At 33.4% G+C, this 72,089-nt stretch overlaps 2 protein-coding genes across 2 annotated transcripts; both read left to right on the top strand.

Moving 5' to 3' along the window:
• Window positions 1-43,328: 43,328 nt before the first annotated feature.
• LOC123539924 (uncharacterized) lies at window positions 43,329-48,950 on the top strand. The gene is made up of 2 exons (XM_053531266.1): window positions 43,329-46,799; window positions 46,926-48,950. The coding sequence occupies exons 1-2, from the start codon at window positions 43,329-43,331 to the stop codon at window positions 48,948-48,950; spliced, it is 5,496 nt and encodes a 1,831-aa protein (XP_053387241.1).
• An 11,053-nt stretch (window positions 48,951-60,003) lies between these two features.
• LOC128551180 (uncharacterized) lies at window positions 60,004-68,443 on the top strand. Its single transcript, XM_053531719.1, has 5 exons — window positions 60,004-60,274; window positions 64,540-64,731; window positions 65,244-65,384; window positions 66,085-66,250; window positions 66,682-68,443. The coding sequence occupies exons 2-5, from the start codon at window positions 64,702-64,704 to the stop codon at window positions 66,945-66,947; spliced, it is 603 nt and encodes a 200-aa protein (XP_053387694.1). The 5' UTR covers window positions 60,004-60,274; window positions 64,540-64,701; the 3' UTR covers window positions 66,948-68,443.
• The last annotated feature ends 3,646 nt before the right edge of the window (window positions 68,444-72,089 follow it).

Below are 72,089 nucleotides of genomic sequence, written 5' to 3'. Positions count from 1 at the left end.
GCTCAATAAGGGAACGCGATCGCGGGGTTCGTGAGTTAGATCCCCGGCGGGTATGTGTTCTCATGAAAATTTTTGACAGAAGGATTCCCTTTAAATTTCCCTCACCTCAGTTTCATGGGAAAATTTGGAAGTTACTTGCGGAATCGGTTTTTATTTGTACAGAATAAAGGAACACGGGTTTTGGGTTTAACTGCCCCTTAAACATAAAAAAATTTTTTTTTGGAAAAAAAAACGGTTTAAATAAAGATATAATTTACTTTTCATTATACAGGTGTGAAAGACAAGTTTATTCAAATCTTAAATTTTAGAACAAAGTGCATGGATATCTTGATTTATTTTCATAATTTGATAAATACAATTATATGTCGGGAATACCTCATTATTTAACAATTTCATAAAGAAATACGGTCTGCAAAAAAATTATACCTTTTTGAAACGGCTTATTATCAAAGGTTTTTTACCAAATACAATTTATGTGCATTTTAAATCTAAAATGATAATGTTCAGATCTAAAAACAAAAGCCTAAAATATTAATTCTTTACATCAAAAATGTTGGATAAATGATCCACTTGATGTCGGTTTGTAAATTCCAGCACTCACAAATTTTCCACTTTTTCGTTTTGTTCTTGTGACGGGGAACCCAGAGACAGAAATATACCGAAGGTTGTCTAAGGCAAATTTGACCTAGTTTGCGAAAACTGTAAAAAGAAAATTTCCTCTTTTCATCATTTCATACAGCATTTCTAAAGGCTCTTCATTTAATATTTTCGCATGCAGTGAAGGTATGACCATTACCCAAAATTTATTTATCAAAAGGAGGTGACGAGTAGGGAAATCCACTGCAATCATCAAGCGAATAGCATGTGTCAAACCCGTCAATTTCCTCAACCAATCCCGTAAAAAAATCCCCCACCCTGTTTGATTTCAGAAACTTGGCCATTCTGGTCACTTTAAACTCGACATTAAAAGTCCCATCGCACACCGAAACTAAACATATGGAAAAAAAGGGCATGCTTAAATCTGTCCTACATTGAAGTGAACTTAAACTCAAATTGACTAAAAAATGCAAGCATTGGGTACGAGTTTATACGTTTCCTTTTACTGATGTATGTCCGCTCATTACTAGAGCGTTTGTCCAGTATTCACAAACGTTCGGTATTGTCATAGTCCAGATTGCAAACACTGTATACATATTTATTCATAAACGCGTTAGTGATATAACCTAGAGACATAAAATGGAATCCACTACTTACATTTACAATGCAGCCCATCGCTCATTTTGTATTTTTGAATGTTAAAATTGAAGAAAAAAAGTTTTAAATAGATAATGCGAATAACCCGTTAATAATTTCAACAAAATAAAATTTCAACATAAAAATGAATAAGAATGGCCAAACAAGCAAAAAATCCCAAAAATTTTTTTTTCCATTGCAGAGTCGAGTATTATATATATTTTTTTTAAATAATATGTTTTATTGTATTTCACCTCAGTTTAATGTTTTAGCTTTGACAGTGTTCTGCTTTAAGTGAACACGTCTACAGTAATCAAAACATTACAGTTGGCAGAATCACAAAGTTTGAAAATTCAAATTCAAGACAATTTACACAAACACGTACTTATCGCAAAACATTTGAGACTGCGATTTCGAAAATGACACCACGAAAAGCAGGTTGATGTGTACACTATAGTATTAGCATTTCCACATTTTTTTCAATTTCGAAGGGCAACTTTCCAAAAAGGGAAAAAATTAAACATAGCAGATTTTTATCGCTTTTCAAAAAATTTATTCAAATGATTTTAAAATGAATAAAATTTTTGCAACTCGTTTGACAAGTGGTTTGAATGCTACTAAAAATTTTTGTTTGTTTTTTTCTTCTCAATAAAAAGTGGTGTAACCTATCTGTAAAAACAACTCTTAGCCGTTTCGATAAGCCGTGCTTTTTGCCCCTAGAAAGGAATAGGGCATACGTCTGGCTGTCGCTGAAATTATACAATCTTGAAATCAAAAAATGAAAAGATCCTTAACTTGCAACTTTTATTAATTTCCCTTTAAACCCTCATTTGAGGGGTTTGTCGCATTAATTACGTATATGACAAAGGAACCCCCAAAATTGCATTCAGAAAATAAATATCCATATTTGTATACAGAAAACCAAAAAAAGTGCATTTTTTTTTCGGGAAAAATTTGTTCAACCAAAAATCCCCGGGAATGGGAGAAATATTTTTGAAGTATTTTTTTTTGTTAAAAAATGACATATCAGACGTTCTTTACAAATCTTGTACTATAAAGCTTTGCATTTTTAGTTTTTTTTAAACGCGTATGGGCATGTTTGCCCCATAACGTCTTTATCGAACAACAAATGAACAAAGATTGGGGTTTTAAATAAAAAAGGGTATTCACCGTTGAAATAGGGTCGCTGACCATACCACTGCGTGTTTAAAAGCAGCAATAAGTGCTGTGTAATGAAACGAAACATATCTCATTTTTCCCCGGAAAAAACTCCTTTCCTCATCAAATCCCATGGTCAGCCCAATTCCGGGAAAGTCCGTCTCATTCTGAAGTGAGCTCGTTATTAGACAGAATTTCTTCTTTAATTCAACCTCGTTTTCAACAACACAAGCCCCAATTGCACCCGCGCCGTTATCTAGTTTTAACATTGCAGGAAACCTAAAGCTTAGAGAAACAAACACAAATCAGTTCAAGTAAAAAAAAAATAGAAAATACAAAATTAAATATTGCAATACCAATAAATTACATAATCCTAACAAATTAAGAAAGTATCTTTTATAGATATAAATTTTCTTGTGATGTCACCTGTATCAGCCCACTTGCTTAAAGCACCAAATTTCTAGTTGACTTTTTTGGTCAAATTTTGTCTTAAGGACCTCCTCCCTTAAAACCCTTTACTAAAGTTTTTTTTATCCCCTTTTTTACCTTTTTAAAAATGTATTTTTCCCCCGTTTTTTTTTAAAAACTACATTGTGTAAGGCAAAGATCAATTTAGTCGGTTTGGAAAAATCGCGACTGTAAAATCATAATTGAAATTTAAAAAAGGTACAGTACTCAAGAAAAGAAAAGGTGAAAAAAATTTTTTACCCATCAGGCAATTTGTGCAATCCATTTTGTTGTCAAATGTAGGGCCCCTTTGTTGAATACATTCCGTCCAAGCCATTGAGATAAATTGCCCCGCGCATGCTCAAAACTTTTGATTTTATTGATTCGTTTGGGCTGCATCATTCCCTGAAGTTTGGACCTGGGAACCATTTGGCATAGTTGTGCTCATTAATTACTGAATATATAAAACTTTTTTTAACTGCAGTCGGGTAATTGTACGAAAAAGAAAACATGGGAACATTGTTTATTTGGTGCATAAATCAAAAATTGTAAATGGATATTAAATTTTAAAAAGCAAGAAAGTTAAACAAAATTTTTCGTTAGATATAATTCCATTTTGAGTTTGCTACACACTGTTTTTCCCCAGCCCCTTTTACGTCGGCAAAGTAATTATTTTTGAGGAAAACCAAAGATTTTTTTTTCCCGAAAATAACTGATAAGAAAGGGAACCCGAGGCACGAAAAATATGCAAAAATAACTTAAATCCAAATTTTTGGAAATTTAAAAACATGTGGGACTGAAAAAAAATATATTCCCAATGACCAATTATTAAAAGATACTAATGCATTTAATTTACAACTTTTAAAAGAATTAAACAATTTGATTGAATACTTTCTTTCATGGCCACATTTATGCTTGAAATAGGGAAATCGAGGTACTTATTTTCACTATCTTACACTTATATTATATTGAAAATATTTTTGAAAATTTCTGATAAAAAACCAAACTCCGGTTTCCCTTTTTAAAAAAAACTTTGTTGTTTTTAATGTGGACTAGCGTTATAAAAAAAAGTGTAAAAAATTTTAAAAAGAGCTATTTGCAGATAAATAGATTTTGTACACGAAAGCTGTACTGGTTTACTTTTTGAGATCCCTTTTGTTCCCAACATTTCATTAATCGAGCTCCAAAGGAAACATTCGCCGAGGAAAGACACCACCCCCTTGTTCCCGGGGCCCCAGTACAAATGGACGATTTCGCCCGTTGCGCTTTGTCGATTTAAATCAAAAATCGTAGTGATAAAACGGGTACTGATCTTTGGCAATGTCTGACTATCGCTTCCACAAAATTACCTAAAATGTTGCAGAATATTTTGTAATTTAAAATATATTGATAATCAATCAAATTTTACAGGAATTGCTTGTCATTTGTCTGTAAATATATGAATATAAATTTTACGAAGACCATTTATTCGCACAGAACGAATAAAACAATGCATCGCAGGCATTTATTAATTGAATTAAGGCACTTTTCTAGAATTTTGTTTTTGTGTTTCCGTGTTCGAGAAGTAAATATGAAACTATAATTTCATGACATTTTGATTTTGATATATCTTTCGTGAACTTTCTAATCCTTTTAATGTGAAAAAAAAAAGTTTTTTTTAAGAAAAGGGGTAAAAAAGAAAAAAAAAAAAAAAGAAAAAAAAAACAAGAAAGAAAAAAAAAAAAAGAAAGGAAAAAAAAAAAAAAAAAAAAAAAAAAAAAAAAAAAAACAAAAAAAAAAACATATGTGAAGTTAATTATCACCATGAACATCGAAAACATTACAAATGTGTTCTTGATATGATATGACCGTTGGCTGATTCCAGTTGTGGGAAAATGTCATAATATCCTAATAAAGGCGCTTCACGAAGACGTTTTTCCCAGTTTCAATTAACAAATAAAGCGAATACATAAAAATAGAAAAAAGCAAGAAAAAGACAGGCGAAAAAGAATAAACAATTAAAGAAAACGTGAAAGATCATCATGACCCATTGTATAGTTATAACTAATTCGATTTGATTAAAGGATTTCAATTTGTCGTCAGGTATCGGCATTTTTAACTGTTTTTCACAAAATTCCAATTTCGTAAAGTATACAAAATTTTCCCCTAGTAACAATCACAGTTTGGCACTTCAGAATAACTAAAAAACTTAAGGCATCGTTTTTGCGTTTGGGCAAAAATGTGTCAGGAAAATAACTTATTTCCCCTCAAAGCAAGGGAAAAGGAGTTCATATGAAATTTGGGACCTTATTTTTCATAAATTCCAAAAAACCGTCCCCATTATACTGCTTTTTTCATTCAAAAATTTTATACATATATTAACAATCGAGATCGATATGTAACATTTATAACAATTTATAAAAAGCAGCTTCATCAGTTCAAAAATCCAAATGTTTGCACTTTACAAGTTCCTTATTGTAAATTTTGTGATTATCAGTGCTTTACTAATAAGGACTCTACTTCACAATTCATATGACTGAGCGTACAAATGGAGTTACTGGTAAATCTATTCATTTATTCATTTGATCATGCCTAACGTACCTTACCCCCTATTCCATATTTTGCTGCATCCGCCTATTTTTCAGTCTTAAATTCCACCCCCCCACCACGAAATGCATTTTTTCCCTTCATCAGGGTTACGCTGAACGCCTCGTCCATTTTTTTTACTAGCCCTTTCCCTTGTTCCCCGTGCGACGATTTATAGCAAAACTCCGGGTTGTGTCATTTTTTTTGAAATGCCTGTTGGGTTTTAATGCAAAACGAGTCGACAGACGTGTAGTCTATAATACCTACTCGTATGACCTTCACTTTCGACAATTTTCTTGAGATTTGAGTTAAAGTGGAAGTTAAAGAGTTCCGTTTCGACATTTTGTTTAAGATAAAATTTAATCCATTTCTCTTTAAAAGGGCTTTAAACGATTTTTTGGGAAATTTAAGGGGTCCGGGGTAAAAACCCCGACATAGTACGTTAGAGCTCATTGGGTTTTCTTTTGTTGGTCCCCTTTTATATCCCTGTTTGGTGTTTTTTTCTAGATTAATGTGAAAAATCGCTTATTTACTATAGTTGTTCCTTTCATTTATATAATATATTCATCGATCAAACATTTAACACCAAAATATCATTTTCATTTTTTTTAACAAATAATTATTGGAAGACGGGCTCTTTCTTTTAACTTTAACCCGATTACGGCACGCATGCGCACTGAAATAAATTTTCTGATTAGCGCCAAGAAAAAACTTTTTGTTTTGCTGACTTTATAAATTATTTATCAAACTTTGTTTCTGTGGGATTACAGGCAGAAAAATCCCCTCCCGTTCATGAAGTGAACCCTTTTACAAATAGATTTTTCAAAATTTTAACAAATAATATTTTAATTAATTGGTTCACAGTTTTAAATATATGTTAGATTTTCACTGATTGTTTTAGCATAAATACAAATTTATTAAACATATTTTGCCAACCGAACAATATGGATATAAGCACTTCTGTATTAAATTTATCAAACATTTGAATTGACAAGTATATATTATGCCTAAATTCATTAGAAATGCTTAGTTTATGTAATTATTATTACCCCCTTTTGGGGCCATCTTTGGTTACGCAACCAAAATAACACGTTTCAAAACAAGAAATTTTTATGAGCCGTGCCCTGGGAAACCAACAAAAGTGGGTTTTCGCCCCCAGGATCCAGACCAGCTGCGCATCCGCGCGTCTGGTCGGATCCCTGTTGTTCGCTAACATTTCTCCAATTCCAATAGGCTTTAAAAAACGAACAGCATGGGCCACCAGACTGCGCGGGTGGCGGCTGGTCTGGATCCATGCTGGTCGCCCCCACTATGTTTGGGTTTTCCCTGGGACGGTCAATTCAAATCTAAATTTAAATTTTCCACTTTTTAAAATACTTTTTATTAAAGGGAGGGAATTGCAAAAAATCACAAAAATAACAAAAAAACATTTCCAAATGCGATCTAAACTTTTTTATGGTCTTTTTGCTCTTAAAATAAATCTTACAGAATATGTGAAAACTGCAAAAAATGTCATAAAATGTTTTTTGAACGTGACTGACAATTTTTTTGCATTTTTTACCTTTTTTTTATTTTGTTTTTCTTCTCTCAAGCTTTCAAAAAACGCATATGACTTCAGTTTTTGATGAACCCTGATTTTCCCTCCGTCAGATTTGTTTAGTAAACGTTCTTATCAGTTTCTCATTACTTATCAATTTTTATAAAGAAATGTCTTTTTAAATGGGTTAAATTGTGGGTTTTCATTTTAGGTTTAACCGATGTACGTTTAAATGATTCAAAACGACAAATATGCGTTGAGTTTTTATATTTTTTTTCCCTTAACACCAGTGAAAATATTTTAAAAGCGCAAAGAAGATTTCCCGAAAATTTTTTCTATTTTTGGAAAAGGTAATATAAACATTCTAGCTTTGCTACCGATGTGAGATATTCAATTCGCGCATATTTCTCGATACAAAATTAATAATCTTTTCAATATATACGTATGTTAACATATAAATATTACATACATTTTACGACTTTGTTCAATAGCTTGAACAAAATTGACAATGCTGACGCATATAGTAATTCAACACAAAACACTTATTTAAGGGGGAAAGCTCTTTGTAATTTTTCAAAAACCCGTGTATGATTTTGTATCATCTTTAAAAAGGGGAAATTCCTCCACATGAATGGTAACTTTTTTCATGGTTAACGTGAAACTTTTAGCTGTGACTCACAAACATTCCATGCACGTCTGTTTTGGCTCCACGTTAAAAAACGTTAAAAGTCTGTTTATTTCTCTCATTTGTTTTTTTTTTTTTTTTTTTTTTTCAATTTACAGCAGAGAAACTAACATCTTTATATGCATCATATAATGGTATACGGTGCCAGACAGTATTTTTCATTTTTTTTTTCAAATTGATGGAAAAATTGAAGAAAAAAGACTTTTAATTTTATAGTTTTTTTTTGAACATATGCAAAATCGTTAAATGAACGGAATAACGGGGGGGGGTTTTTCCCAAATTTTTTATTTTCAAAATAAATAATGTTTTTAAGTTTTAAAAAAAAAAGTACTTTTAATTCCCGTTATTTTTTAAAAAGTTTTTTAAACAAATCCTCATTAAAAAGTGCTTTTTATATAAACGTTTCGTCAAAGATTAATATGAATGAACATCAAAATATGTTTTCAATGAAAACTTTTCATAGCAATTATTGCATTTGAAAAAATTTTGATAACTTGTTTCCTACAAAACGTTTTCGATCCCATATGTTACATGTAAAAACCCAAAAAACTTCTATGTATGTTTAAAAAAAAAATTGAGAAAAAGGACCAGGGATGATAAATTCCCCCCTTTATGCTCGCTCATATAGCTACAAAGTATCTTTTTTAATTTTTGTTTTACAATACATTTCAAAAGGTATAATTTAAAATTTACACCAAGTTTTCGATTCGGGAAACCCCAGTGTTTAAAAAATATGAAATTTTAATAATTCGAATTTTAATGTTGACATATCTTTAACGTATTTATTCTTTATAGAAAAAATATCTGTGGAAAAACAAGATCGAACTTTACAGCAACATGATAGTGTGTTCATACATTTTAGGGTACCAGCACTATTTTATACGATGATATGTTTAGGACATGCATTTAGTTTAGATTAAATCATCTTATCGCGAGCCCACAAACTCTTATCATGAGCACATGGCATCTTATCTCGTGCGTTCAACATGACATCTTATCTCTTCCCTTAAATAACGCACAATCGGGTACATGGGGTCTCCTTCATCATCAAAAGGAAAGTCGCTATATGACAAAAATTGTGTCGGGATGACGGTTCCCCAAAAACCTCTGTTAACTTTTTTTTCCATATTTTTGGGGAAATAATTTATGCTTGCCCCCCCCAGTGAGATATTTTTTGTGAGCTAAATTTTTCCTTAAAGCCCTCAACTAAGTGTGACATTTCTTCGATAATTTTTTATTTTTTCTCGCAAAATATGATCTCGCTTATTTTTAACAAAAGTTTTTTTACAAATAACGGCGAGGGAAGTCAGATAAAAAGCAGCCGGGCGGACAAACGCATCACCATGCAACCCCCCGCGCTGCATATTTCCCCGTATCTATATGACATAAAAAATGTTTATTTTAAAAATTACACACGTGTCACCGATGGACTCACTGATCGATTGAAGAATGGTAGGTAGGGGTCAAGAGGGGTCGGGAGAGTTGGGGATAGAGAAGTAACACTTCGTTGGGTACTGACAAATATATCATAATTATTCGTTTTCTTTTACCACCTTTTATCTCGAATTTGATTAATACAATGGTGTTATTCTGGAAGGCGGAAAGATGACATTTTCTTCTTTTTTGAGGGGTGGGGGGAGGGGATGGTGATGTTCGGCGAGACAACGTTTGTCGGGGCGATGCTCGGCGGGAATACACGATGTTTGTCGTTGTGTTGCCACGATAGAACGGAATAACAAAATGGTACCTATGAAAAAAAACACAAATGAGAGAAAAATGCACCGTTTTTATTGCTTTTTAAAAGGGGGCCATAACAGAAAGCCTGAAAAGTTTTCGAAAACAGTACAAAGTTTACTTTTACCAAGAAAAATTAAAAATTTTATGCCGGGATAAAATTTTACTTTTAAATGATATCAGATCATACGCGGATTGTTGAAAGATAACAAAGTGCTATTCCTTTTTGAATGACGTCAAGCACCTGATTTGAAATTCAGACGTCAATATGAAACAAATGGTCAGTTGCTTAAACATTGGATTGCTTTTATGGATTTCTTTTTTTTGCAGTTTCTAAATTTTAAAAAGCATTTTAAACCCATTTTAACATTCTTGATTAAATTGGGATATTTTTTTTTAAAGGAAAAGGAATCAAAAATACGTTTTACAGATTTTATTATATAAGCAAAACAGAGAAACTTGTCTTTGATTTAGCTGCTTAGTGTACCTTTTATCTATGAAGGTTACATTTTAAACGGCAATGGTAGTGTTTGAGGATCAGTACCATAATTGGCTTTGCCTACTGGTTGAATAATCGGTGGGATATTTATTTAAGGACAACGACTTTGCCCATTTTTTGCTTAACTGTTAAGTCTTTGACTTTTTCTAAACTAAAGAACATTTTTTAAGTACGGAATACAACGCAGCAATTTTCATACAGTCAAATATTTTTGATAGATCTTTCTTTTGATTACAAATGGTTTTTTAAACAAAAACTTTGAAAGATTATTAAGAAATTTAAAACCCTATTTATTCGAAACTTTAAAAAGTATTCCATATTTGTAATGTATACCCTTAAGCAAATTTACGTGGAAATTCTGCTGAAGAACAAAGAATTCAAAATTCGGGCAGAGATGTCCGCAAAAAACAAATTTATGAAACGTCCGGCACAAATTCATGCTGGTAAAAACGAGGATAATTGAAGACAACATTTTAAAATATCAAGGGTTTGACGGGAAAATTCCCCCCTGAAATAAGCTCTTTAATGCTACAGAAATTTTGCTGGAAAATGTAAAATTTCTGGATTTATAATTCATTTGTATCATTTGGTTTTCGCGTAATTTTCTGCCCGAAAAAAATATTTTTTACAGGGAAAATTTTAAGAGAAAGGGGCATGTTTTTCAATTTTTTACAAAACAGTGGTTTTTTAAAAAACAAAAATCTGCCACTGAAGTGAGAAACCCCCTAAAACAGAAAAAAAGATTTTCCGTTTTTATATTAAATGCCCTTCCGTAGAAAACCAATAAATTACGTTTTTTGTTTTAATCTGGGGTAGGGGTAAAGTAAGGTATTTCATCGAAACGGTAATAGAGTGTCGATTTTTTCGCATTTTCATTTGTTTTAAAATAATCTAAAAAGCCTTTAAAAAATTCCCAAAAGGTTTAAACCCCGGGGTTAAGAGCTTATTTTTTAAAAATAACCTAAAAAAATAATCAACAGATAGTTGTCTAAAAAGGGGGTATGCAGGGAAAAAATTGTAATTACATCTTGTGATTTGGGGGGGAACGTAAGGGGAAAGTAATTTTTTGGGAAAAAGAGTTCGGGGCACCGTAAATTTTTTTTCTTCAATCTAAGAAAATAAATTTTCATTAATACTTTATTTGGTTTTTTTTTTGGCAATTTTTTTCGTTTTGGACTTACATGAGATAAAATTAAAGAATATTTTTTATTTAAAATCACGTATATTTTTCCTTGACGTCACTTTAACGTAGATACGACTTTCAATGTTGAAATGAATCCCAAATTTTACGCCACTTTTAAAAGCTTTTTATTTGGAAAATTTTGAGTAATAAAAAAAGCAAATCGATACTGTTGACTGGAAAGATCATTTTCAAAAACAGTCTGACAGACGTGAAATCACGGTTATCAAAATTTTCGTTAATAGCGTTTTAAGGGTTGCAGAAAAAAAATGAAAAAAAAAGCCAGATAGGCATTAAATGGGAAATGCCCGTTTTATATAAAAAGAAATGTCGAAACGGAAAATTTTAACTTCAATTTAACTCGCATTCCGGGTTTTTTCATCATATGCCATTGATAATTTTCCGTTACCCAAAGTTATTTATGTCAGATTTTTTTCTGTTCATGCGGGCAAATTATGTTGTTAGGGTTTGTAAATTTTTGTGTTTGGCAAGTTGAACCAAGACCCCCGGGGCCAAAATAACACCTGGTGATACAATAACAATTCTGAACCCTTTTGGAAAATAAATAATTGTTACCCCCAAACCGTTCCCTTTTTTGGGTTCATTTAAGAAAAAAATTTTTGCAATTTTTCAAAAATTTACATTTTAGTGAACAACCGTTCCCAAAAGGGGGACCCTAGGAAAAAGATTGTCGCAAAATTCCAATTCCAAAATTGTTTCACACTTGTTCGAAATGCTTACAGGTGAAATGTGCTATTAATGTAACAAAACGAAAAAAAATAAAAGAATTTTTACCAAAATCCGCTTTTGTTTTAATTTTCTAAGTCTAATTTTTGGTCCCCAGTTGATGCACTTATAAACAACCTTGTTATTAGATAAAAGCTGAAAATCGCAAAATCGCACTCTAAATAAACCTTTCAAAAGCAGTTAATGAAACTAAAAGGGGCTGTGCGGAAAAAGCGTTTAGTAATAAAAGTGTTTATAAAATAAATGTAATAAAAATAATCTTCATGAATACGTAAAGCGTGACAAGCAGGTGAAAATATATTGAAAACCAAATCTTAAGATCGTTGATTTAACATTTCTTACCCCTCACAGATGAGAACTTAAGCCTCACTGGGGGCGTTTAATTTTTCATGTGAGAAAGTCATCCGGCTTGCTCCGGTTCTTTCCAGTTGCCCGCCTCTTATGAAACAATGTACAGGACTGGCACTATGGTTCTTCCTCCACCATCAAAGGCTGGAAAGTCATCATATGACATATAATTATGTCGGTTTGACGTTCAATCTATATGAGTGTACTGAATACTAATCGGGGTTTATGCACATTTACCATCGTTATCAAGCTATTTTTTATCAGAACGTCAATGTTTCCTTTAACTCTTACCCTATTTAATGTCTTTGATGAACTTGTCCATCCTTCAATTTGGACAGTACCATTAACTGTTAAAAGGGGTGCTTACCAAAAAAGATACTTACAAAATTGCGAATAGTGCAGATCATGATCAGACTGCACAGATGAGTTGAAGCTAATTGACTCAGTCATGCCCATTATGATAAGGGTTGAGATAGTAAACCCGTTGAAATAAACAGAAATTTCCATGCAATTACGTAATCTTGTATGACACTTCCGACTTTTCTGTATCAGACGGGGAATGCTGAAAATGACATATGAGTCTCAACTGACTCTGCAAAAACAACTACAACAACTGTTTTGCAAGTCGAGACGCTTATTTATTTGGTTAGCATAACTGATTGGGAGTCGGCATACAAAATACGTAACTGATTACATACAACATGTACTTTGTTTACATACAACACTATAATAACTAAACATTCTGTTAACAGAAAAGTTCAATTTTTCACGGTTTTGATTTAATCATATTAGGGAAGGATTTTCATTAATTTTGGTAAAACTTGTGGTCCGACCCATTTGCTTTACAAAATACATGTTCCTGCTTCCATATTTATTCTATTGTGTACTATTTATATTACATGTTTTAAAAAGCAATAAAATATGATTATATCAAATCAAAATCAATCTTTCACGGCATCCTGCATTACAATGCAACGTAAATATTGCTCACATATGTAAATAGATATATGGTACCGTTATGATATCTATTATGACACATGCCACAATCGAATCTGTAAACTAAACAATACTGTTGTGTTACTAGATTAAACAAATTCGATTGTATAGTTCTCAAACGGAACGCGAGCCGCCCACGAAAAACCTCCTCTCCAATTTTTACTTTTAGACGGGAGGAAACGTGTTTCCGTAGCCAATGCATTAAACATTGAAATGCTCAGACTATTCCTCGAAATGCTGAAAAACCGAAGGAGTCCAGACATGCCAAAACATATACCAAACACACACTTATTTCAATAATAACATTTAGTTTAACCTAAATACCAATTTAGATATTAAAAGTTTAACCTTAATCTTCTTAAAAACATGAATTTTAATGCTAAGTATTCACTAACCAAAGAGTGGTCTGCGTAGAACTGACTATTCTACAAAATCTTTATATAAATAGTCACAATCACGTGACCTAACTGGTCAAACCAGTTTTGTATATCACCGGGTTTTAATGCCTATCTCCGACATTTAACGTATCACAGTTTAACAGATATTAATATTACAGAGGTGTAGATAAAACAGTAGATAGAAAAGTCTCCCTGCGCCTGCGAACTGAATGGTGACTAGATACAGAAACGCATAAACATGGTACCTCACAGAACACGAGGGCGCAGTCGTGATGTGGTCGTCAATAGATCTTTAATCTTCTACTTTCATTTTCAAAATGTTGAAAGCAAGGCTCTGATTGGCTAGCAGAAGGATTGTCAGAACGAATCTATCAATAGCACGTCTCCAGTTTAACTGGAGATGTACTTTAGTCAGATTGCAGAAAATATAAAAAATAGGATTTGATTGAATTTAACACTTTATTGTATACTGAATATTTGTAAATTTCAAAGAATGTTTTTGCTCAATTTTCTAAACAGAGTGTGGTGTTGAAAGATATACGTATCTCAAGTTTTATGTTTTAAAATCTTATTTCTAAAATAGTATATTAATTTAACCAGGGCGGTTTAAAAAATATCTTATACGTACTTAACGTCATTCAAAGTTTATTTAGAGGTAGTTTAACACCTCATGTTCTGCAGCGGAGATATCAATTCTTGCAATAAACAATTGGTAAAAAATCACTAACCTGGATGTACAACTTTGCCATTTAATATACCTTTTGAACAATATTAAGCTGTATAAATAAGAGCAATTGGATGTTTCAGTTTCCATTAAATGCAAAATGAAAGATTAATCATTCTTATTTTAAATTAAGTTGTCCAATGTGTGAGCTTTTGACTTAAACCGCCGAAGGCTGAAGACAATCATCAAGTTCATAATGCTGGTAAAAGAACTCGTTACTGACTTTTGCTCTTGCATTAAATAATACAGATTTAAACATGGATTATCAGATTATGGCGATTCCTATAAAAACAGTTTGGCTTTAATTTATGTCCGTCCATACGATTCCTTGACTTGTTTTTCCTATTTCTATTGACAGTTTCAAGTATTAACACGGATCCCAGCACTATCTTTTTTCAGGAAATAAAATTATATCTTGAATATAAAATGTATAGCTGTAACGTTTACAGAGAAATCCACACATGTCTTAGAAATTCGTGATTGCTACTAGCTTTCCCTTTGCCAAAAAATATTAATGTTTACAAAGAAATAAACACATTTCTTAGAAATTAAAAACTATTATCGTGATTGCTATTACATCTTCCTTTGCAAAACATAATTTATATATATATAGTATTACCCATTTTCTGTATTTTTTACGTATATTATTCATGTGACGTATAATGAAAGAAAAAGCGGTTTATCCATAATTTTGCTGTGATAGAATAAATACAGTTAAATTTGCTTTCAGCAGTCAGCTAAGGGTGTGGCAATGTCTAGCTGTTTAACGATGGTGGATGCTTGAAAATAGATAATTTGAAATAGGAACAAAATGCAAGTTTGAAATGGCGCTGTCTTATACTCGTGACCGCTAAGGCAGGTTCAATACAAATTATCCACCAAACCGTCGTTAATAACCTTTGCAAAACAAACTTGGTGTCTTAAACTCTATATAGGTGTTTATCGACATGCATCTAACATATTTTTCTTTAAACAAGGACAGAAACATGAATAATTGCAAACAACATTTAAGGTAGTTATGCATAGTAATGGCGTAATGTCATTTATCCGGATAACTTAGAAAAATGTCCGGACTCGGCATACGGAAACGAAAATTATCTTATAAATACATGTCAACTCGTGAATAAATTAATTGAAAGGGTAAGGTTAATATATCTTTAAAGATAGAATATGACAATAAAAAGTTTCTAATGTTAAATAATTCCAAACAATGCCTTAAAATAAGCTTAAAATAGTCGGATATCTTTAATCACAGGCAAAAGCTCGAAAACAAGCATTGACCTATACAGTTTGTTTTACCACATAATAGATGATAAGATTATTTACTACTACGAGAAGTTTCGTTATTTTATACTAATTTATTTTAGCTCGATTGTGATGAAAGCTTTAAGCTTATTTGAACCACTCTTGAGTCCGCTTCCTGGAAAAACCAGTACTGGTGTCTTATGAGAAGTCATGGCCGTGACCCCAATGGGGCTCGAACCCACGGCCCCTGGGTTGAACGGCCAACAACTTAACCACTAGACCACCGCTACCCTTAAGTTTCATTAAAATCTACATTGTAGAAAAAATCTATTTGCGAAAATGTCATCGATTTTGTGATTTTCCCATAGACTCCTATCATAAAAACTTGTGTGAGGTCTAAATGTTTCATATCAGTCCATCTAAAACTCAAGCACACGATCCTATTTTTTATTTGCAAAATTTTCTAAGTATATTCTGAATTTTTGAAAAATCATTTTTTCAATCAAATTCTACATTGTAGAAAACAATTTCATCCAAACGTGCAGAACTACATTAAATGTCGACTGAAATAAGAGTTACGCGCGTTATGGTGTGTGATATAAAAGTTAACTCCATTAAATAATATTAATTGCCTTCATCGTCTATTTGATTAGCAATTGATTCTTGTCATATATAAGTACATATTGGAAAAAATATTTCTTATGTCTTTTAAACTTAATGATAGATTATGTACTACATTTCTTAAGTTAGAAAGAAATATAATCGTACCGGCGGTAGTTAACTGGAATATTAGTCCCGCAAGTGCTAGTCCCGCAAGAATAAAACTAGCACTGGCATAAAATAGTTCCGCCATATTTTCATGAATTTGTTTACCGTGATATTTAAGATTTGAGCTGTATAAAATCTACCCTAACCTTATATGTTCTACTCTGTAGTAAAGAGGCGGATGGAGTTTCAACCAATGACTGGCGGTCATCTTATCAATTGTAGCCAATCTGCTAACAATAAACAGTATCATTATCTTTATTAATTCTACGTTAAGTTGCTTGTTTTGTAATTTAAGGTGTTGAAGTAAAGTATAAGTATCCTGCGAAGAATATAAAAAGGATAAATTTAACTTTTATTTTTTCAACATGTGCCCCATCCCTAAAATAAGGTAGAACATTGCAATAAGCCGACTTAAGTCTTATACAAAAATGCATAGTATCACTATTTATTGATGCCGTACACAACATTTGTAAAGTGAAACTTAATTTCTGATTTATATTTAATTGTATAAAATTATTCATAGAAATTCCAAAATATCAAAAACTGATTTTACCGTCTATCATTGCAGATCATTATATGGTAGTGTAACCCTTTGGAAATGACTTATTGTTACAACTATGATCCTTTCTTCTTTCATATCTATTGAAAGATTAAACATTTATGCATACATCACAATTACGACATTTTAATTTATCATCAAACTGTATCACAGTAGATTTGGTTACACATTTTACACTTCATGTATTTTTGAAATCCAGTGTACCAACTATTAAGATGCAATTTCAAAAATCATATTGAACCATGTGATGTGGAAACATTTGTATTTTCACAAATGTTTTATCTAAAAGTAAATAAATCACGTATTAAATGTTAAGAGATGTCATATAGCAACTTTTCAACTTTGAATGGTAAAGGAAGACTCAACTGCCCTTGCGAGCGTTGATTAAGTGGCAGGTAGTAATCCTGAATAGAAGTACAAACACACTTTTTCTCATGAAATCATTCTACATGGAGCTCACTCAGACTAGACGAAAGTGATTCGAAGGCAGTAACAAGATTTTCCATTTGGTTTTATTAGGCCTCGGCAACGGGTTCATATCCTAGAGACACATCTATGTTCCTTTATATGTAAGATTCAGTTTCTTATCAATCCTTCGAAACTATATTTCATCTTACAGTGTTAAAATTGATAAGACCGCTACACCAATTAGAGCCTCTACTATCCGAAAACTATTTGTCTTTACCTCCAATAGTGAGAAAAAAGTTACATTTGCACTTTGTATAGAAAACACTTGTTTGTGCGTATTAGAAATAACGTAAAAGATAATATTTGAACTGGTCTGTTGATGACAGTAGTCCCGGAAACTAAAAGATGGTTTTTTATTCTGCAGCAAATGATGCCTCAAGTAAGTGAAACATGAAAGTCAGCATATAACCTTTAATCCGTATCATTTTGCATTTTCCAGTTTTAACGGAAAGTTTTATGCGCATTTAAGGATATGAACAGCCACAGACTGCCTAGTAATTGTTTAACGATACGTTATCACTCTTGGTATATTACCTTCAGTAAAGCTCAGATTAGATAATCGGGTGAGAAATTTGCAACATTGGACTAACTTCAATTTATTTCATTCTGAAACTTGAAAATGTTGCATGTACACTTATTGTTATAAACATCTTTTAACATGTAAGCGGCGATAACAATTAGGAAGAAGCCACAACTTTTCAAAAAAAAAAAAACACGATGTTTTTATGTTTAACAAACAAGCAAACAAAGAACAATGAAATATTTCTCATTGAAAGCTTGTAGTAGGAGGCTAGTACCTAACATTTTTTCTCATTTTTACAATAGACAAATAATCGACAAAACATTATGCAAATATGTCTGCATTGAATTAGTTAAAACAACACGAATAAAGAGATAGCAATCAGGAAGAAGCAGCTCAACTTTTAATACAATAGGATAGAAATCTATAGGCTTAACAGTTGGGTTATTAGCGTGAAAATGTACATTTAGCATATTGTCTACTGGCCACCTGTGACATTTGCTACTTAAGAGGAATCAAAATTGAAGCAAAAACTGTGACAGATGCTTTCTTACTAGCAGAAAAATGATTGACAAGTAGACAATGATTGAAGACGTCAATGCAATCTTTAATTAATGTGATTTGTAGCCAGGATAAATTTATAAAGATACCAATACTTTTATGCATGATATAAATAAATCACTCAGTTGTGTTAGCAATGCATTAAAAATCATGCGTACAAACGTAATATAAAAGAAATCAAATTGATTTTATTCTTTGGTTCCTTATTTTTAATCTTATATCTGTGCTTTGTAGGTTAAACAAAATTGTTTTGTTCACCATGAGACATGCAAAAACATGACTGACATCTGTGTTAAGGTGACAGTTATCAGAAAGAAGCTTTTGCGTTTATTTTACAAAATCTTTGTCAGTTTGCTATTCTAGTTTATAATCGTGCGACGATCGTAGTACTTAATCTTCATGGGAATCTCAACGACATAGCTATTTTGAATATACAATGACGAGAAAGAAACGCCTCTTTCAAAAATTCATTGTACAATATTTTGTTAAGTGTAATTCAATTTTAAATTGCAAATGCAAATGATGATTTAAAGGAATTGATTATTGATTAGACAGCACTTTCTGAAAACATAATGGATCAGATCTTGAAATTCAATAGACTGTTCAGAGGAATGTCACTGGCACAATCAGTTGAGAGAAAAGCACCTCTACCGGCAAGCACAGCAGCAAGACGGCGCACATTGGATTCGCTCCAGTTACATAGCAGATACCTTGGGATTCTGGAAAACTCCTGGTGAGGCGCTGATATCAGTTCCTGGACGTAAGCAAGCTTGGGTTCACGTTGACGTAACCGCCGTCCTTGGTAAGCTTGGGTTCACGTTGACGTAACCGCCGTCCTTGGTAACCCCACGAGTGTTCAGTTGGATAGCATTCCGGTGGGCACGCCGACCAATGCAAAACGTCAGTGTTGCTCGTCTGTAAATAGTTCCTGGTGTCACATGCAATTACAGGTCGCGCGTTGTCATGCTGAAAGACTAAGCCTTGATGTTGACGAAATATAGGGACAACCACAGTATGTTTTATCTGGTCTATGTAACCCCTGGCTTTGTGATTACCACAAAACACGACGTCTTGGGACTCTCTATGGTTGGTAGCTGCCCAGAACCATAACTCCGCACCAGTGTAAGGATTGTGCTGCAGAATGCAATTGTTAGCGTAGCATTCACGACGTCGTCTGTTGATACGGATACGTCCGTAGATACTAATACGTCCGTCTTCGTTGCACAAGTTGAAATGTGACTCATCACTTATCACTACGTTCTGCCAACGATGACTGTGATGGTATCGGGCCCAAATAAGGCGTTGGTGACGGTGAAGTCGCGTAAGAACTAGACTGCGGTAGGGCCAGTTGCAGATAATTTCCCATTCATTTTTAGCCGATTTCTCTCTGTATCCCGACGTACAGGCTATCCACTGTCACCTACCATTAAACCTGACGTGGATTAAGCCGCTGCAAATCTGTACTGCAAATGGCGCTGGCATATGTAATTGTCTTGCTGTACTGACGTTACATGCAGTCTACCCGAATGAGTTATATCGACAAGCGTTTCCGCCTCCCTGACCCGTCGAACGAGAATCAGTGCTGTAAACCAGAGAATGTTAATTCGCCAATTTAGCCTTGGCATTATCAAAAAATGATTAGTATGTCGTGTCTAATTTCAATAAATATTATGATGGACTTCATTTACCCATAGGTTATTGAAGCGGACATCACGAGGCAATTTTTATGTCATAACACTCTCTTACCGGTCCTAACGTTAATCCTTGTTTATCGCAGAATATACAGAGGTTGTTGTACTTATTTAACTGGCAATTAAATCGAGTCAGGTTAGAATAGTTATTGACATATCATTTACATTTGGATCATGGAGATATTGCCTTACAATTGATAGTACAACGCTCGTTATTTCATAGTGTAACTCCCATGTCAGCTTTAGCATGCTTTACATTATTCACTCGATGTTTTTGTATGGTAAACATTTACCTCATTGCGGACACAAAGCTTTCGGACATTTCAATAAACATTTCACGTTTTTTTATTAATAACTATAAACAGCAAATTTGGTTTACTTAATAAAGGTCACATTAATTTTTTTAGTAACACAAAAGACACTGTAAAAAAGTTAAAAATAGCAAAAATGTAGGATGAAATGCTTTTTTTATTTAGATATTAGAGACTTATGACAAAGTGGAGTTATCACCAAACTTGGCCAATAAAAAGCTAGATGTGTAAATGGAATCATTTTTGTCATATTATAAAAAAATTTATCTTTCGTCCAACTTTGAACGTATGTTGTCACATGTTTTGACATTTTACATAAGCTATAAAGCGGTTTTGAATTTTCACAGACTACGTGAAAAGATTCTTTTAATTTCATCAAAATTTTGCTATATACTAGATTTCCGTATGAATATTTCGATGATTGTTTCAGAAAGTAGATCTTAATATAAATAATTGATATATCACAGCTAAGTGTAACACTGAAAATACTGTATTATATTTAGGTTATGAAGTTTACGTATTTACAGTTCTAACGTATTAACTAGACACTTACCCTAAGCCTTCTTTTACACAAGGGAAGCAATCCGTTTAGATAGTGAAATTGTTGAGTGAACACCGTTTGGTAATCTTAATACTCTCCATGCTGTATCAGTGCAAAGGAAAAGTAACCTATGTATATTAAATGCTATGCATGATAACAGTTATGCATCTAACCGTCCTGAAAAAGTCTTTTTATTGATAAATTTCACCACAGATAACGTCACACTGTCCCCAGGGCAGATTGCTAATCCATGTGGCAATTATGCATGTTTTTTCCCTGCTTAGAGGTAAAAGTGCATGAGGTTCTAGGTCAATAGCCGCCTAAGCCTACCATAAAGTCTTAGCGGAGTTGTCTCCATTTTTTCCAAATATTTTACCCGGGATCATGTTTTGCAGCTCAAATAGCTCTTTTTGTTTTCAGAAAATGATATTTTAATATTTTTTTTCAGTCCTTGTACTTTAATGCAGTTAACTTCACATATATCTAAAACAGATATTTCCTACTGGAAGTTTGTATTTTAAGTTACACTGCCTATATTAACATAATCAATATATGCAATGAATTTCATAACATTGTATGAGTTATAGTTTACGTAACATATATCTGTGCGATCGGCTGTAGTCTACTTTTCTATATGGCAATTTTGTCTGCAGAACCCCTCACACCAATGCATTTACAAAGTTCAGGGGAAGATACTCTACTAACTACTGTCTTATTCCCTCATACAGACTGCACCTACATATAAGGCAAAGTCTCAATTCTGTACTTCATCTTACATGCGTCTTGTGTACAACAACTAAATGTATGTGTGTGTGCGTTAAACGTCTTTTTCAACAATTTTCAGTCATATAAACGACGGTGTCTACTTGTAGCAGTGAGCACAACGCCCAACTTTATAGGGCTGCCTCACTGGGATATCACGCCATAGACACGTGGCATGATACCCCACCAAGTCACGTTATACTGACAGCGGGCTGACCAGTCCTAGCACTATCCTCTTAATGCTGAGCGCCAAGCGAGGAAGCTACTAGTACCATTTTTACGTCTTTGGTATGACGCAGTCGGGGATCGAACCCACGACCTCCCGCACTTAAAGCGGGAGGATAAACATGTTTGTGTGTTGTCTTTATCACCCATAGAATTGTGAGCTTGCAAGCACAACAAATATCAGTGCAAGCATCCTCTATGCACATGACTGTGATCTCAGTATAATTACACTTCTAACAGAGTTTCGATAAAAGCATACAAAATACAGATGTTCACACAAGGTGAACAATTGAAGCAATGATTATAAAGATTTATTAATTTGTACAAGGTCACAGAAAATTATTTTATGCTAGTCAAACATATAGACTACTCAGACGTAACGGGCGTCACATATAAAAGGAAATAATGGCACTGCCTTTGAACAAATAAGCAAAGGCAGCGACGACTTTCGCAAGCGGTACGATTATAATTGACATTACAAATACAACGTGATGGTAAATAGAAATTATGAGCGTTGTACAAAGAAAATTAAAAAGTGAAAGAAAAACACAAAAAGCAAAAACAAAACATTGTCTGATTTTACATCTAAAATTTTCAGGGTATCCAAGCTAGCTTTATTTCAAACGTTAAGCGATATCGCTACGCAGTCAAATTATCAACATTAGGGGAAAAAGTTGTAATGACAAAGGTATATTTAGGGAAAGGGGCGAGTACTGCGTAAAAGGTAGACAGTTACGCGAACAAGTTTTATCTGCCGTTGGTTCAGTTGTTTTTGTTTAGCTATACATGTATGCACCTTGGAAACAAATAGATTATGGATTTAGAGAAAATTGTAGTTTATTGTTGTGTTCTCCGGTTTTATTTGTGCCAACTGATACCACCGCCATAATATAATCAAGTGCTGGTATTTCATGGAGATCAGAATAACGCCCGACATTTAATTTGTATATAATTTATGACCATAAAAATGCCTTAGAGAATAAAATCAAGAACCGATCATATCTCAAGTGGCGGCCATATTTGTTGTTGCTATGATGAAAAACTATAATAAGAATACCTAGAAAAAAAATCTCAGTAGTTGAGAAAATATATGGCCATAGTATGTGTCTTGATAAATGCCTTGCCAAAATGAAATATTAAATACAATCAAGCAGTGTTGTTCCTTAACACATTTAATTGATCGCCTTAAGCATGATATTGTTACGATGATATCATACAATGTAACGATATTCAGACAAAAAATATAACTAATATTTTTTGAAAAATATCTGAAACAATTCTGTTTCAAATTTTAAATTGTCAGCGAAAATTTCAGCCATTACGGGCCACAAACCTTTAGGTACTGCTGCGTATACCGATCTGTTAGTAGTACATACATTTCTGAACAATCTGTCACTTTGTTGAATAAATAAAGGAAAGGAAGTAACATAAACTAGCTTGATTACAATGATGTATGACATTTTTGTGCAGCCTAACGCTTACCATGGTTTACACAATGTTATTTGGCTGTTGATATGAAACCATAACATATAAATAATAATTCCATAGTGAAAAGTATACTTGATTTTTCTCATCATTGCGTCAGACATTATCAAATACATTTTCTACATAAAAGGAAAACTAGTTTATTTTACATGTAGTTCCTTTTATTAACTGTTAAACTCCTACTGAGGCAATGTATAAATTAACAAGTTTATTCCAGACATGATTAATGCTGGAAGAAACCTTTAGGTACTGCTGCGGACATTGTTATGCTTATACCGATCTGTAAGTAGTACATATATTTCTGAACAATATTTTAATGAGGATAACAACAACAATGTTGAGTTTCGTTTGCTTGAAAAGAAAAAGAAGATATATTCCTAAATTCTACATTCATATACAATAAACTACGGATTTATAATGACACAAATGACCTTCAAGTTCTAGTTGTTGGGATAGAAATCTCCGAAGTTTTCTTCAGGTCAGAGATGGTGACGTCAGCTGAGCAAAAACAATTCTACTTTAACATTATCCGTAGCCAATTCAATAAGTTAAGGTTGACTTCATTTCAAAAAGTTCTCCTTTCGAATAATGAACTAAAAGCTACTTTGACATGCTTCCAACGTAAAGATTTATTAAGATCTATTCGGGCAGAATATTATGTGTAATAAACATTTAAGCTTTAAGTCATATCCTGTATAATATATGTATGTGTGTAAATGTGTGCGTATGTGTGTACGTATGCGTGCGTGTGTGCGTGAGACTACATCTGATATTAAAGAAACCTAATAAACGTCGGTCATCGGAATACATCTGAGTGCATGTAGCTAGCAAACAAGGGAGTCATAACGTATACATTTTCATTCTTTTGAACTTTTGCAGTTGTGGTGACAGAATTCCAGCTGAAGTGGGTATCTTCGACGCCCGTGCTGACTGCAATTTGATGAGCCCCTTTCTTGACCGCAATTAATATATCTTTTCCTGGTGAATGACAAACATGTGATATGAACTGGTAGACGCCAGAAACAGGTGCAGCAGTAAAATAGCCAGAGTCCGGATGGTATCCATTTCCGTCATTAAGAAGAACAACTGGAAATGTAACAACGTTTCTCTCTGGATAGCTGCCACTTGAAGTTGTGTGTGCATGAAAGGCAACGTTTAAAATTTCTAAAATGCAAAATGTATATACATAATTTACAGGGCGATTCAATTACTTTCGTTTATCTAACATCTTGATATATCTAATCTCCATACTTCTCAATAACAATTCGTAGTTGAACTTTATACAGATGCAAACTTAGTATTGGTGAAAAAGGTATGTCCGCCTGTATTTCCTTTAGAGTAGGAAAAAAACACATAGAGAAACAGTAAAATGGATCTTTATATAAATATAATACATTAATTTTTAATACATTTGCAATTTTTAGTAGTTTTAAAAAGGAAACAATCTTTAGTTAAGATATTCAAAATATATAATAAAGAGAAATGGTTATCTTAATTGCCTTAGTTGAATAAATTGATTTGCTATTATTGTAATAACAATTAAGTACAAAGACGAATGATATTGATTACTTTTGTATGGTGTTAAATAACTGTCGCCGCGACATAGGTAGGTACTTTTCTTACTAGTAACTATTATCTTGACAAAGCGAAGTATTTTTAAAAGAATTTCCCATCAGCCATCAGTAGAAAGATTCCTGGAAATAATGTTGCGATCATATAATCATTATATCGGTATTTCAAAGTGGCATTTTCCAGATAGCTAGCTCGATACATTCAAAATTTACCTGGATATTTTTTGGGGTTTTCTACGCTTAAATGTTCCGCAATATATAAAGCATGACTATCTAGAAAAACATTTAAAACATGCTGACAAGTTAAGGATAGTTTCATCATGCTAGCTAAATGACTATATATTGACTGTTTCTAGTATTAACACGGACCTCTGCGCTATATTTTATTTGCTACTTGTTTTACCTTTGCAAAAATATACCGCAATATTACACATTGTCTGTATATTTTACGTAAACTATGCATGTGTATAATGAAAGAAAAAGTGGTCTCTCCGCAGTTTCGCTGTGATATAAATACAGTTATATATGTCTGACACAAAGGGTGCGTCAATGTATGGCTGTTTGACGATAGGGATGCTTAAGATTAGACAATTTGAAATAAGAACAAAATGCAAGTTGTACTGTAATGCTTACTGTCTGGCTGTTCAAATCATGATGTTGCCTCATACTTGTGACCGCTAAGACAGATTTAATACAAAATATCCACCAAACCGTAGTTAATAACTTTTGTCAAACGAACATGGTTTCTTAAACTCTATAAAGATGTCAAAAAACAAAAACATGAATTGCGAACAGTTGTTTTGCACGTTTGATAAACGGGACGTAACGTCATTTATCCGGGTAACTTAGAATAAAATTCGGATTCGGCATGTGGAAACGAAAATCATTTTTTGAATAAATGTCAACCCGTGAATAAATTAATTGAAAGGGCAACGCAAATATATTTCTAAAGATAAAATATGACATTTAAAAGTTTCACATAGTAAAATAATTCCAAACAGTGTCTTAAAATAAGCTTAAAATAGTCGGATATCTTCAATCGTATGCAAATAGCTACAAAACAATCACATGGACCTATACATTTTACTTCACCATAATAGATGAAAAGATTATTTACAACTGCTAGAAATTTTTCCTATTGTGAAAACCTGTTTTTCAAATCAGTCCAGTTAAAAAATCACCCTATCAGTTTTAAGTATATATTTTATTACATGTAAGTATATTCTAAAGTTTTGAAAAAATTCTATGTTTACTCAAATTCTACATTGTAGAAAAGAATTTGATCCAAACGTCCCTTAAATGTCGACGGAAGTAAGAGTTATGCGTGCTATGGCGTGTGACATAAACGTTTACTCCACTGAAAATATTGATTCACTTCATCGTCTATTTGATGAGCATATACATATCGGTAAATATATTTCATGTCTTTTAAACTAAATGATAGATTATGTACTACATTTCTTAGTTCAGAAAGAAATATAATTCTACCTGCACTTGTTAACTGGAATGTTAGTCCCCCAAGAATAAAACTAGCACTGGCATAAGATATGTTCATAAACTTGTTTACCGTGATAATTAAGATTTGAGCTGTATGAAATCTTCTCTCACATTTTATCTTGTACATATAAAACCATTCGTGTAAGGTCTGAGTGGTGAAGAGGCCGATGGAGTTTCAACCAATGATTGACGTTCATCTTTTCAGTTGTAGCCAATCTACTAGCAATAGACAGTACCGTTTTCTTTTTGAATTCTACGTTGAATTGCTTGTTTTGTAATTTAATGTGTCTAAGTAAAGTATAAGTATCCTGTGAAGAAGATAACAAGGATATATATATTTTTTTATTCTTTAACACATTCCTAATGCTTAAGATGTTATAGAAGATTACAATAAACGCACTAGAATTTCATACAAAAATGTATACTTTTTATCGACGATGAACACATCTTTTGTAAAATGGAACTAAATGTTTGATTTATATGTTAAATTGAATAAGGTATTTCGAGAAATTCCAAAATATCAAACACTACTATCATCTTCTATCATTATACATGTACTTCATGAAAGATTATAGTAATACTTTCAAAATGACTAAAACTTAGAACTATTAAATCTTTATATTTAATATTATGTATCTGTTGAAAGAATGAACTCTTGTGCATATAGCATGATGACGACATTCTTTTTTAAAATTTCTCATCAAATGTTATCACAACAATTTTGCTACACATTTTACTCTTCATGCATTTTTTCTTTTGCAATTCTATATACGAATACTTATTCAATTTCAGAAATTATCTTGAACCATGTGGAAACATCCAATAATGTCGTTTTTATATTCACAATTGCTTTATCTAAAAGTAAACAAAGCAATTATAACTTGTTTTGAAATGTCATACAGCAACTTTCCCACTTTTGATTATGGAGAATGACCCAAATGGATTTAGTTGCAGGTATCTATCCTGGAAAGAAATACAAACTATCTTCTCAAATGAAAGCATTACACAGCGCAAGAGATATTTTGAGCCCACTGAGTCCCGACAAAAGAGGTTCGAAGGCAGATTTGATTATATGAGACACTCGGCAACTGGTAACATCCCAGACTTACATCCTTGTTTCTTTTATATGTAAGAAACAGTATCTTATCAATCCTTTGAAACTATACTCCATCCTACAATGTTTATGCTATTAAAACTACTATACCAATTAGAGCCTTCACTATCCGAAAATAGTGAGATCAAAAGTTACATTTGGACTTTATTGAAACGTCACTTGTTTGATAATGATCTAGTGTGTTGCTATGTTAGAAAATAATTTTTGTACATGTTAATTTCTCCCAAAAGCTTACAAAATAATTTTTAATTCTGCAAGACACGATGCCTTAAGTAAAGTAAAGTAAGTGAAACCAAAACGACAGCCGGCATATAACATTTTGTCCGAATAATTTCTGCATTTTCCGGTTTTCACGGAATGCACATTTAGCAATACCAACAGCCACAGACTGCCGAATTTTTTAACAATACATAATCATTCTTGACCTGTTACATTCAATAATGCTAAGCTTAGATACATGTAATTGGGCCTGAATTTGCCACATTGGACTAACATCAATTTATTTCATTTTAAATCTTCAACTTAAGTTGAAAGTGTTGCATGTTATTTATTTATTTATTATGAATATCCCTAAATATGTTAGCGACGATAACAATCAGAAGGAAGTCACAACGTTTCAAATACAATAGTAAGATGTTCTAATTGTTTAAGAAATAAACAAACAAGCAACGTCTTCAATTTATTACAAAATATATCTCATTCAAAGCTTTTAGAAGGAGGTTTGTAGCTAACATGATTTTTCGTTTGTGCAATAGGTAAGTAAGTGACAAAACATTGTATGAACATGTCTGCACTGAATTGGTTTAAACAACAATTATAGAGAGATAGTTATCTGGAAGATGCAGCTCAACGCAAAATACAATGTCACGGAATTCTAAAAGCTTAAACGTTGGATTACTAGTATATTCAATATAATAATGTCTTATCGACAACCTGTGACATTTCTATTTGAAAGAATCTAAAATTGAAGTAAAGTTGATTGTTTCGTGAAAGATGTTCTTTTGACAAAACTCTTAATCATATCTTAATAGTAAACAATGATTGACAAAGTCCTAGCTTATTTATAAAACGTTTGCAAGTAGTCTGTAAAATATATGTGTGTTTTCTTCTCAAAATTTTTACTGAATACGTCAATAAAATCATTTAGTCAAAAATATTTAGGCATTTTGTAAATATAAAGTTACCCATACTAGTCTGCATAGTATAAATAAATCACTCTGTACAGTTGGTAATCAGGCGTTCAAGCGTAATAAAAATGAATTAAATTCATGTTATACTTTGATTTATATTTTCATCTTATCTCTTAATATTCGTATTTTGTGTAACGTAACATTATATGTTTACCACGAGGCACGTCCCGTTAAAATTTTTAACAACGTGTTGATATCTTTGTAAAGGTGATAGTTATCAGGGAGAAGCTATTGAGTTTCATTTACAAAATCATATTCAATTTGCTGTTTTTTTTATAAATGAGAGAAGGACCGATGTTATATACCCTCATAGGAACATCAAGGACATAATTATATACTTTTATTTTAGGCACAATGGTGCAATGGTGAAACGTTTTCCAGACATTCTTAGTTACCGGTCTGTATTGATTTAGAGGGAAAATAGCCAAATCTGTAAGAACATTGTAATAAAGCAATTTACAGTTTTTATACATAACAATAAACAGCAAATAATTAAGATTAAATTACAAAAAAACTTTAATGACATAAACAACGTCAGGAATATAAGTGACACTGAGCGAAGTTAAGATGGCAAAGATAAAAGTAAAATGTAAAGTCATCGCAAAACTTGGCTAATAAAAGGCTTGTTGTGCTAATGAAAATAATTGATTTTACAATGAAAAATTGGACACGATGCGAATTGTTTCTCTTTCAGAAATAATTTACTTATAATGTGCAATGAAAACAGATATTTTAAAACTGCAGTGTCTAAAATGAGAAAGTACTAGAATGATATCATCTTTATCACTGGCATAGAAATCTAAAATGACAATTTTACGTCAAAAATGGCATAGTTTTACAATTGAAGAAGTTGTAGGTTTGTTACAAAATAACACAAAGAGAAATAATTTAAAAGTAATACTTAATAGATAATAGAGACTTTTTAACTTACTTCGACCTGGACTGCGTACAGCGGACTGCGTACTTATAGTAGGAGTTTTCTCAAACTGTTTACAGTTTTGCAAGAAAGAAAACATACCTATAGGGTATATATGTTTATTTTACCTATATGTGTAATAACTTTTATGTTCGTTGTAGAAATTAGTGTATTGTGATATAATCGTCGGTTAGTACATGAGATACGTTTGAAAATATATTGATCATAGTGAACACGCTACTTTTTAAACACGGAATCGAAATTTTCAGATGTCATATACTATTAATTTTTATCTCATAAAATAATTTTGCGATTCGACTCCATAAATATTTACGAGTAGGAAGCATCTAGATTCAGATAAATTCTCTGTCACATTCTGCTTGCCTTTAGCAGGATCTTCAAATACCCGTATACCTTAAACATTTTATGGATATTGAGATAGTTGGGGGGGGGGGGGGGGGTTCTCGTGGGGGTGGGGGGAGGGGGACAGAGTTGGGGAGCTCCAGCCCGAATGATTAAGATCGCTGACCTTAAATCATTAGCCCCTTATCGACGTGGGTTCAAGCCTCACTAGGAGCGCTTAATTCTTCATGGGCGCGACTCGAAAGACATGTGAAGATTCAAACACACTGTGCTACGATAATACTATTAAGGTCATTGTTTGTTTTTTTCCATTGATTTTGATCATTGTATTTGTTGTTCCATTAATTTAAAATTTAAAATAAAAGTTTTAATGAAATATCTTGAATGATTTAGTTCAACGCCTTGTCTAAACATACATGTATCTTTTTACCCATGTCTAAACAAGATCCGATACATAACCATAATTTGGCGAAAACTACCTGAATTAGTTATGTATCAGCATGTTTGAAAATATAGAAAGGAAATAGCCACTTCGTATTTTAATAATCTGATGTTTTTATATTTTTCCAAAACCACTACCTACATTTTTTTTGATACCAAATCTTCAATAAAGTAATAACTTGTAACATATGTCGTTGCAATTACTACGCATACCTGTATGAAATTTTACAGCTGTAAAAGACCTGTAAATTACAATCATGGTTATTTCAAATTTACACCTGTAGATTTCATATAACAACATTGATTTTACATCTGTATATTTCAATTTACAGCTGTAAAACGACTGTAAAACAGTTCGTATTATGCGAATGAGATACAGCTGTAAAATATATGAAAGCTGTAAATATGAAAAAAGTTTCAGCCATAAAAATGCCTCAAAGTTACAGCTGTAGAAATATTACATGTGTTGGGAAAGGACATTATTTTAAGAGACCCTATGTATCTACATTTAACCCAAATAATAAAGGGATGTTTAACGTTCTCAAGAACAATATATCAATTTTAGAGACTGATTCAACTATGAACGAATTATTAAGAGCCAACACTATCATTAGGAGCAAAATACAGCCACCAAATTTTAAACTATTAACTAAAGAGCAAAATTTTCTGAAATCAACATACAAAGAAACAACAGAGTTTATAAGTGTAAACTATGTAAACAAATAGAAGAATATAATTAATTTAACTTTAATGAAAAAATATTTTACGTGAATGAAAACATGTCATGTGATGTGAAAAATGTAATTTATGTTATGATGTGTAATGGCTGCCATGAATATTACATAGGTCAAACCGGAGACAAATTAAGAACTAGAAGAACAATTCATTCTCAACAAATTAGAGGCCCGTTGGTAAGACAATTACCTGTCGGTAGCCATATAGACTTTTGCTGTACAGCAGTGCCAGAATTTACTATATTAAATTTTCCATTTTATAAAATGAAAACTAACAATTTATCAGTTAGATTAACAAAAGAAAAAGACTTTATTGACTGTTTTAAACCGAAATTAAACATGCGGAACATTTCACATGATACGGATTAATAAATAACGTTATAACGTCCTTAACCCCCTGTTTGACTTCGAAATTACGTGCCTTGTTTCCTGGACGTCAACGTCAAAACTATTGAATTAATTCCCTTTCTCTTATTGTTATATATTTAGACACACTTGATGAGCCATTCACGGCGAAACTAGTTTGTGACTTTTATATTAAAATTTAAGAAAAACTAAGCGAGCTTGTGAAGTCATTTTATAATTATATTACATAATAAAACAGTTGCACTTACACCATAATAGTTAAAGTTCCAATATTGTAGGAAATGTGGTTTCTTTGTGATACCCCGCCAAATTTGATTAAAAATGGCTGGCAGTACTCATGTTTCCCTCCAAAAAGTTACAGTTGTTATTTTGAAACATGAACATTTTATAGCTGTAACTTTCAACTGTACTTTTACATCTATATTTTTGAAAACTGCATGTTTTAACCCTGTAAATTGCAACTGTATTTCTGGTCATTTTCCACTTACAGGTCTTTTACAGCTGTAATTTCAAAATACAGTTCATTTACAGACGTTTTACAGTTGTATAACTGTTCCTTTTCTCGTACAGGTAGGGTCGCCTGATAGGTGAACCTCTTGCGGATTAAAGGAAATGTGTCTGTCGCCACACCAGGTGGTCATTGGTTCAATATCTGGATTATAGGTTATGTTGATTATTGAATCAACAGCCGTTTTTGACTGCTAGCAAATACTGGCTAGAATCTCACGAAATTAACAGCAAGCATATAAAGAAATTCCAACACTTCAACAAAAATAGAATAACTTTGCGATACAGATCCTCTAGCTTCATGTTTATAAAAAATGGCTGTCGAAATATTTGAAAAGATACATTAATCAAAAAGCGATATAAAACGTAAAAGTTCGCAGTACGATTCACAGTAAGCTGAAAATCTCTGCTACATATGTATAAGGTGCATTTATTATCCATTGATAGCTGATACGGCTTTTTCCACTACCTTTATAACTTCGTGTGTAAACTTATATTTATATCGGCCTTGAAATGAAGCCAGTATAAAGTAATGTAAACTATTTTTGAAATAGTCGTTAGAGACTAACTTGCCTCGGGTTTGACTGTTTTCGAGGCGCTTTGTTTAATTAAATATATAACAGCTAAAACATTCAAGTACCCTCAAAATCTCTTAAGTGATTTTGAAATTTCTAATATTTTACAGTTTGAAGATTATAGAAATGACTAATTCATGTAAAACATACATGTATGAAAAAATAACACTTGCATTCAAACTTATAAAGAACTCTTAAGGTGTCAAGAAAACGAAAAAAAAAAAGAAGAAAAAACGGTTTCATTACTTGATATATTGACTTTGTAGAATGGACCTATGTCTGTATAATTAACAGAATGCTTCATAAAGATCTCTGTATAGTAAACAGAATGCTTAATAAAGATCTCTATATAGTAAACAGAACCCTTCATAAAGATCTCTGTGTAGTAAACAGAATCCTTCATAAAGATCTCTGTATAATAAACGCAATCCTTCATAAAGATATTCCAATATAGGTTGATGATTTTTCCAGATAATTTGATCGGAACACGAATAGTTGATATATCACTACTACGATTAACGATGAAAAGAAGATTGTGTCATATATAGTTTATTGTGTTACGAATACCACATTTTTGTTCGAGCGCATCATAGGAAATATCGCTACGTATACACTTCGTAACAACTACCCGAATGTGATATTTACACATGTAAGTTTCGTATCGGAGTACCTGTATAGCAGATTTATATGTATTGAATAGTCTTTGCATTTCCTCTTAAATCCGGTCTTCCCTCTCGCCGCCATTCATATCCAGTTATCGGGCTCTGCACTGGAACGCGTAAATTGCCTATTCCGATTCAGCAATCTTAAATATTCTGCACATTTCACTGACTTGCTCGGAATGACAAAACAGCAATTTACATTCGATCAAGACTTAAATGTTTGTTCTTATCTTTTTTTATGCAGTGATTGTATTAGACGTGTAGAAATCGAAACAAGAGTGACTGGTGTGTCATCCGATCCAATATTTATAGGAGAAAAGATCAATCACTCTAATGTCAAATAACTTGTGTCATAGTGTACAGTGCATGTATTTTGGCATTTAGTATCTAATTTATCAGTTTCAGATACAGGCTTGTCCGGCTAAATTAGCCTAGCTCGTTGCGAATAGACAGCCTGGTTCTTTAACGGGCCCAGTTTATGGCACTTTTACATGCAAGGATTGCCTGGGTTCCTGACCAGTACACCTCTAGTTGGGTGGGAAACACTGAAAAGCGTTTCTGAAAATCCCAAGAAGCTGTCGGGGATCGAACCCCCGACCTTAGGATTGGAAGGCCAGTGTGCAAACCACTGAGCTATCCGTCCACCCCAACGTGGAGTAACGAACAAAACGCATATCAGCGAATTGCTACCGTCCATCTAACGGACAATTTTGTCCGATGGTATACGTTCCAAATTTTCAACATGCTCATAACCTTCCACCGGATGGAACGAACATCATCGTACAAGCAGCGCAGGCGGTGCATGAAACAAGGAAAAGAAACGCATGCGAACGGACACGAACGAATTGAAAATTGTGTGATACGTTGGACCCATAATGTAACCTTTCTTTTAACACTAGATTGTGTCGGCTTCTTTTTAAAACCTGTATTTAGTTGCTTGCTTTATTTCAACTTGTTCTAACACAGTTACATTTAAGTATCTAGCAAGGAATGATTTAAATGTATAGTATTTTGTTTGTATACAATGAGCCTTCTCATTAAGATTAATATGAACGTAATTTTCAATAAATAAATAAATAAATAAATAAGTAAATAAATACTTCTGATATAGTGTCTCTGTTAACACACTCTTACGTTAACGTGCGGTGACGTCAAAGATTTTGTTGCTACCAAGAAAGAGCGCTTCTATATTTTATCTACTGTTTTAGATTAAGGGCATATTAGAATCGAAATAATTTATTGCACAACCGTATTTTAACACTAATTATACATTCGTGTGGTAATACGTCGTACAAATAATTTCACGACGGCTGCGCTCCCTCGTGAATTATTTATTACGCCCGACGTATAACTACCCATCGTGAATAGTGTTAATGTTCTTAAATAAATAAATAAACAAAATAAAATAAATAAATAGAACTTTTGAAATTCAAATTTTATAGATGATGACAGAACTGGTCACGTGAAAAAATCTGATATCTATATGACATATTTTATAAACGAATTGCAGTATAGTACACACTGAACGTCACTAGACACGAAAACTTTGAATATGGAACTCTCAAAGACATAGCAATATAACAGTGAGTTCTTTATCGAATTTTTGAAATTAATTTTATAAGTTAATTAAAAAACATATTGTGATGTCATTTTTGTTTGTGGATTTGAAACATACAACCCGCATACCTTTAATTTCAAAATTTTTATTGCCTGTGTAATTTTGTTTTGAATGAAAACAAGATACCATGCAGCAGATTCCTTTTTACTGAATCCTAACAAAAAAGGTATATTTCTTGTATTATTATGACCAAACACAAGCGTCAGTTTAAGTTCTACTGGATTACTTAAAATATTGATATGATAATGTATCTACACATACATGTATATGCCTTTTTTTTACCGTACTGTTAGATACTATGACGCCTCAATAGACGGTATGTGATAAGTTTCTTTAGGAGATCATTTTGAAGCATACAATGCAACAACGTTAGAAATCAAATACTCGGAAAAATCAATAGACATGCATTAAATTATTATTAATATATTTTGCTAGGCTAAGTCACAGACACTTTAAGGACATTAAACTTAAACGCATTTACTGAGTCTCCTATTGGGTTAAATATGATATTGAGCAAATGTGGACGGTATAGGATAACAGAGTTATCTGTTTACAAGTAAGGAGGCGGAAAAGTAATGAAATGCAATATATGTTTGTTGCTGTTTACGTTTTGCAAGATGTGTGCATGTTGATGTGACAGTTTAACCATTGTGCACAGAAAACCATATTAACAATATAAAATAGGCTATCAGAAATAAGCTAAAGAAAAAATATTTGTCTGAATATTTTATTTCGACATGAAATATGTTTTGTAAAAGTATGCATTTTTTTTTAAATTTTAATATAGTACACGAGGAATGTTTTTAGAAAATATTTCTTAAAACAAAGTATGTAAGGTTAATGTTGGAATATATAAAACTATTTGTATTACATTTATAATCTTATGTAGATATGTAGAAAGTAAAAACGATATTTCTGTACATTCAAGTTTTCTATACTCTAATATTTGTCCATATATGTTTTACTAGAAATAAAGTATTCAAAGTAAAGGAAAAGTACACACAGTATTAGATATACTGTATTTGTTTGTTTGTTTGTTTTGGGTTAAACGCCTTTTTTGAACAGTATTTCAATGATGTAAAGGCGGGAAGTTTATCTAATCAGTGTCCCTGGATCCTGTACCAGTACAAACCTGATCTCCGCAAGTAATTGCCAACTTTCCCATACGAATACCAGAGATGGAGGATGAATGATGTCAGATACAATGTCTCTTATTAAATCGTCACGGAGAAGATACACCCCGCCCGAGGATCGAACTTTCAACCCCGCGATCCGTAGACCAACACTCTCCCTACTGAGCTAAGCGGGCGGGTAGATATACTATAAGTTACACTAAGTTAATAATTACTGTAAGTGTTACTAAAATAATCATGAAGCAAGAATCACATTTTACGTAATAGTAATTTCTTAAGAGATGGACGGATAGATCACTTAAAAACGGCGGGGACAAGTAGAAAATAATAAGTTTGCTGCAAAATATAAAAGGTAATGACAAGTTTAATATCTTAAGACATGAAATGAATGTTTTAACTATTTCAAATTTGAAATAAAAGTTTCAATATCTTGAAAAATGAAACAAATATTTCAATATGAAAATGAAATTAATGTTTCCTAACTGTTGTCTGAAATTGACTATATAAATGTATATATTCTAAATGAGACATGTGTTAAACGTATCTTAGGAAAAATTCTTTAATACTAACCGTCAGCACAAAGGCAAAAGCGACTTTAAATAGAAATGAAGAAAGAAATTCAACCGTTAACTGAAGAATGACATGCATTTGTTGTCCTAACGTCTATGTGATTTTGGATCATCACTGGCTTTTATAGTTTAACCATCAAATAATTTTCTTTAAAAATTTAAAAATTCTGCGCATTTTCCTCATTTTAATTTATAACTGATGATGCTCGCAACGGTTGAATATCTGCTGAATCTGCCTTGGCAAGGGACATCTTCTTTTCTTAAGACATACCGGTCGTCTGGTATTACGTAGATAAAATAAACCCTTTGTAAATCTTCATCTGAAGTATAGAAAAAATATAACAGTCATAATACGCAAAAATCAAATCAATTATACAAGGGAAACTGGTATTTATTAATTTGTTATATCGTATGAATATAATGTATTGCTGCCGCAAATAAAGCATTAAATAATATGCATTTATAAATGATTCAGGAAGCATTTATATTGCAAATATTTTTGCAAGCCAAAGAAAATCTGTTACAAAAGTGCTTCTTCTTGCATTTGTCATTGCACAATTTGTACTTGACATCCAAAGTATGACAGGAAATTTGAATAGTTGCATGAGCTTAGCTCAATTGAATATTTTATGGAATTCATTGACTAAGATTCAGCAGGATTAACCACGTTCCAAAAACACAGGAATACGCACAGTTAGAAAACAATGACAAAATGACAAGATAAAGCTCACCGGCCTTGAAAGGCTATTGGCAAAACTATAATTTGGATAGAGATAGATTGGGAAGGGTTGGGCGGTGGGGGAGGGGGTAGGGGTGTTGGTGTGGCGGAGGGGAATAAAAGAAAGTGGAAAACAAATTGTAATATAATTATTTTGTAAAACCTACATCGAACACAAAGTGTTTATTTATAATTTCAAAAGCGTCCCAAACGCTAGGCGCGTAGCTGCTGACATTTTTTTTTCATTATTCTGTCGGAGATTTATTTTAGGAACAAAGTGATCCATTATATGGAGTTATATCCTTATTTAACTTCAGAATTCATCCATTTTCAATCTTGGTTGCGAAACCGAGGTAGATAAAGGGAGGTTATATTAATTTTTGTCGAGCCCGCTTGCGAAAGCGAAGGAATGGTTGTCCAAATGGTTGTTGAGTGTATGCGCGTACGTCCGTGTGTGCGGACGTGTGTCCGGGTTTGTTTGTCCGGACCATAACTTTGACTTGCATGGAGCAATCGTCGTTTTGAGCGAATCCATTTGTTGACAAACATCTGATTTACCACCTTTGAAACAAACTACACTCATTAAACAGAGAGTCTTCCGTTTATACCATACAAATGATGACGATTCATTTAAACACCTGTCAAATGTACATATAACGTTTTTTTTTCCAATAAAATGTAACATTCTCTTTATCTTACGGATTAAATAAAACTAACTGTATCAGTCATACCTTAGCGGACAAATGTACATTTAAACTATCATTACAATTATAGATCTTTTGTCCGTTAAATATATCTCTCTCTCCCGTCTTAAATATGTCTTGTAAATGTACTTTCTTTTCAAATTCAAGTCTCACTGTGATTTTCATTGGTGTAACGGCTGATATAGGATCAGTTTTAGAGGGTGTAGTGGTACGGTTATTTATGTTTTGGTTTTACATGTTTTCACTTTTTAATATTCAAACTTGTTTCGAAAAGAAAATGGGTTTCTTTGACAGTCAGCGCAAGACGTCTGTGCAAAATGAAAGCAAACAAAACTATCTGACGTATAAGATGTTTAATGGAAAGAGTTGTACCCAATAAACAACAGTATTAAGAAGACTTTTAAGGTCTAAGATAAGTTATTTTGTACGTTTTATGGATGCTTTACATTTTACGATCGCGTACATTAAGGTAGTATAGACTGTTTTAAAGATGGTAAATTTCTAAAGGATATTTTAGTCATTTACTGTTTTGATAACCAAGAACCGGGTCATGATTTTATCTTTATGAGTAGATTTTATACCAAAAAAGTAGCTTAAATTTCTGTATTATACATACATAATATGCGAAGACGAATACAAGGTGAAAAGTAACTTTAAAGAAGAAAAGCTGTTTTTACAAAAAAGAATCATTTGCTAATAATGTTAGCATGGGTGTTTGTCTTTGTCATTATATTATAGTATGTTAATCTCGCTCTGTTTCTTTTGACTCAAAAAAGTCATTGTCTTTGCATTCGATTCGATTCGACGCTTTGTGAGGCCTGGAAACAAAGGTAAAATGTCGACTTACATTGCCAGAGCTATGAATCAAATTTCATATGTATCATATACATCTAATACTAAAGGAAAGATTGTGCTACCCTCTTCATCTTTCAAGAAAATATCAAATGGAAACATGTATCAAAGATCAGCGGAAATGAGACATTTACTAAACTCAAATTTAAGACATAAAATAGGAACAGATCATGCTATGAAAACATAAGAATTTATGAAATTTTGTAATTTATCGCTTGCGTTTTCAGTTCAATAATATTTAGCAAATATTTGGTTGTACTGACTTTTGAAGAACTGGCGAATTACATTTGGCATTCCATACAAATTCGTTGCAATAAACAAATTTTAGAACATACCGTCTTAGGTAGAGTTGACTGGAGGAGGTAAAAAAAAAACGAACCAAAACAAAAAAACAACCGACGTTCACTGATCATAGATAGTCGTGGGAGGACGATGTATGCAAAATTGTAGGTGAACAATCTTATATATGAATAAGCAATATACTTCTTACTAAATAGTGAAATGGAAAACGCAAAAAGGAATTAAATACCAAGGTTATGAACAGCACAAAATATTTTTGCAAGGCAAATAAATGGCCTTATATGCGAGAGTATTCTGAGATTCTGAGTATCCTTCTTCTACGAGATAAACGAAAGTGTATATTCGTAGCAAGCTCTTAAATTATCATTATGCATTATCTCTCAACGTCCTCAACACATGAGATGCTATGTTAGTATTTGGACGTTAGAGAAGAATCATTGTGAAGGTACAGTCCTTTATACTTTATACACGTACAGTCATACTATTTATAACTTTGAGAACGAAGCAAAGAAAATCAGTTCCACAGCTTCGTTTAGTTTTACTGGCTGTATATCTCGAATTCAAGTACTAGGACAGCACACTATATTTGCGATCATATTTTATACCTCTAAGATCTTCCAGTGCGCCATCTAGATCTTCCAATGGACGTGTTTTCTGTAGGCAAATGACAAATATGGGAATCAACAAATTGTCAGATGGCGAATGTTTATCGTACGTGGAACATCTATAAATATTATGTAGCAGACGATTCACTTCTCTATAGCAGGCACTGTCTGTTGATATCTCATAGTAAAAAATGAATACTTCACGAACGTTCTGCAAATAAATAGTTTGCGCTAACTAATAACAGACCACTTTACTGGAAAAAGGAAAAATGTCTCAATACATAGTACATGGTATGAGGTCTTTGTTCATTCCTGATACACGGAGCATTATCATTTATTTTATCACTTATAACATAACGATAATATTTATGCATTTAGTACATAGATATGTAAATGACATAAACTTGAATTGAATGTTTATTCTATTAAATCAAAAAACCAACATTTAACATCTGAAACTAGTAATTAGCACATCAGGTCCTTTCCTTACTGTTAAATTTCAGTGTTGTTAATTTTGAAATGAATGCATGAAAAAAATGTCTATGCAATTCTCATCAAAGCTGTGCATTAAAACTTCCAATACGGAGAGCGCAGATCTATGGATCGCAGGGTTGTTAGTTCGATTCCTGGCCGATTTGAAGACAGTTTGAAGAAAAACTTTGTGTCTTGTTCATGGATAGAAGTTACTTGCGGAGAACAAGTTTGTTCTTGTTCAGAATCCTGAAACAGTGGTTTGGTTAACTAAAGAAAGTAACACTGCAAATATAAGAAATTAAACCCATTTTAATCATTATATAAAGTGATGGAATGGTTGCTTTGATTTTACGATATCACTGTAGATTGGAAGGAAACGGATCTTTATGAAAAGAAATGAAAAATCTGACTTATCTAACGCATGAACAAGTAACTGTGTGTGTGTGAGTGTTCTAGTTTAGCCTTTGTTATTTGTCCATATAAACGACGTTGTAAGTTTGCAATAAGCACCACAATGCATAAGACGGTGAAAACGTCAATTATTCAATTTGAAACGTAAATGAAAATTGCATGTACTCGAAGAAACCTCACACGCATATAAAGTATATTTAAGCCACTGAAAGCTTGATTTGTCGAAAATATCTGAGAAATACAAATGTTAGACGTAGTATACTTCAAACACGGCCGCTGGCAGATAAAATTTAATACTTGTGACAGAGATATTTAACGTGAACAAATCTGCCTGCTTCTCTCTGAAAACTATTGTAAAACAAAATAATACGAGCTAGATAAAAATACATTTTTGTAACACTCGAATGCTACAAAGTTCCTTATTACTTCAAGATATATCAAAATAATAAAGCGCAATGATCTTGGAATGACAGAAACATACTATTACAAACAGCACCTTTAATAATTACCTCACTGATGAAGAAGGGATTTTTTTCAGAGGACGTCCACAACTGCAATAAATAAAAGTTACAAAATCACACATATTCTATGTCATTTTTAACGGTTTTATCTAAATTGTGCCTATTATGAAGTAACTCGTTCTGTACCTGTATATTAATAGTTCACCGTGATATTTCAAGAACTAACTCAGAATCATGTAACAGATTTCCTTACATAATAATTGTGGACCATAGATTCTTTTATTGACCGTTATAAAGTTCCACACAGGTTTCCGGAACTAAATTTAAAAATAACGAAATATTTTTTATCTTTTATTTTTGTTGTTGAGTAATAAGACTCTTCTAATAACTTAAACACACTTCTGACGGGCAAATAGTTTTGACTACATTAGTGCATTGACCGACAGGTTATTAAATAAGTGTGCAATATAAACAGAGTACAGAGGTCTCAAACCTAAACCGATATAGCCTTATCTGGCCACTTTACCTGATATGTGTAGAAATTACCTTGTCCTTGAAGGGCATAGTCTCTTCATTATTTGCTCCATAATTGAAAAACTAAAACAGTGAAATAGAATAAAACAATAGCACACTTTCTTTAATATATGATTAGCTGAAAAACAACAAAAACAATAGTACACTTTCTTTAATATATGATTAGCTGAAAAAAAATCGTAATGCCAATTTGGAGTCACACAATCCTGTATCAACTTTTCTTACGAAAGAACTTTAGTTATTGTATTTTCAGAAACAAAATGAAATAACAGTCTCTGTAATATTGCATACAAGTACAAATTTTAAAAGCGCTAATTTTATTATCATATTCCTTTGTACAGGGGAATCAAGAAAGAAAACGAACAAGCATTATCTAAAAAAACAACTCTTTTCAACCTAACTGAAATATTCAAGGCAAGTTTCTGATTTTTTTTTCACTTTTCATGCCACTTAAGACAGATATATTTTGCTTTACTGCAAATCAACATATTTATGAAGTTTTCTTCAACTAAATATACAATAACATGTTAGACTTTGAGGCAAAAAGAAATTGACCACTCCTGCTCTGAATGTTAAAAGGTAATCTCACAAAGACATATAAGGACGAAATTTAAAAGTACTTTAAAAGGGTTTAACTGCAGCCGATTATATTCGTTCACATTTAAGCAGATATATGGTAGAGATAATTATCTTGTGTTTCTTATCATTCTTACTTACTCTTAACAGCCAACGACAACCATCACCAAGTACCTGTAAAAAGTAAATTTCAGTTCTTGTTTGCAAAAGAAGTAAAAGTAAATGTCAGTTATTGCTTTCAAGCTTTAAATCAGAGTTTCCTTTAATACTGTTTTAATGCTTTTTTCTTAATAGCTGTTTCCGCATTTCAGTTATTTATTGTGCTGTCTCATCTACTGTGATACCTCTGTGTGGTATCACTCACCGCCGCATCTCTTTTCGGTACTTTTCGCTACAAGAGTACAATTTGGTTTTTACTTTTCTGCTGTTTCCGTGTTTTTCCTCGTGGTATGATTTCATGGGGCAGAAATATTTTCTCGCTACATTTCAATCCTTGTAAACCCTTTATGCCCCCACATGCTGTAAGTTATCGGGTATATCAGTTTATATACATGATTTGTATTGAGTATATGTACATTATATCGCTCTGCATTGCTCAGTATGCATTTTTGGTGTTTTTGAAATGGATTCGTTCTTAAATATATTCGAACCATGGGTGCATTTTGTATTGGTTAAATTATTACTAGTAGGTTTGATATAATAATTGAATGCTGACATCTGCAGTTAAACATTGTTAAGGCTATATATAAAGTATAAATGGTTAAATGTAAGATTTAAGGTCAAATGTAACACGTATATACATGTATGGTCATTTGTTATAAAACAACTTATATGTCTATTTTCAGGCTTTTACCGCCTACTTGTCTACTTGATACACCATCACGGCCTACGAGTAAATGGTTAAACTAGCTGTATGACTTGTTATTCTTTGTTTCAACGGTCTGACAGCATAGTAAAAGCAGCATTTGAGCATCAAGAGCTGATACGATTTTTCACATTTTGTAAATCTGCATGACGACACGCAAATTACGAACACTCACTTTTAAGGCCATGGAGTCGTTCAAGAATAGGGTTACTGATTTTGAGAAGAGACTGTCGGTACAGGAAGAAAAGATTTCTTCTGCCTTGTGTCAGGATTTCTCATCAGAGAGTGTTGCACAACTGCAAAAGTTGGTCGATAATTTGAACTCTGATTTATCATCTTATGAAGCTACAGGTGCAACTTACATTAATTTTCTTACTGCAACCAAAACAGAAGAAAGTGATCATTTAAAAGGGTTGTTTCAATCGCACCTTTCAAAGATTCAGAGTGATGTTGCTCAGTTTCGCGACAGAATAGAAAAACGACGTCAAGGGATTTTGGAAGACGTTATAGAAGGTGTATTTTCTAAATCAAAGCATTCATCTAAATGTGGTTCATCTGAAATGAAAAAGAAACTCAGTAAAATGAAAGCTGCTCAAAGAAGTGTAGAATTTGCACAAAAGGAGGTAGAACTCATAAAAGAAAAGGCCAGGTTGGAACAGAAAAACAAGGAAATTGAAGCTGATTTATTAATTCTCCAAAAAGAAAAGGCTGCGGAAGAGTTGAAAACTGAAGTTGAGATTTTAGAAAACGAAGGAAGTGCTGATGATATTAGTGAAAAGAAAGATTCGGTAAAACTTAAACTTCCGGAAATGGACAAAGATGAGAAAATCAAGAAATTCTTTGATAGTAATACCTGCCCAGTGCAAAGTTCCACAGTCGAAGATTTTACAAATTATATTCTGAAGAAAGAACTTATATTCTCGAGAATTACGAATTTCAATGATAACCCAGCAAACTATCAAGTGTGGAAAACCAGTTTCCAACAAGTGACCTCAGATATGAATATCAATGCTTCAGAAGAGGTTGATCTGCTCATCAAGTATCTTGGACCAGATTCTCGAAAGCATGCAATAAATCTGAAAACAGTGTATAGTAAGGATCAGTGTTTGGGTCTTTCAAAGATTTGGGAGCGTCTCGACGAACGATATGGTGCACCAGAAATAGTACACAAGTTGATACAGAAACGCGTTGAACAATTCTCGCGATTGACTCTCTCGGACACGACAAAGTGGTATGAGCTTGATGATCTTTTGTCAGAAATTTTAGCACTTAAAGAAGATAGTGCATACGCTGTCCCTCTCGCTTATTATGACTCGTCGGTTGGGCTTTCTTCAATTACTTGCAAGCTGCCGGGATCAGTCCAGGAAAAATGGGCTACAAGAGCGAATCGTTATAAGCGGGAGAAGAATGTGTATTTCCCGCCACTGAAAGAATTTGTTAACTTTATTCATGAACAGGCAAAGATAAGGAATGACCCGAGTGTAACTACTGTTGCTGAACGTCTGAAATTTAACACTGCATCCTCAAAGCAAGTTCCTGTTGTGACCAGCAGAAAAACTGAAGTTTCTAACCATATCCAGATTAGGAAATCTACTAGATTCTGCCCGCTTCACCAGTTATCCCACAGTTTAAATAAGTGTAGGGCATTTAGATTGAAAAGTTTAAGTGAAAGAAAGCAGTTTCTGAAAGATAATAATATTTGTTTCAAATGCTGTGAATTCAATAATCACAAAGCAAATGAATGTAAAGTGTCAATAAAGTGTTGTGTTTGTGGCAATGTCAACCATCCAGGTGCATTGCATGTAGATCCATCACCTCAACCTTCTGTAAATCCTTATGGCGGGGAGGGCGAAAACAGAGATGGAGCGAACCAGAGAGCTGATTACCCAAGAGATTCTGTGTCAAACAGTTGTACTCAGATATGTGGTGCTTCACAAATTTCAAAATCATGTGCTAAACTTGTTTTAGTAAATGTTGTTAATTCAAAATATCCTGAAAATATTGTACAATGTTATGCCATGTTAGATGAACAAAGTAATAAGTCATTGGCGAGATCCAGATTGTTTGTTTTCTTACAAATTGATTGTCCAGATTTTGAGTACACTATAAATTCATGTGTCGGCACTCATGTTGCACATGGGCGCCGTGCTAGTGATTGCATTGTTTCGTCTGTCAATGGTAGCGTGAGTTATTCATTACCAACCCTCATAGAATGTCCTGACATTCCTAATAACAGGAATGAGATTTGCTCCCCTCGAGACGTAAGTTGTCATCCCCGTCTTTCACACATTGCTGGTCTTATACCTGAGATCAATGATCAGGCAGAGATCTTGCTTCTTATCGGTAGAGATCTTGTTGAGGCTCATCACATTAGAGACCAAATTTTGGGACCCCCAGGTGCTCCCTTTGCGCAACATGTAGGTCTTGGGTGGGTCGTCATAGGAGAGATGTGTCTAGGTAAGACACACACTCCAGATGTGGTCAATGTTAGCAAGATTCATGTGTTAAACAATGGTCGCCCCACATTGTTCGAACCCTGCACCAGTCAGTTTTATGTGGAAGACAAGGTCAATGGTATGTATGACCCCTTATTTGTGAGACATATTGATGATGATAAACCTTCTCTTTCAATTGAAGATAGAGAGTTCCTTGATATCATGGATCACGGTTTCAGAAAGACCAATGAAGGTAAATGGACTGCTCCCCTTCCATTTAAATCGCCTAGGCAACGCTTGCCTAACAATAGGTCAGAGGCCCTGCGGCGTGCAAAGTCTCTCCATGTTAGTTTACAGAGAAACCCTGAAAAGAAAAGTCACATGGTCGGGTTTATGACTAAAATATTGGTTAATGGTCATGCTGAAGTTGCCCCAGTTTTAGGTGAAGATGAAGAGTGTTGGTTCCTGCCTATCTTTGGGGTATATAACCCGAAGAAACCCGGTCACGTTAGAGCTGTGTTTGACTCATCGTCAACATTTAAGGGAGTGTCTTTGAATTCGGTATTATTAACTGGTCCCGATCTTACAAATAGTCTTCTGGGTGTTCTCATGAGATTTCGCAGAGAATCTGTAGCAATCTCTGCAGACATAGAACAAATGTTTTACTGCTTTGAGGTTGATGAAGTACATAGGAACTTTTTAAGGTTCTTCTGGTATGAAGATAATGATGTAGAAAAACCTTTGATCGAGTATCGCATGGCAAGACATGTATTTGGCAACAGCCCGTCTCCTGCCATTGCGACATACGGGCTTCGTAGATCTGTTGAAGAATGTGATGAAGACATTAAGGTTTTTGTACACAATGATTTCTATGTAGATGATGGTTTGACTTCTTTTCCATGTGCTCAAGAAGCTGTGGATTTATTGAAGCGCACTCAAGTAGCTCTAGGTCAAAGTTCTTTGCGTCTTCACAAGATCGCGTCCAATGATAAGAACGTTATGAGGTCATTTCCCACAGATGGCCTTGCCAAAGACTTGAAAAGTCTAGACTTTGGAGAAAGGTTACCGACACAGTGTAGTCTTGGCCTTGGATGGGATCTGAATGCAGATTGTTTTGTTTTTAATGTCATACTACCTGCCCAAGTCATCTCTCGGAGAAAAATTTTATCCACGGTCAACTCTGTGTTTGATCCTCTAGGTTTTCTTGCCCCTTTTACTATAGTAGGCAAGCTCATACTCAGGGACATAATTTCAGAGCAGTGCAACTGGGATGATCCTATACCCCTTAGCATTTAGGTGAAATGGCATAAGTGGGAAACCCTACTTCGTGAGCTTAGTTCATTTAAGGTTCCCAGGAGCTACCTTGATGTGTCTCTGAGTGATACATCTAGTGTAGAGTTACATGTTTTCTGTGACGCATCAGAAATTGCTGTCTCAGCAGTAGCATATCTTGTGTGTCAAACAAGTAATCACGAGGTTCGTGTAGGTTTTGTTTTAGGGAAGTCCAAGGTAGCACCCAAAAAAGGGCACACAATCCCTCGCCTTGAACTCTGTGGTGCAGTGCTGGCAGTTGAAATTGCTCAAACTGCTGTTGATCAGTTGCAGGTGAAGTTACATGATATCAGATTTTACACAGATAGTAATATCGTGTTGGGTTACATTAATAACCATACTAGGCGTTTCTACACATATGTGGCCAATCGTGTTGAGAAGGTTAGGCGTTTTAGTCTACCTAAACAGTGGAATTATATTCCTTCTGCCTTGAACCCTGCTGATGTAGGAAGTAGAGGTGTTAGTCCTTCAGAGTTACAAAGTAGCACTTGGTTGTCTGGTCCGGACTACTTATCAAACAGGTCAGCCCCAATACCAGAGTTTTTTCCTATTATTGATCCTGATCAGGACAAAGTGATCCGTCCCCAAGTTAATGTTAGCGCGACAAGTGTTCAAGATTATGATCAGCTGGGTAGTCACAGATCTGACAAGTTTTCTTCTTGGTCAAAACTTGTAACGGCTATTTCCATCCTCAGACATTTGGCAATTTCTCATGGTAAGCATAAACCATGCGCTGGCTACCATACTTGTTCACAAGCTAGGAGTCCTGATTTTCAGAAGTTGTCTGAATCTCTCATCTTGAGGGTTGTTCAAACTGAATTCTACAAGGAAGAGGTCAGTTGTTTGAAAGGTCAACATAATATTCCTAAAAACTCGCCCATTTTGACCCTTGATCCGTATTTAGATGAAAATGGTGTCATGCGTGTTGGTGGTCGATTAAGTAAGAGTAACCTTGACCTTGATCAGAAACATCCGGTTATAGTTCCTGGGAAACATTATGTTGCCAGACTTTTGGTTGGTCACTTTCACACTCTTGTTAAGCATCAAGGACGGCAGCTTACAGAAGGAGCGGTCCGAGATGCAGGATATTGGATTACAGGTGGAAAACGGTTAGTCAACTCCCTGATATATCATTGTGTAACATGTAAAAAGCTCAGAGGCAAATGCTTAAGTCAGAAAATGTCGGAACTTCCCGTGGATAGGGTTCAACAATCTGCACCTTTTACTTACGTAGATGTTGACGTATTTGGCCCTTGGTCAGTTGTAACCAGACGCACTCGTGGCGGCCAAGCAAGTTCTAAAAGATGGGCAGTATTGTTCACGTGCCTCACTATCAGGGCCGTGCATATTGAGGTCATTGATGAAATGTCTTCTTCAGCTTTCATTAACGCTCTGCGTAGGTTTGTTTCTCTGAGAGGAACAGTGAAACAGTTTCGATCTGACCGTGGCACTAATTTTGTAGGTGCCACAGACCTTCTTGGTATTGATACTATATTTGTAGAAGATCGTCCAGTTAAGAATTTCTTACAGTCACATGGTTGTGAGTGGGTTTTCAATCCTCCACATTCCTCACACATGGGTGGTTCTTGGGAGAGAATGATTGGCATAGCTCGGAGAGTTTTGGAATCTATGCTAAAGCCTGTTACAACACTTACACATGATGTATTAGTCACACTGATGGCTGAGGTCACTGCCATAATAAATTCCCGACCCATTGTCCCAGTTTCAAATGACCCGGATAATCCTGAAGTTTTAAGTCCATCCATGTTACTTACATCTAAGTCTGTATGTGACAACACAAATGTGAGCAATTTAGATGTTAAGTCTTTATATGGTGCACAATGGAAACGGGTACAATACCTTGCAGAGCTATTCTGGAGTAAATGGAAAAGAGAGTTTTTAAATACTCTGCAAACTCGTAGAAAATGGAACTATGAACAAGAACCATTAAGCGTGGGTGATGTTGTTCTACTTAAAGACAAAGAAGTGTGTAGGAATTTTTGGCCTTTGGCCAGGGGTAACAAGAGTGTTTCTCAGTAATGACAAGAAAAATTCGAACAGTTGAAATTATTGTGTTCAAGGATGGAAAATTAAGTACTTATATAAGACCTGTTCATGAACTTGTTCTTCTTGTGAAATCAGAAAAGTAATTCATAACATTTAGTATGCTTGAACTTTAATATTGTTATAACTGTTGTTAAAACTTAATTTATGTGTGTTTACTGTACCACATATTCTCATTGATAAGACGCACCTTTAGCAATGGAGTTGTTATAAGAACTTTTATTGTGCCATCACTCCTGCGCTCTAGTGCAGGTAGCATTGCCTTTGGCTCTTTTCATATGATTACTCAGCTTTTCTCTTGATTGCTGTATATTATAGGGACATTTTGAAAAAGTTTTTCGGTCAAAGTTAACATTATTTTTGTTAACTAGTAATTAAAAGGTATATCTATATCAATCCTAAAGCACATGTTTTCTAATTCCAGAGCTGCATTTGGATTTTGTCTGAAGGGACCCAGATAGTTTATATGTGCAGAACTCTGAATAGAATTCATATTTTGTAATTTTTGCAAAATCAATTCAAGTACAAATATAATTAACATATTTATTCTTGGCATTTAAGTTGTACTTTGTATGTCGTGAATATGAACTGATATAGTGATATCTTGTGTGAGATATCAGGCGGGGAGTGTGCTGTCTCATCTACTGTGATAACTCTGTGTGGTATCACTCACCGCCGCATCTCTTTTCGGTACTTTTCGCTACACGAGTACAATTTGGTTTTTACTTTTCTTCTGTTTCCATGTTTTGTCCACGTGGTATGATTTCATGGCGGCAGAAATATTTTCTCGCTACATTTCAATCCTTTTAAACCCTTTATGCCCCCACATGCTGTAAGTTATCGGGTATATCAGTTTATATACATGATTTGTATTGAGTATATGTACATTATATCGCTCTGCATTGCTCAGTATGCATTTTTGGTGTTTTTGAAATGGATTCGTTCTTAAATATATTCGAACCATGGGTGCATTTTGTATTGGTTAAATTATTACTAGTAGGTTTGATATAATAATTGAATGCTGACATCTGCAGTTAAACATTGTTAAGGCTATATATAAAGTATAAATGGTTAAATGTAAGATTTAAGGTCAAATGTAACACGTATATACATATATGGTCATTTGTTATAAAACAACTTATATGTCTTTTTTCAGGCTTTTACCGCCTACTTGTCTACTTGATACATCATCACGGCCTACGAGTAAATGGTTAAACTAGCTGTATGACTTGTTATTCTTTGTTTCAACGGTCTGACAGCATATTTATTGTTTCTGGAAATGCTTTTCTAAGCTTGTAAGAACTATCTTTCCTACTATTATTCAATTACATATAGATTTGACCATTATGATAGAATATTTTTGTTTATTATTGAATTCAGTTCAATTGTTAAATTTATTTCAGTGTTTACTTCAGGTTATAGACATTTTCTGATACATAATTATTCGTATATTGTAAAGATAATAACTCTTGTACAAAATCATTTCATGTACTATTCAAATGATTGTTTCAAATAGGAGACAGAGTAAAACTGCTTGAAGAGGAAAGCAAAGTTTAAGTGACCTGACAAATTTATTGAAAATCAAAATCGAAGTTAATATTCTTAAGTCCTTTAAGCGATACAAATTGTCAAAGAAGTCAAATAATTGATAAGTTAAATTGGCAACAATTAGTCAGGAGAGTTCATATTCAGTGAAAAACAGTAGCTATGGTTTTGCTTAACAGCAATATACAATCAACTTAGACAAAGCTTATGAAACTTTTCTTACTGCATTAAAACTGGTATGACCGTATTAGTATTTTAATTCAGTTGTTCCAAACATTCTAATTAACCCACATGCTACTCTCAGGGCTCATTGTGGGCAATTAAATAGAAATATACAGATAAATACAACTGGCGTAGACAATTATTTGCAAACATTACTGAAATATTTACTTGGCAAGTTTCTGATATTTTTTTCACTTTTCGTGCAACTTTAGACATATATACTTACTTCGATGCAAATCAACACATTTATGGACTTTTCATCAACTAAATATACAATAACTTATTTCACTTTGAGGCAAAAAATAATTGACCGCTCTTGCTCTGAATGTTAAAAGGTAATCTTCCAAAGACATATATAAGGTCGAAACTTAAAGTACTTTAAAAGGGTTTAACTGCAGCCCATTGTATTCTTTACCCTTAAAGCAGATATATGGGAGAGAGTTATCTTGTGTTTCTTACCCTTCAGATGTTACTTACTCTTATAAGCCAACGACAACCATCACCAAGTAGCTGTAAAAGTAAATGTCAGTTCTTGTTTGCATATTTTGAAATTAAAATAAGATGCCTTACAATTTGTCATACAACATCTAAAGTACCTCAGCATTTTTAAAATCAAAAATAGTGTAATCGTAAAAACTGATCTCAGATGTTGTATTCAGCTTATTATTATACTTATGTTATTCAAAACTAACAAGCGTGATAAAGACATACATTCTGCATTGAGTAAATACAAATGGAATATCAAAACGAAGGTCTTTGATCGAATTCTTAGAAAAGAACAAATCGACCTAAATTACAATTCCATATTCTGAGCATTGTAGTTAATTTCTCTGAGCAAAAATGATAAAAAGCAATGGCTTTTACATACACATTAATTGTATAATTGATCTCTTAAAGATAAATGAGCCCAAACGTATAACCAAACCTGAATATTGATCATGACATATTAGGGATGGGGGCTGAGGTTGCATACTCCCATTGATTTTTAAAGGCTTTCAGATCTGAATTCTAGGCTTTGAAAATGCAGCTTTTTAGGAACAAAGGTGTGTAAAGCGCATCTCCTGACTCAGTGTATACACATTCTATATATAAGTGTATGTATACCAGAAGGTTAGGGACAATATACGAGGGGCGACCCAATCCTCAAATGTTCTTGTATTTTAAGCATGCAGCTTTATAAATCCCCAGTGGTGTATCTAAGGGGAGCCCCATTGTATTTTTAACTTTGCTTCTTTTAGCTAAGAGCCTAGTTATCTATACAATTTTCCCAATAATCTACAATGCATGATACATTATAGTAAATAAAATCTGGAAAGTAGATCCCTCGGAAGCACTGAGAACAATGCAAACAGTGAAAACTGCAGACTCGGTTTGATTGAGTCTGTTCATGAGCAGTAACGGAAAATGCAACACTGCCACGTCCCCTAGCACCGGTTTAAGCAGTATTCAATCTTTGAATCTAAATTAATTGAAATCAATGATCCCTAAGGACCAGAAAAATATAACAACACTAAGATGAAGTCGGTGCGACTTTTTACGGCCTTTTTAAAGCCTTTCAAACCTAACTGAAATATGTCAGGCAAGTTTATGATTTTTTTTGATTATATTTATTATTATATATTTTACTTAAATGCAAATCAACATTTTTATGGAATTTACTTACTCTTATAAGCCAACGACAACCTTCACAAAGTACCTGTGAAAAGCAAAAATCAGTTCTAGTTTCATATTTTACAAAAAAATAAAACCTTACCATTTGACGTACTACTTCTGAACTATCTCTGCTTTTTTAAAGTCAAGTAGGGTAATCATAAGAAAGTGATCTCTGACGTTGTATTCAGCTTACTATTATGTTATTCAAAACTAACAAGCGTGATAAAGACATACATTCTGTATTTAGTAAATACACATGAAATACCTAAAACAGGTTTATGATTAAATTCTTCAATGAGAACAAATTGATCTAAATTACAATGCTATATTTTGAGAATGTAGTTTATTTCTCTGAGCAAAAATAGTGTTTCTGTTGTAATACTGACCTGCCGAGACGGGCCGGAATAATGGAAAGCGTGACATCCCTAATCTTATTCTAACACATGGTCAGGACAAAAAAAAAGGTTTAATTTGCAATGAACTTGCTTAAGGTCCCAATTGGTGGTTTGCAACTAACAATTCCAAGGCGGTATACTGATTCGTAAGGGTTTGTTTCGTAATGCTCTTTTCTTGGAATGTAACTATGTCTATCGGACCTTTAGCTTTGCTTGACCTATTTAACAGCTACTGGATCCATATAAAACCACATGCCGTTTGCTAATTAAACCAACAATTTACATGGTGTTTGAATAGCTCTGTAAATGTATGTCAAATATTAGACACAACACGCATTTACAAAAAAGGACACAAAACAGGCCTAAAATAGAAATACAGCCTTGAATGGGTAAATTTTGACAGGTCATATTAGGTGAAATTCTGTTCTTAAATGACGAACTTCATCTTTCATGACGATTCAAATATAATTGTAGATAACATAATGATGCAATAATGTATAAACGTCAATTCATACATCTTTCTTATGCGATGATGTTTGTATAATAAGTTACTGCCTGGTGTAATTTATAATAAAAAATAAGAAAATCAGCCACTATTTCTAACTGAAATAAAGTAAAAGAAGAATTTTATCTGAAGTACGCATTGCGCATGGACGTAAGCACTGGTATCATTTGCACGAGTTAAATACAGTGTTGCTGAAGAGGGAATAATTAAGCGTTTTGGAAATTGTAAACAATTTAGTTTTCACAATCATGTTGTTACATATAATTAACAAGTCAAATATTTTTATATTTTATACATGATTCATGTCCATATCAAACCGGATGATTAATAAAATTATCATGACAATCTTTTAAAAATGCATTTTCAAAAGTTATACAACAATTTAATGTAATATCTATACAATGTATCCATCAATATTTAATTCTATGTAAATATTAAGCCATTTGACAATTCATTTGTGAAATAAAATTTTTTAGTTCATACTTTAGAAACATGCAGTCCTAATGCAAAGACATCAACTGCCGTAAAGACGAATCGCTGCCATATTAGACGCACTCTTGAAAAAAAAACAATTTCGCTATTCGACAAAAATGTAGTTACTAAAAGTTCCTCAAGATATAGGCGTTAAGCCATTTAAACAGTCACTATGCTTGGCAATAAATTTCACTTTTCTATAGCTCAGGGTCCTGACTACTGATATGATCTTAATAAACAATGGTTTCAAAAAATACAATACTCATAACAGAATGTCTTAATTCCAGTTTTTATACGTTAGTGGGTTGGATATTAAGGTATCATGTAACATATAAAATCTTTTTAATTATGTGATAAAACATTAGTTTAAATTATCCACAGATAATGCAGCTTCTACTTACACCAATTCCTCGAAGACACCATCCATACAAACACTGCAAAACAAAAGTATATTCATTCATTTAAGCAGGCAAAGAGAGATAACATTGTTTTACCTTGTGTAAAAATAAACGCTGTACATTATTCATAATTCAATCACAGCCATAATATATCATGCTTATAATCCCAAAGCGAACGTTTATTTTTTTATATTATTATTCTTTGCAGTGATTTTTTATACTAAATACAAATCCAAAATTATACACTTTGGAAATTAAAAGTTTCTGAAAAATGAAACAAACTATGTTTTCTATGTTTAATCTCCGTAAAATGCGTGTTTTTATGAAGACGTTACGGGCGTAAACAATCTTAACGTTGCGAACGCGAAACGAGAATATGCTCCGCATAGTCACTATATGCCCTTTAAAATCATAAAGGAAAATGCATTTGAAGTTTCAAATTTCAAAAATACCATTTTGATAGTGTTTAAATAATGAATCTAGACAGTTTATATAGAAAATGTTTAGATATGTAATAGACATTGGCGAATGAAGACGATTATGATAAATATATATGCGGTAGAAAAACATACGCATGCCAGTGATAAGATCCGGTTAATAATATTACTATCACTATGAGGTGGATATATCATTAGGATGGCCGGCATATTTTCATACAATCTCACAACAACACAGAAAATGACGTCAGCTTTTCCCGGAAGTGAAGAAAATGAAATTTGAAAGAATTGGCACTGGTCAATAGTCAGGGCTCATGCACAGGGATCACCCCGTCTAAAAAAGTTATTCTTTTTCTTTTTCGTTAATGGGGATTAAATTTTCAGTGCCTTTAGCACAACAGCTCAGCTTTTCATCTACGAAAAATATTTTCACTTGGAAAACACATAATTTCCACAGGGGTCCGTAACAGCGCAAAGGTATATGGAGATGCTTGGAACTTCGTCAAATTGTTCAAAAGGTCCATTATGATGTTGTCTACAAGTGTCATATGCCTTGGATGTCCGATATTTCCGTATTTGAGTGCTGCAGACCTAAACATTTCAGAAATATTTTCAAAATGAACTTCATTTAATAAATGTCGATTCTACGGGAGCCTGAATGGGCCATCAGCCGCTAATACGTTTAAATACGCTACGGCTACGGAACAGATATGTACGTCTGTCTATCCGTCAGAGAACGTCTGTGTTACACATATTTCCAAAAGTACTGAACGACCGTTTTTAGATTATAAAGGAATGTTATTCAACATTTACCTACCAGCTACTTTGTTTTGAAGAGGTCTTATATGAAATAAGGCACTGCCTCTATCGGGAATCGATCCGACTTCAACTCATCACATAAGATTTGAAAAGAACTGTCTAATGACAGCATCGATTCCGTATTATTTAAAAGGTAGATTTACGAATAAAAACAATACTTTCCATATTTGTACTGATGTGCAAGACGTTGCGGTTCAGACAAGTTATGTGGACGCCTATTAGGCACAAGGAAAAAACGGACACAGTTTTTAATTTGATAGTATATATCTCATTCGGTATATCGCAAGTTACCGTATAGGGATCGATCCCGATTTTCGTCGCTCTGCGACAAAAATCGGTAGGATCGATTCCCTATTAATATAACGTATAAATCATCTAAGAAATATATAATAATTACCAGACCTTCCCTTCTTCTATTGGGTACAGTATTATAGAGGCATGAGAAATTCGTACTTAACCGGTGACCAGGTAAATAATACTATTGGCTGTTCTACAAAAGTCTGCCTTAAGGTATTAGATCACTAATAGAGAACCTCCTTTTTGAAGAGTATTCAATTCCTACCATAAACCTACTTTTACTGCAATTCTTAGGGGGCGTAGGTTCAAGCCCTACTAGGACTAAAATTTTTTTCCTTATTTTCCTTTTTTTCTAGTAAGTTTTTACTTCTTTCAAGACTTATTATCGATTTCTTGTACAAAAATGAAAAAAAGATGAGTCTTATAAGCGATTTCTTGGTGTTCAAAGTGAATTTACTACTTAAACAGAAGGGGTAGAGTTACACATTTTTAAAAATATTGAGTTACACACGGTGAAAGTTCTCTATTTCGCTTTCACTCTTAGATTATATATTGTCGAAGAAATTAAGGTAGGTTTTACGTCTGCCCTAAGGTTATTTTTAACTGGAGTAAGCAAAATTCAAAACAGAAACACAGCATTCGACCTTATTTTTTCAATGTTGAAGTATGAATTCTGTCTCATTTAATCCGTTTACTTGAGGCACCATAGAAAAAATTATATTTACATTTTTGTTTTGTGTTTTATAATTGTTTACCAATAGTTTGATGTTTCTTTTATTAAAATTAATGGTAAAATGAGTTCTCTGCAAACGTTTTGGATAGTGGCTATCACTTTGAAATTTGTCTCTATTTGAGCTTGAGGAGATACCATAAGTTATACAAAATCTATAAAAAGCGGCACGGTAAAAGTTGTTTAAAAATTGCAAAATAGTGCAAAACACGGTTACCTTTCAGAATATAACAAGCAAAGACTAATTTGTAAACATTACTATTAGTGATCTAATACCTTAAAAAGACTTTCGTCTAGAATCTCGAAACTTGTTTAAAAACTAACTGCGATAAAATGTTCTGATTAAGACGGGTCCTGGAATTAATTTCAATGTCAAACAGACCTAAAACCTACTCAATAATATTTCCCTGAGACAACTTTTGTCTAATTACTGGCTTTGTCAGAAGAATAATTCGTAAATATGAAAGTTAACAGAAATAGAAACGATAAATTATGAAATCGCAAAAATTTCTAATATCAAAGTTTTCTCCCGAGTTTATTTTAAAGGTCCTCTACTAACGCCCGAACGAGTATTTTATGAAAACCAGAGTTTGTAGCTTAGACTTTTACTGAAAGTATGACCCACTGCATCTGATCTGACCAAATAGTCATGAATATGTTCAAGAATAACAAATAAATAAACAAAAAGCTTTTGCCTATTTCAAACCGAAAGTATGTTTTCCGACTGCTTACGAACCCGTCGCGCATCTTCGGATTTTTCGGAAGAATGCTCCGAAAGAGGCTATAATTTATAAATAGATGGATGCAAAGTATATTAACATGCCCCAACGATAACGTGATGTTTAAAAACATAGCATAGGGAATTCAACATTTTGTAACTGGTCAGAGCTTTTGCCATGTGGGTTCGAAACTCATGGCAGTTAATTTCCAACACAGAAACTTCATGAAACTCATTCTTATTATACAGGTAATATACAGCTATACTATAAGTTTTCAGGTAAACAATTTAGGCCCTTCCCGAATAAATGTGTTTTCACAACTTCATCTGCAAACTTATATATTCAGTCAATCTCTTTTTAGCATAGTTTTAAGAATATAGATGAATAACTATCTTACAATGTAGAAACAAAAAATGATTGAAATTTTACTGAATGCACTGATTTATGTACACATTGCTTCGATGAAATTTTAGACATTAAACACATTGTTTTGGCCTAATATATGTCACTGTCAATTTGAACCTAAAATCTTGCATATCTCATATTTTTCATGGAAATAATGTATAATTACCATCATGGAAATACAAAAGAATACAGGTACATTGTACTTTGTGGCGCGTCTTTAAATGGATATTCGTTTGAATTAATTTTTCAATCACGTAATCCCGAAGTATTTCCGGCCGATAAGCACGAAAAGTAGGACTAAATGACCACTCATATCAGTCAAAGAAAATACAAGAAAAATCATTCGTTTCTTTACAAATGTTTTCACTTCAAGGGAATATTGCACCCACACACACACCCTGTAACCAATTACTACGTTTGCAGCATACGTATATGATAATCATTTACAAAGGATTGTGAAATATTTTGTTCCATCACTGGGAGAAAAGATGTTTAAAACGGAAAAACATAATGATTAATGTTCATATTTCAATAGAAATGAGAATGAGAAATGTCTACAAAGTGATCTTTTTTTGTTCACAAACTTTAGTCGATATATCATGAAATGATCTTAAACTATCTTTTATCATGCTATTTTAGAAGTCCAGACCTAGATCATTTTGGATAGACAATCTGAATAGGAAAATGTCCGAGGTACTTTGCATTTTTGAACGAGCAGAAAAGACGAAGTACGACTTTAAGTTCCAATTATCAGTATTATTACAACATAAGCAGTTGGATAATAGAATAATGAAATAAGTCGCAACAATGCATCTTTGATACAAGCTAAATGTCAACTAGTGACTTTCAATGCTTGTTGAATCAACTAATTGTTCGAAACTAACAGTTGATTAAGCTAACAGTCGATCAATCTGACTTAAGTACGAATCTTCTAAACGAAGATCTGAGAACGACCTATTCACATACGTCTTCTGTATATTTTGGATTTCCAATATTGCTATTTTTGTTTTCGCAAATCTATTTTATTTGAACCAATCAGACAACTTGTTCCAATGTCAAAGAGTAAGAAAAATGTGAAGTCATTCTAGGGGTCGAACCCGGTACCCCTCGCTTACAGAGCAAGTGGCCTACCAACTGAGCTAACCAGCTATCTGAGACATAACGACATACGATTTGTAAATATCAAAAATCAAGGCTAAATAGAAATTTGCAAAATGTTGTAAGTTAAGCTCTGATTGGCTAGCGAAAGGGTCGTCAGAACAAGGCTATCAATAGCTCGTTCTCAGATCCTATGCGTAGCGTAATAGGAGATGTACTTTAGTCAGATTGACAGTCGATTAACTTTTAAAGTAATATTTCAACATTTTAGAAAATTTAGAAAAAACAAATGTATGACTTAAGGATTATAAACACTAAAACGTCTTAACTGTAAAATTAAAACATCATACTTGTATTACCCTTTAAGACTAGTATTTTGAATCAAAATTTAAAAGGCGATTAGTTTAACGGTTAGTTTAAGTTTCGAACAACAGTTTGCTATACAGAAATGTTTTAAGGAAAAATAGCATAAACAAACTTATTGGTTCTTAGAAAATATAAAATACTGACGAACTGATACAATACATTAATTTGCATTAACAATAGAAAAGACACAAATTGCCGATGTTAGAAAAAGACTATAAATTATCATCTCAATGTTTTGCTATGCATTGGCTTTAATTCTGTATAAATGGCATATCCTCATTGCCGATAAACATATTTACAGTTGCGTAATAAATTGGGCATTTGGTTGTATTAAGTATTATCGAAAACGTTTAGCACATAATGTTGATAGTTTTCATTTATTTGTTTTAAAACTTACATAATTATAATATAACGATTATTTTCTACACGTTTTGGTACGCGTACAAATATGAAATCGCAGCCTTTCTAGAAACATATGAGACCCCGTACCTAGTTTTATCCTTAGTTATTGTCGGACTCCATCTAACTTATGACTCTCCCTATGTTTGAACCTAGTGGAAACGGGTTACGCGAAAGAGCTTTTACACAGATTTCATTAGTTTAAACTTTGTCATGTTAAGTAGGCTTCGTTAAGTTGGGTCAAAGCTTTATTAAGCGAAACACCCAATAATAACTAAAATTTCCTCTCTGATTAAGTATAAGTTGTACCCAGAAACAAAACATTATTAAATTATTAATTACCTCATTTTTTTTAGCAATCCTGTTATTCATGATAGTCCAATTACACAATTAATTTAACAGGTATATTTTCTTCAAATCTCAGTTTACAGTTTCGCGTCGTAAACATGAATGTCATGGTTCGCCTAGCTTGAAGTCACATAAGCCATTGATTAGGTAATTAGAGAGCCCTAAGTCTTGCGATACTTTACATTATACGTCAATTTCATTATTAAACTTGCACTCTTTTGAAGATATCGATGTCAAGAATAAGAGAAAATGCTATTTTAACAGTTCGATTCGCGTTTGATAGACAGGCACTATTTTCTACCGTGAATATCAGTTCTTAAATACACAGACGTAACAATATTTGCTATAAATCAAATGTTCTGGATATAAAACAATTTTTTCATATCAACCGAGTAGTGTACTGAAGACCAAAGCTATGTTTCGGTATTTTCAGAAGGAATTTCTAAGAAGTCCATGGAGAGAACCTGGTCCAAGTGAATGGAATGAAAGTGTAAGATGTTTTCGTATTTTATACCCAACGCTAAGACCATTCCTAGAAATCTAGTTTACTTGGAATTCAACGAAATTCCGGTGCTTTAAACTGTAAGTCACGCTGTTGTTGGATCATTTTTTGTATCTGATAACTAATTTACATTGGTTCTTTATTGTCGTAAGCTACCTTTGAACACCAACACACACAGCTGATTTGTTGTTCCATATCCATAACATTGTACATAATAGAAAGTTTATGCAATGCAATTTTAAGCCTTCCAAAGTGCATGACGGCCCTAGACAACCTTCTGGGCACACACATTCGTCTGTGTAGAAGCAGTGATCTTGTTTATACCAGAGTAATTGATTCTTTTTCTTTAGATCTAAATAAACACTAATGCGCATAAATGAGAAACAACTATCAAAGCCCTTTTGAGTACATCCTACCTTATGTTTGGCAAAAATGTAGTTCAATGATTACTTTTTGACATATGACTTTGGTCGTATGTTCCTTTGCTTCATAAAATAAGATTTCAGATGCTCTTTGTGAATAGAATGTGTATCCCTTTCAGCAAATACCTTTAAGTTCGCTATGAAAGATTGATAGAATTGAAATGAAATCTATGCGCAACAGCTTTTCTGACAATTTCTTGTAGATATTGTTAAGATCTATAATCTTTTTCACTCAGACAAGCACTTTATTGACCAAAAAAATAGAATTTCTTTTCATAACTTACCGAAACATAAAATTTACAGAATTCTTGAGAAAAAAAATGATAACTAAATTATATCACTAATTCGACTGCTAAGAATTTATCTAAGATGTATATGCAGTTTGTAGTGTTATGATGTATACCGAATGTTTAACAACAAATGTTTATCGCCATTTTAGAAGATACAATGAACAACTGACAAACAGTTTTAGACTGCAATAAAACATGTCACTGGAAAATGCGATATTTGAGCGGACAAGCTCTGTACTACATTAAGCAAATGTTACGTCCGCTTTGATAGCAATAGAACAATGTCAATACTCCATACTGTAGTACTCAGGTACTATTGGTTTAACGATATGACTGGTTCATTAAAAAAGATTTAGATAACTGTTCGATTTTGGACTCATTATTGAATCAAGTGGTGTCTGCAAAACAAAATCTGAAGAAGTTTATCTCATTTTTTGTCATTAAGATACTCAGCGAATCAAATATATGCTTACCGTTTTAAGTTGGGCATAACTGGGGCCTGTTGTGCAACATATTTATCATACTTTTCATATATTTAAGTACAATATCAATGATTAAGTTATCTTTATGGCTAACTTCTAGATGTCAAAATAGAAGTGTTTTCACGGTTTTGTGAATTCATCTAAAATGAATACCTGGAAAATGAAATGTAACTGATATTGATTAGGTCTACATGTTTACTGTTACAAATAGAATTAACTTACTAGTTCCAAATGCTCTCGTGTAATTAGTGAATACCTGTGATTTTCATTCTTTTATTAATATAAAGGATGTCACTTTTGAATAGCTGATAAACGAAAATATTTGCTAAAACGTCTTTAATAAAGATGTTGCTTTTAATATCGTCCGAAAGAAGTATTCGTCTATTTACGTTCCCTGAATGAAAATGAAGTTTATTTGAAAAAAAGAAAGAAAAATCTTAATACCGAGAATTTAACTTAACTACCAGTAAGCCTGGTCTTGTACATGTGTAATCGGCAAATATAATGTCTCTTGAAACACAGTTTTAAACAAATTAAAACTTTGTTGGTAAAAACTTTTGATAACTCTTTTTGGAACCTTTCGGGACACCTGGTACTAATGGTATCGAAATGTGCAATGGATAAAGATTAATGTATTAGTAAACATTGAAGTATCATAACATGAGTACAGTTCCCGTGCTTTATAATGTAGTAAACGCTGCAAAATGATTTGAACTGTATCTGAATGACAAGGACATAACATCTGTTCAAATACAGATCACATGGCCAATCTAAAACAGTGAACAGGTCTTGATTTGCGCGTATACTTACTTTCTACTTTCTACTTAAAAAACCCCAAAAACAACAACATTATTCATTCAACAACATGTGCTAAAAGTTATTAATACAAATAAGTATGAATGAGATATTTTTTTACACACGCACTATAAAATTCTCTGGAAAACGGTGAAAATCTCGCTCAGTTCATCACCGCAAGCTGGCGACACCGGTTGTGGCGACCACATCAAAAGGCAATGAGGCTTGCACGTATCGCACCATTTAACATAGTGAGAACGGAGGTATGTGCACAGCAGATGTTTGCATCCAAGGAAAGAGACAGTCGGGTCGATAGCGTACAGGCCTGAAATTAATCAGTACAAGTCCAAAGGAGTGTTGCAAGGGCAGGGCAGTCGAGTTTGAAATGAAAATACATTCAAATAGAGTCAGTTTGACAAAGGACGCTTGAACTATGACATTGTATCAACCTTTGATATACTTTGATATATACATTATTTGGTTCTAATTATCGATTCTTTTAGGGGGCGCATATATAATGAAAATTATACAATGGCCAAACAAGTTTTTTCTTTGATTTGCAATAAACTGGACGAGAGCACCCTTAAGAATAGTGCAAGGTTCTGCAAACTTCAAAACGAATGTAAAATGTCTAAACAAAACTATATGTGTTAACAAATAGTCATACCTACGCTAAAGCAAATTCTGGATATAGTCTGCATCTTAGAACCCGGTATTGAAAGACTACTGTTTTCTTGCATTTACAATAAACCAAGTGAATTCGCTTGTGATAAGAGACAACCTTCCAACAAAGCCAGTATTATTACCCTTATTGAAGGGTTTTACTGTATGTAGGTACAGATGACATTGGATGGTCATCAAACTCTAAACAGAGATGTACAGTATAAATTTGAAATGTCATCCATTATGATATAAACTTAAAATCCTTGAAGGTACAACGCGAGTCTGGTACCATATACTTTGCACATCACCAAGTAATAAACCCGTAAATTAATTTTATTACCATTCACAACGGTTTAAGGCATTTCGTGCATATACAATGAACATGAGAGATGCATTGTATACGAAGTAGAGTTAAAAAAAAGCATTGATAACTGTTAATTACTTGACACTTGAAATATCATCCATTATGATATATACTGAACATTTGCAAAAATACAATGTGAGCCTTATACGATATATATTATGAATGAAAAATTTATGAAAGAGTTCCGTGCTTCTTGTACATCACCAAGTATAAACTCGTAAACTCATTGTTTATGACCATTCACTACAGTTTCGGGCATTTCACGTATGTACAATGAACAAGCTAATTTTCCATAACCCCTAAAAACCATGAATTTGAACTCAAAGCCTATCAGCTATAGTAATCAAACATGACAATGACATTAAAAAAGCACTACGAACACTCATGCTTCTTCGCCTAAAACACTTGCACTGACACTAACAAAACTCGTCACTTTTGCCAGAAAATATATATAAATTCTAGTTTTCATTATTTACATATAGCCTTTTGTCCCATTCTTCAGGATGTTTCGTCAGTTTATATAGCGATCTGAAGACCGTCTTCCCAAAGTCTTAATAAGATGATCTGGCACGCCAAATTTTGCTGCACTTGTTTCTGCTTCAAAGTGAAACTATGTCCCGAATGCCGCTCACTGTTTTAGCCGAATTGTGTTAGCAATTTCCTTATACTCTCAATGAGGGATCCTCGTAAAAGCACACTGTGCCCTTACTGGTTATGAACAGTGGATCACACTGCCTTGCTCCACAATGCTTTCTAAACGGCACATATTCATTAAGAAGTGCCAGTGGACAAGTGACAGAATTGTTAGCTGTAAGTGTTATATTTATACATGCTAGTCTGAAAATATCCGCTTTCGAGTTTGTAAGCTTTAACACGCAAAAATCTTGATTTTCAGCATAAGTTATGTCACTGATCTTGAGAGCTGTCACTTTATCTAAATTCTCCGCAGCGAAGAAGATCAAAGAAGGCCATGCAACAAGTACTAATAGCATAAGGCTGTCGTACTGCCATATATTTCCTTTTCAACATTAGAATCATAGCCGACAGAATGTCATGTGTTATAGGATGTCTCTCTTTCACTGAATTATACTGCGACTCTGTTTTACACCTCTTAAAATTAAATGTAGCTGAATCAGTTCACTTAAGTTACAAAGGGGTGACTTCACATTGTATTTTAAGTTATGGTAATGTAAGAATATTTGAGGACGTATGTTTAAACCAAACATTTTATTTGCAGATGTATGACGAATTACGTAACGAAATAGGACAAATAAATATCACCAAAGAAGGATAAAAAGGTGGAATACTATTATGCGGACCAAACCAATCAGGGAAGTCATCATTCGTAAACTCAGTTATCAGTATATGCAAGGGTCGGCCAGCAAACGTTACGACAGCGATGTTTTCGCATGAAAGTGTCACTTACAATGTAATTGTATTCCGGTCATATTGATACTTTATTACGAAACGAAGTCCAGCAATATTATGCTCACATACGTAAATTATTAATTAAATCATTGTTTTTCAATAACATTTCATACCTTTAAGTGTTCTACGCAAGATCCAGCCCGACTTCTAATCACTTGCTCCTCACCAATGTGGGTTCGAGCTTTGCATTGTGCGTTGAATTCTTCATGTGAAGAAGCCATCCTTCCGGGTCGACGGTTCCATCCAGGTGCCTGCTTGCGAAGGCATAATGCACGGAGAGACACCTGGAGGTCTTCCTCCGCCATCAAAGCTGGAAAGCCGCCATATGTCCTATGATTGTGTCGGTGCGACGTGTAAAACAACAGATCCACTATTAAATACAATACCTATATATTTGTCTTTTGTAAACTACGAAACATTGAATGCCTGCTTTTCTTTATCCATATTACATGCTGATTACATTTAACAAACATTTCGTTTATTATTACATGTATATTATTTTGAAATTCATAGTATTTACGCCTGGCCGCTTGCGGCAGCTTGAATAACTTCATAATAACAGACACTAAGGGCCTTTTGGAACAACAAGGTTGTGGCCTTCATGTGAAAGATGTGCTGAACAGCTTACAGGGGAAGATCAAAAATGGCTATAAGGTATACTCGTACACATATTCTTAGTAAACATGTCTGTTTCTATTTTCACCCAAATGGGACAGATGTTACGTTAAACTCAAACAAATATGTTTCATCTTTTATGAAAGACTATTTTACTACAGCTACATTCTGATCTCAACTTCTCTACCACACAATTATTTGTCTGTTATTGTCATGTTTGCATCGGTATGATTCCTTGGGCAAAGTCGCATATGATACAACGCTTGATTATCAAACCAAAAACAACACAAGAGTCATTTGGTACAGCTTGACAACCCTCTTTTAATTGGAATATAGAATAGACACGTTTCTTTCATGTATTGAACGGAATATTTTTGTTCCGTATTTCCTCAAAACATCTTCCAAAACCTCCTTCTGCATAGTTTCAGTCTTGTTCGCTGACCTAATTTTATTTCTCTGGTCGTCTACAAAGCTGTATGCAAGCGTCTATTTAACGTATAAAATTTCAGGAAATAGATATCAAATTAGCAGTTGTAAGGTAATAGTTATCAATAATACTTGTACAATGTAACCTGCGCAGAAGACTATGCTGGTAAAAAGTATGATATTGATTCAACGAAATCAAAATTAAAATAACGGAAAATATTTTAGTTTTACAACGATCAACACGTAAATATTCTTTTGTTTGTTGTCCTTCACCTACTATCACTTATGTTATAACAGTGATATTTTATTCCAGTTTGAAAATGATCCAATAAAAGCTGGACACTTCTTTAACGACAACCCTAGCAAAGAGGACGAATCACATTGTCTTGTTTTTATCGTTGCTGTGGATTTACTTGAAAAATTCACTGAAAAGTACTTAAACAAAATAAGAAAAATTGTGTGTAAGATGCAGAAACACGGTATCCATTTTTTTGTATTTATAAACAATTTCTTTTGTAACACTTATATTCAAAGCACGTGATCTCCTGATTGGACTGCCTAGATTTTGATTGCGATAAGTCGCTCATTTAATATAACACTTTATAAAGAGCATTTAAGTTGTAAACACAGATTCTGAATTAAAATAAAGTTGAAGAACAGCATTCTTTGTTTGGCTGCAGTTCGGAAAAAATATGATATCACAGTAAATGTGTTTGTGATTCTATCTGCGCTCGAAGCAAGTAATTTGTTAGCTAATTGTTAATTTCATAACGCTTTCCTGTTAGTGGATACATAAAAATAGACACTTCACAGATCACATTACATTATAATAATTGATATTTATAAAACTATCTAAATTTCTTCATTGGCAGTTTATATATTAAAGACACACAATTTCGATTATTTGCAGGGTATCCAATGGTCCTTATTTTGACGAAAATGGACCAATATTACCCATACCTTCAAACAGATATTACATACATGTTCAAAAGTAGCATTGTACATGAAGCAGTTCTCAAGGCGTCATATATATTTGGAATTCAGGAAAGAGACATTCATCCAGCCGTTAACTTTACACAGGAAATCCGATTGAATAAGATAAAATGCATTCCAGTATTACTTGCTCTCAGACACATTTTGCATTACGCCGAAGACAGGATTCACACACGTAACTAAATGACATTTTCGACAAGGAGAAGAAAGTTGACATGTTGGCCAAAATCATGAAAACATAGCAAATATGGCTTAAATTCACGAATCCGTGTTCATAAGTGTCTGTACAAAAACTTTCCATTCAACTGGTTTCCTCTGCTAATGAAAATTACGTCATACGTATTTAAGGAAACATATTAGACAGACATTTTCATAAGCCATTAAGGCATTAGATATATCAATGATAAATATGCTTACTTTCAGTTTCTTGCATTCAAATAGACTGTCAGTAAACCATACTACGATCATATTCTACACGACGGAAAAAAAAGACGAGGAAATATTGCTCGGAGATCGTTGGAGAGTCACATGTGTGAAAATGAATGCTTCAAACCGGTAATGAAAACATGCACAGAAAATGTTATAAACGTGATTGTTAGTAAAAGTGTAAATACATGTAAAAACGTGTTTCTGTTGTTAGATTCTAACGCCGCGTTACTTTCATTATACGTTTATTCATCAGTATTAGACGTTAAAATATATATGATTCAGAAAATATGCTGTGCCATTTTGTTGCTTGGCGGCGCTTACCTGTGGTGAGCTTGTAACTTCTTAATTTGGAAAACGTCATTGTTTTTGCTTACACATTGCGTTTATCATTAAGTAACAAAGCATGTATTTAAAATTTGATTAGTGTATAGGCTCTTGTATATCAAATTTGTGCAATTAGTTTTAAAAATATTGGTTTATATGTAAAACGTACTATATAATTTCGAACCATCAGTTTGACTGATTAAATGTAACATAAAGATCTAGGATCATTTTAGCATTTTCATAAGACTTATGAAGTCACATTGATATCTAAGTAGCGGTTAACAAACGAAATAAACCAGTCGATTGTTAATGAATTACATAAGTAAGGGGAGTAATGGTGGGAGTAAATAAAAATGAACCTCGAAGTATGTTTATTGTTTGAAAAACAAATTTTGATATTACATTAAATTTGTGTCTAGGTATTAAACCGTATGTATATATGTCGAGAGATCGAACTGTGCGTACTCTTTTAATTAATATGTACTCAGTATGTTACCACCCTAATGGCTCATGAAATGGGTTAGGAGACATGAGACAGGGTCTATGAGTAACAGACCGTGCACAAGTCATGAAAAAGTGACGTCGATTATGGTAACTTTTCAATGTCGCCCAGTATAGTTTAATAAATTCAGTGCAGAATGTCATATTTCAGTTAAAATATATTTTCTCAATCGGAAAATCTAAAAATCTAGATAAAATGAATGGCCAAATTGTACATTATTCCCACATAAATATGTATGACTAACATAGTGTTAAGCCTTTAAGAATTCATATATCGATATGTTACATTTGTTTGTTTGTTTTCATATTTTTTTTATTTTTTTTTTATTATTTTTTTTTTGTAAAATCGACATCTGAAAATTGTTTATTTTATATGTTTTCATTTTTGTTTTGTGTATTAGATATAATAAAACAGTTGTAATGATTATTGTTGATCTCAAAATGCTCTTGCCAATGTCAAGCATGACGAGTACACAATGTTATTCCTTATTAGTAATGACATATCATATGAAACGGGGTTTAAGTCTTATGTGCATGTTACGTACATACCAAATGTAGTAATCTGAAAAAATGTGATGTTTAAAAGACAATTAACATGCATCCTACCAATAGATTTTATATTAATTTCAGTTTCTAAATTGCTGTTGGAAATGCAATTTAGATTAGAAAAACATATTATAAAAAAGTGAGTTATTACCTTTTATCATATTTGATTGGTGTATCCTACCTACAAATCGAATCGACTATAACCAAGCTACAAATGATGGATATTCTGGTGAAGCAAACTAAAAGGCAATGTCAAATGAGTGTCGTCATGACGAAAAATGTTCACCTCCAATTATGTACTTCATACGAAGCTAAATACACGGTTTGTTCCACATTCCATTACCGGAATTACTTTTTCATTTTGTCAATATCCTGCAAAGAGAAAACGGAAATCTACGCACTTGTGTTTATTGTATTAGCTAACTTTAGGTGTACCTCCGCTTTTGAAGAGTATTCAGTTCCTACCATAAAAATGTAATTAACTTTATTTTGCGGGGGGGGGGGGGGGGGGGGGGGGGGTAGTGGGGGTCATAGGTTCATTTTATTTTTGGTTGGATTTAACGTCGCACCGACACATGGTAGATCATATGGCGACTTTTCAGCTTTAATGGTGAAGGAAGACCCAAGGTGCACCTCCGAGCATTATTTCAATACGAGCGGACACCGGTCATAGGTTCAAGCCCCATTGGGACCGTTTCCCCCGTATTGCTTTTTAAAGACTTCTTATTGATTAAATCTACAAATTTGGATATTTTTTATTTTATGATCTTATTCAGCTTGGTTACGCTATAAGCTTCTTAGATATTTTCTAAGGTATTTTCACTGATAAAAATTGAATTAATGGTGCAATATGTTGTTGAACCACGTATTTATTTGAACAACTAGATGTAACAATGTTCTCAGTCAGTGTTTTCATGATATAATCATCAAATCATTTATCTCACGATGAGTCGTAATAACGTACAAACTGTGATATCTTAAAATCAGCACAGCTGTGCTTCAGTTTGCCAGATTATTATAATAAAAATATTGCAAAATTCAATGTTCTGTTTACCTTGTTTTGTCTTTAATAATTTTACAAATGATTAACTCTTTTATTTGGAGAACCGAACTGTATAAAACCTTTGTTCGTCTTCTCTTTGTCAAATGAAAATCATCTCTATGGTGGGCTTGAATAGTTTTAGATCTTTTGTGTCATTAGATCATCAACTCCTAACGAATGAACGGATACAAAATAGTTTAAAGTTGTTTTAACAAATACTTTCATTCAATGTAAAATTACCTTTTAACCTCTGCGCAATTAAGCCTACTTGATTACGAAAATTCTATCCGTTGGCTGTAATAGGAGCTTCTTGAATAACTTGGGTCTTCAAATATTAATTTTGGAAAGTTAAATATAAACTCAAACGCACCAGGTGACGTCTTCCGTCGAGTCATCGTATATCACTAACGATCCTCGTTCAACTCTATAGATGTTATACTTTTCCTGTTGTAACATTTCATCGTTTGAAAAATGTTAGTTCAGTATCGAACTTCATTCCCTTGTTTCAAAATTCTATACTTTCATTACAAAATACATTAACCTTCATGAGTCTTACTGTAATGTGTTATAAAGCTTTGCTCCAGACACACATTATTGCTATATAATTACTCACTTGAAAGCGAAAAAATGTGAACGTTTCGATTAGTCAAAGGAGTAACATTGATCTGCTGAGGTAATAATTTGCGTACAAATACTTCAAAATTATAGTATTTTCCTAGTGATTGTTATACATGATATCTGATTTGAAATATAGCTCGGCATTTACAGGTCATATATTCTGTCAAGTTAAATACTGTTGAGGGGGCCTCCGTGGCCGAGTGGTTAAGGTCGCTGACTTCAAATCACTTGCCCCTCATCGATGTGGGCTCGAGCCTCACTCGGGGCGTTGAATTCTTCATGTGAGGAAGCCATCCAGCTGCCTTACGGAAGGTCGGTGGTTCTACCCAGGTGCCCGCTCGTGATGAAAGGTCTTCCTCCACCATTAAAGCTGGAAAGTCGCCATATGACCTAGCATGTGTCAGTGCGACGTTAAATCCAACCAAAAAAAAAAAAAATAAAAAAAAAATAAATAAATACTGTTGATGAGGATTTTCTACATTTTATTTTATTATCTAAAAGGAAAGTATTTTAGTGAATTGGATATCTTTGTTTAGATAACCATACTGTGATAACGACAATGACATGAATATATTGATTCCTATTGATGTTAGTTATATTTGAGACAAAGTGTTGGAAAAGTAAATTATAATATTGAATTTAGGACATAAAATAATTTTTCCGTTGACTTCCCTTAGGATGTGTATAGTTTTGCTATTTATACGTATCGAGATTGTTTCCAGTCTGGTCACATGACTCTTGAAATTCATTAATTGAGTAGAGTATTTTAATACGTTTCTGCTGTGTGATCAATTAATAAACGAATCCTTTCACCACCTTACTTTCGCTTTGTTTAAAACACAAATGCGTTACCTATCTCGGCAAAAAGTTAATTATATCAGATGTATGACAAAGTGAGGATTTTATTCCTTTTTTAATACCACACTAGAAAAATTAGTCTCGTTCGTTTCAAGTTGCGTTTCCTTTTGTGCTGCGACATCAGGTATTCTGGGTATACTGGCATAACACTCCTACCGTTTTATCGTTCTCAAGGTCTGGGATTTTGCATTCGGATATAAAGAATTGTGCAAAGTATGATAACATTCGGCGCCTGCGTGCCTCAGGCGGCGATCTGATCTGGCAAAGTCCACTTGAGCCGAATTCAGCATCCAAGATCAAACATTTTGCTAATATGCGCGTTCCGTAGCAAAGCGTAAATATATTACTACATCGTAACGGATAATTCAAAAGAAAACCGACAACACGAACAAACTCAGTTCATTTCATGAAATGTAATGACATTGATGGATAAATAGATTATTTTTCACTATTTTAACATTATATGCAAAATTACAATAAAAAGAAATGGATTTTCCCTTCACAAATTACCTGAAATTTTAAAAACATCACTTCGCTCCTCAACTAGTATTCGGTGATAATCGTACCCTTGTGAGAGAACAACCTTTATTATTCTTTGTTAGGTTAAATAACGCACCGACGCAATTAGGTCATATGGTAATTTTCCAGTCTGATGGTAGATGAAGACACTAAATGCCCCTTCGTGCATTATTTCATCACGGGTGGGCATCTTTGTAGAACCATGGACCTTATGTAAGCCAGTTGAAGGGCTTCGTCACCTAAAGAATTCAACTATCCCAGTGTGACTCGAACCCACATCAATGAGGGGCAAGTGATTCGATATCAGAGATATCAACAACTCAACCATAGAGGTCTCTCAATCTTTAGTATATTTAATATGTGTTTATGATTATATTTGAAATAGAGGTCGTGTGTACAGATGACGGGAACCGGAGACCTGATTTGTATATGCTTTAAGTATAATGATAATAATCATAATGCTAAGTTCTACAGTCATCACTTACTGG

This window comes from Mercenaria mercenaria, chromosome 19 (assembly GCF_021730395.1).
Source record: "Mercenaria mercenaria strain notata chromosome 19, MADL_Memer_1, whole genome shotgun sequence".
Taxonomy (NCBI): domain Eukaryota; kingdom Metazoa; phylum Mollusca; class Bivalvia; order Venerida; family Veneridae; genus Mercenaria; species Mercenaria mercenaria.
Note: the sequence above shows the minus strand (reverse complement) of the source record. Positions and strands in the feature narration are given on the sequence as shown.

What these genes read in the sequence shown, in the direction of transcription:
- LOC123539924 (XM_053531266.1), top strand. Translation starts at nt 43,329, where the DNA reads ATGGAGTCGTTCAAGAATAGGGTTACTGATTTTGAGAAGAGACTGTCG. An exon ending in TTCTTGCCCCTTTTACTATA is followed by an intron (nt 46,800 to 46,925) that starts GTAGGCAAGCTC and finishes AGTTCATTTAAG; the next exon opens with GTTCCCAGGAGCTACCTTGA.
- LOC128551180 (XM_053531719.1), top strand. Translation starts at nt 64,702, where the DNA reads ATGTTTTCGCATGAAAGTGTCACTTACAAT. An exon ending in ATGAAAGTGTCACTTACAAT is followed by an intron (nt 64,732 to 65,243) that starts GTAATTGTATTC and finishes TGAAATTCATAG; the next exon opens with TATTTACGCCTGGCCGCTTG. An exon ending in GTGTAAGATGCAGAAACACG is followed by an intron (nt 66,251 to 66,681) that starts GTATCCATTTTT and finishes GATTATTTGCAG; the next exon opens with GGTATCCAATGGTCCTTATT.